General features: G+C 42.7%; 1 protein-coding gene across 1 annotated transcript; it reads right to left on the reverse strand.

The window, feature by feature from the left end:
• Nucleotides 1-33,928: 33,928 nt before the first annotated feature.
• VMA21 (vacuolar ATPase assembly factor VMA21) lies at nt 33,929-44,827 on the reverse strand. Its single transcript, XM_060003091.1, has 3 exons — nt 44,673-44,827; nt 38,703-38,812; nt 33,929-38,133 (listed from the first exon to the last, which is right to left on the reverse strand). The coding sequence occupies exons 1-3, from the start codon at nt 44,723-44,725 to the stop codon at nt 37,991-37,993; spliced, it is 306 nt and encodes a 101-aa protein (XP_059859074.1). The 5' UTR covers nt 44,726-44,827; the 3' UTR covers nt 33,929-37,990.
• Between the last annotated feature and the right edge of the window lie 27,262 nt (nt 44,828-72,089).

The raw sequence follows: 72,089 nt of genomic DNA on the forward strand, positions 1-72,089 counted from the left end.
GAACAAAGTCAGAGGACTAATATTATCTGATTTCAAGGGCCCAAGGACCATATACCAGATAGACTATACCTTATCTTTTGCCAGAAAACAAACTTCAACACATTTAAAATAATTGAAATGTACAGTGTATTCTCTGACCAAAAAGGAATCAAAATAGATATCTATAATAAAAGATAATGGAGAAATCTATGAACACACAGAAGCTAAGTAACATACTTCTAAATAATCCATGGGTCAAAGAGGACATCTCAGGGAATTTTAAAAAATACAGTGAACTGAATGGAAATGAAAATACAACATACCAACATTTGTAGGACACAGCTGAATCAGTGCTGAGAGGGAAATTTATAGCACTAAATGCATACAAAAAAAAAAGAAAAGTCTCAAATAAATAATCTAGGTTCCAACCTCAAGAACCTAGAAAAATAAGAGTGAAGTAAACCCCCAAGCAAGCAGAAGGAAGGAAATAATAAAGATCAGAGAAGATATTGATGAAATTGAAAACAGAAAAAAATAGAAAAATCAATTTAAAAAATTGGTTCTTTGCAAAGATGAATAAAATTGACAGACTTCTAGCAAGACTGACCACCCAAAAAGGACACAAAACACAAATAACCACTATCAGGAATGAAACAGAAGATATCATAACAGATGCTGCAGATATCAAAATGACAATAGGGCATACAGTGAACAACTTTACACACATACATTTGATAATTCAGACAAAATAGACCGGTTCTCTGAAAAACACACACAAAAAACAACAATCCAAACACAGTCCATTCAATATGAAATATATAATTTGAATGGTCCTATAACTATTAAATAAATTAAATTTATAATTTTTAATGTCCCAAAAAAGAAATGTCCAGGCCCAGATAGTTTCACTGGAAAATTTTACCAACATTTAAAGAAGAATTAACATGAATTCTACACAATCTCTTCCAGAAAATGGAAGAAGAACACTTTTTGATTAACTTTATGAAGCTAGAGATACCATGATTTTTTTAAAAAAAAAAAGACATTTCAGGAAAAGTACAGACCAATATCCTTCATGAGCAGAAACACAAAAGTCCTCAACAACATAATAGCAGATTGAATCCAGCAAACATATTAGAAGAATAATACAAAGTGGCTAAGTGGGAAGACAGTGAACCTGCAAAAGAGACAGGGAAGGAGAGAAAGAGATAGGAAAAAAATGACAGAAGAACACCATGTCTTGTAAGCCAAGGGAAAAGCCTCAGGAGAAGGGGTATTAATCAAGTTCATTGACTGTTGCAGAGAAGTCAAGCAAGATGAGAAAGGAAACATTGCTTAGTGACAAGGATGTCGTTGATAACTTTGGTAAGCCCAGTATACGAGAAGTGTTGGGGACAGAAGGCAGATGGCAGTAGGAGGGGGGTGAGTGAGAGGTGAGGAAGTAGAGACATTGAGTGTAGACAACTCCTTACAGACGAATGGCTATGAGAGCAGGAGAGAGACAGCTCATGAGCTTGAGAGGTAGCTGAGATGAAGATAGGAGGAGGGATTTTTAATGCAGAAAGATTTGGGGATATATTTATATTTAATTGCTGGGGCAAAAGAGACAGCCCAGAATAAGAAGTTATTTTCATCGATGACAGGGAATAACTGATGAAGAGTCAGTTCCCCAAGAAGAAGAAAGAGATGGGATCCATAGGACAAGTGGAGAGGTTGGCCTTAGCCTGGAAAAGGAGCCTTGATTCCCTTATAAGTACGACATGAGTTGAAGTACTGGAAAATATTGTAACTTTGGGCAAGTTATATAACTTCTTTAAATTTCAGCTTCCCCATCTGTAAAGTGCTAATAAATATAAGTAACTTCTGTTTCTCCTTCCGCTTGTCAAAATTCTACCCTCAGTCCTGCTGGATTAAGATCCTACCTCACATATGAAGCCCAGACCAAAGAGAGCTCCTCTGACCACCTGAATTCTGCCCTCTGACATCCATTGACGTGATGTGGTCATTAAAGAGCCACCAAGAATGTGACCTTAGGGCTTTCCTGGTGGCAGAGTGGTTAAGAATCTGTCTGCCAATACAGGGGACACGGGTTCAAGCCCTGGTCCAGGAAGATCCCACATGCCGCGGAGCAACTAAGCCCGTGCGCCACAACTACTGAGTCTGTGCTCTAGAGCCCACGAGCCACAACTACTGAGCCTGCATGCCATAACTACTGAAGCCCACACACCTAGAGCCTGTGCTCTGCAACAAGAGAAGCCACCGCAATGAGAAGCCTGTGCACCAAAACAAAGAGTAGCCCCTGCTCACCACAACTAGAGAAAGCCTGTGCGCAGCAACAAAGACACAATGCAGCCAAAAATAAATTAATTAATTAAATTTAATTTAAAAAGAAAAAGAATGTGACCTTGGACAAGCTACTTAACCTCTCAAAGCCTTAGTTTCCACATCTGTAAAATGGGGATGATATTGGCTCACCTCACAAAGTTACTGTGAGGATTAAAGGAGTCAAACATGTAAAGTGCTCAGCATAGCAGCTCAGCTATTGTAAGTGCTTGATAAAGTGCAGTTTTTCATGTCCAAAGAGCTAAGTGATTGTCTAAGGTCACACAGTGGGTTCGAGACAGAGCTGGGACTAGATGCCTGGACTACTGTCTTCCAGTCTAGAGAGGGCTATTTTCTAGTACATTACACTGTGCAGGTGACATGCACTCAAAATTTCTAAGAACACAACTACTGCATAGGGCAACATAACTATAAATAAGTGAAGGCCCACTTAGTAGATACAATAAAAAGAGACATTTAGTTTCATTAGCTGGCAGAACCTCTGAGCCAGTCCACTCCCATCTGCTGTTTTCTCTTCTAACATTTCTATGATCTAACAGCTTTGAAGTTTCCCCACTTAGTCTCTTAAAGTAAAAAAGAAAAGTGTATCTTTATACTTTTAAGTTCTGATTCACCTCACGATTCTCTGTGGCTTCAGGCTAATTTAATTGTTAGAATTAGCCCCTTGAAGAGTTGAGCCTAACAATAATCAAGTTAAATTCATACTGTATGATCAGGGCTTAATTAGATATTGTTGCAAAATCTTTTTAAATTACAATATGCGTATCATTACAAAATGATGATTCACTTTTTACATATCTCAGAGGAAATTAAGGCAATGCATGATGTGACACGGAACCGTTAAAGCCCTGAAAAGTTCAGAAAACCAAGGAGGTGCACACAAATATGACCAATTGATTTTGGCAAATGTGCCAAATGAGAACAGTAGGCAGGTTCCGTAAAAAACTACAAATAGAACTACCATATGACCCAGCAATCCCACTACTGGACATATACCCTGAGAAAACCATAATTCAGAAAGAGTCATGTACCAAAATGTTCATTGCAGCTCTATTTACAATAGCCAGGACATGGAAGCAACCTAAGTGTCCATCGACAGATGAATGGATAAAGAAGATGTGGCACGTATATACAATGGAATATTACTCAGCCATAAAGAGAAATGAAATTGAGCTATTTGTAGTGAGGTGGATGGACCTAGAGTCTGTCATACAGAGTGAAGTAAGTCAGAAAGAGAAAAATACCGTATGCTAACACATATATATGGAATCTAAGAAAAAAAAAAACGGTCATGAAGAACCTAGGGGTAAGATGGGAATAAAGACACAGACCTACTAGAGAATGGACTTGAGGATACGGGGAGGGGGAAGGGTAAGCTGTGACAAAGTGAGAGAGTGGCATGGACATATATACACTACCAAACGTAAGGTAGATAGCTAGTGGGAAGCAGCCGCATAGCACAGGGAGATCAGCTCGGTGCTTTGTGACCACCTAGAGGGGTGGGATAGGGAGGGTGGGAGGGAGGGAGATGCAGGAGGAAGGAGCTATGGGGATGTATGTATATTTGTCGCTGATTCACTGTGTTGTAAAGCAGAAGCTAGCACACCATTGCAGAGCAATTATACTCCAATAAAGATGTTAAAAAAATTTGTTGAAAATAAAAGAATAGAGAAAGGCATGGGAATGAAAACCACTAAATACAAAAGAGCAATTACCTTGGGCAGGAGGCAGGAGAATGAAATCAGGGTGGGGTAGACAAGGGACTTCAATTGCATTTTGTACTGTATAATTACTTAAGCTGAATGGTGGGCATATAAGCACTGGTTGTATTACTCTGTTTGTTTGTTTTTTTTTTTTTTTGCTTTTTTGTATGTCTGATACATTTTACACTAAAAAATTAATCCAAAGGACTGGTAAATCATCAGGTGGAATAGAAAAGAGAAGAACTGTACAGAAGCTCTGAGTTTAGCAGCAAGTGAGTGGGAGCAACACACCATCCTTGCTCTCTACCCAAGTGGGGACACTGCCAATGTGCTTGACCACCAGCATGTATAGAAAATGACTATACCAGATGAATGCTGAGCTCTTGGGGCTGGCGTTTCATTAGTGACTTGAACAGGAGTAAGCTCAGATGACAGCCCAGATCCTTTGATCACACTCTAGAGACAAACTCCTCCTTGTTGGTATTCTCTTGGGGTAGAACTGAGACTAAAACAGACATCCCCGGGAATAAGGTCAATCTATGTGAATACCATCATCATTAACCACAAACATTTCTGTAGTACAACCAAAGTCTGGGATAGGAGTAAGAAAAAGAAAAGTGATATCTCTTATCCTTTGAATAAGAACCAGCCCCTGCTAGAGCAGTGAGTAATCAGACTTTTGCTATGACCGTTCTTGGGTGTAATCACACTGCTGACTTCCATTGTCTAGCTGATGTGACTTACCATCCCACGAAGGTACTGGGTGCCCAGGGGACTTCAGAAGAGAATAAAGAAAGGAAGGTGGGAGGCACTAAAGACAAACCCATCTACTTCCTAATTTAGACTCAGGCTCAGTCCTGGCTCCCACCTTTTCCCCCAGATAGCATGGGAAATGCCTCTCAAGGAAGAAGGGTGTACTTTGGCCCCTTCTCCATCCTCCCCTCATGGAGTTTCAGGGTCTGGGGGTGGAGAGGTAGAGTGTGCTAATACCATCCATCCTGCTTCCATGCCACATAGCAGAGCTTCTCCCCTTCCCCTTGCTACAGACCTCCCCTCGAGAAAGGGAAACCCATTCCTGATCTGCTGCCAGCACAGGCTTCATGGGGACGCTCACTTACAGAAACTTGAGGAGACCCATGCATGAATGGGGCCATGATGAGAATCCTCCACAGCAAATTTGGATCCCAGATGGGTATCTTCTTGTTCAGAGAACAACACTAAATTACTGGAGAGACAGCGAGGATGGAGAGGATAGAAGAGGTTTAGAAGACTGAGTTAACAGGGTTTGGCTACTGATATGGGGGTGAAAAGGGCAAGTCATTGAGGATGGCAGTTGAAGGAGGAGTTGCAGAGCCTGGCAAATCAGTAGTTGCCATCTCCTGAGATGCTGGGTATTGAAGGGGAAACAAATTTGGTTGGGATGAGATGATGGTGATTTTCATTTTTCACTTGCTGTACAGGATGAGTTTAAGGAGTTTAGGGTGTAACCGAGTGGAGGTGTCCAAGGTGCAGTTGGTTCTCCAGGTCTGGAATTCAGAGGAGAGATCTGGGTTAGAGGAATGTGCTGCTTCCCTGTAAGTTCTTTGCGGGAAAAAGGTAGAAACCTTTGTGGAAAAATGCCAGGATCCCCGTAGAAAATCAACACATTTGATTTAATATCCAATACGACAATATTGCTACCACAACTGCTGCACATTTTGCACCAATTGAGGCAGTGAAACTTACTGGAGAGAAATTAAACCAGAAAGGATTTGTGAGGAAGACAGTGTACTTTGATGAAATGAAGTTTGTTCTCTAAACCACTTTGAACAGCTCTTCATCTCATTTTTCAAAACCGATCTTTTTAGACAAAAACTTGTTTTGTCTGAGTCTTTAGACACTGGATTGGAAAAGAGCCCTTAACTGATGGGGCTGGACAGAATAATCAGACAGCAATTTGCTCAGTCCTGGTTGAAAAATCGTGATGAGCTGAGTGGAAGTGCTTTGACCAAGTATGCACAGAGCATAATTTTATGTCTAAGCTGCAGATGACAGTACATATTTCCCATAATAGGCACTCTAACGGCACTAAATAATGAACTGAGAAGAGGTAAGAGGCTGTTAATGGACTTACTAAATAAAACCTTAGCAATATCCCAGTGATACTGATTAGGGAGCATTGAGAGTCCGTATGACTAAGTCCTTAGCATTCTAAATTCCTTAGAATAACCCCTCCATCTCAGCATGGAATTTTACTTCCTTTTGTAAGTGACAAGACTATATTAAGAGGGGGGTTGTGTAAATCAGAAAAGTGATCCTCTCCCAGGTAGGCTGTGGTGATGAGTCATTGAGCTGAGAACACTTGATGCGGCCCCTGTTCCAAGTAAGGTGCTTAAAGCCCTTTGATCAAGAAGTCCTTCATCATCAGCCTTCTCTCGCTCTCCTTCCACTTCTAGAAGCTGCCCATTAGGAAGAGACAGGAACGATCAGTGAGATGAAGGCCTCTTCTGCAGAGTGACTCACTCTCCCTGGAGCCCAATAACACAACATGTCTCTAATGCCTGCTGGTGGGGGCACCCTGAGAGGTGAGGTGAAAGGAATTCTCAGGGGGACTACAGTAACTATGAACAGCCATATGTCACATTGTCAGCATCGAATGAAGGGAATGTGGGGAAAATATGCTTTATCTGCTGTATTAGTTTTCTAGGGCTACTGTTAAAAATAAATACTGCAACCTAGAAGGTTTAAACATTGGAAAAGTTTTGTCTCGGTTCCGCAGGCTGGAAGTCTGAGATCAAGGTATGGGCAGAGTTGGTTCCTTCTGAGGGCTATGTGTTCCAGGCCTTGCTCCTGGGCTTGTCGATGGCTGTCTGCTCCCTGTGTCTCCTTGTATGCTTGTCTGTGTCTCTGTTCAATTTTCCCCTTTTATTAGATTAGGGCACACACTAATGAATTCATTTTAACTTCATTATGTCTATAAAAATACTACCTCCAAATAAGGTCACATTCTGAGGTATTAGGGGTTTGGATTTCAACATATCATTTTGGGGGGATGGGGGGAGACACAATTCAACCCATAAAACCTGTCAAGCCTGTAATCTGGTCCCTGAGGGAAAGGACTGTTCCCACATTGCAGGGTCTATTGCTGGTAAGAGACTTTGAGGCTTGGACCCACGGACAGGGCTACAAGGTATCCCTAGAAACCATACCAAATTCATAAGTTAGTGGCTCAGTTGAGGCCACAACTCAGTTTTTAGAAAGCACCAGAAGCCTTGGGCAGGTCCTGGGAAGACAACAAAAGGAGTGCCCTTTCCCAAGGACTAACCCACAGGGTGGAAGGCTGCCCAAAGTCTTGCCGTGATGGCAGGTGAATGGCACTCCCGGCCACTTCACTCAGTGATTTTCTGCCTCTCCCATGGCCTTCTCCCAGCCCTCATCCCTTCCTGGTGTCCATGAGGCCTGACAGTGAGCTCAACTGAAATGGGTTCTTTCACCGACCCAAGTACATTTTAAATCCATTTCCAGACTATAAGAGAGAAGACAGAAGGAGGAAATAAAGAGAGGTGACTCAGCTCATTACAAAATGGGACTGAAAATTACAGTAACTTGGACATACGCTAAGCTTTCTCTTTTAATAATAAAAGGAAGAATCAAATTGATTGTTCAACCGTCATGCAGTTTTCTCTTTCTGAGGTCTACAGACCATCTGTTACCCTTGTGTTTTTTATTTCTTTTCTTAAAAAATTGTGGTAACATAAAGTGTGCAGTTCAGTGGCACTAAGTGCATCCACACTGTTGGGCAGCCATCAGCACATTCCATCTCCATGAATGTTTTCATCTTTCCAAACTGAAAATCCACACCAGTTGAACAGCCCCCCATTTCCCTTCCCTACATCCCCTGGCACCCACCATCCTACTTTCTGTGTCTGAATTTACTACTCCAGGTCCCTCACGTAAGAGGAATCATCCAATACTTGTCCTTTTTGACTGGCTTATTTCACTGAGCATAGCATCCTCAGGGTTCATCTATGTTTTAGCAAGTGTCAGAATCTCCTTCCTTTTACTTCTTTTAGGAGAGAGGTCTACCTTTGGAAACTTAGCCACTGGATCGTTTTCAATTGAGAGAGGCCACTAGGACCAAGTGTAACTGCAACTAGTGATTATGGCTGGATAACCAACAAGGTCCTACTGTATAGCACAGGGAACTATATTCAATATCTTGTGATAAACCACAATGGAAAAGAATATGAAAAAGAATACATATATGTATAACTGAGTCACTTTGCTGTACAGCAAAAATTAAACACAACACTGCAAATGAACTATACTTCAAAAATTTTGAAAAAAAGTGATTATGTTTGGAGGTGAATCCTGAGCTCAGTGAGCAAGATTTGGAGAAACAGATAAAGGAGAACATAGAAATGCTGAGCTCAGTGCACGAGCTCAGACCTGCAGGTCAGGGCCTTTTGCCAGTAGCTTTATATATTCAATCCAACTCAACATATATTTATTGAGTACTGACACACAAAGCATTATGGGCCACGCAGAGAGAACTTCAGTGGCTTAGAGCAGGCCAGTGCAAAGAGCTCACCTACAGAAGGCAGGAAAGTGAGGGGAGGGCACCGAACACATCCGTCCACTTGGCCTTTGCTCCTTGTGTACAGGCGGCCCCCTCTCCCCAGTCCCTGGCACTATACCTCAGGAACCAGTGCCAAGCGTAGGGAATTCACTGCTTGAAGTCTTATTCGCTCACCCCCTGCCTCATTCCAAAAAGGACTTAAGGGGGCTAGTGCAGTGAACTTTTAAGTTCTCTATACCAGAACTTCCCAACCAGTGGGCTACAAACTAGTCACAGGCTCACATGGTTGACCCCCTCAGTCTTTCTGTTGGCTGACAGAGGCTGGGGCAGGGCCTCCACCTGTGGGAAGGACATCTCGAGCTGTGAATAATTCCAGTCTGCCATACAATAGTATCATTTTCTAAGTGGGATTTTATGTGCAAAGTCATTGGGAAGCCACGGACTATGTGTTGTCCTTGCTTCCTCTAACCATGACAACCTTATCTGTTCCCACCTCCTCTGTGCATTTCTCCTCCGTCATTTCCAGCCCAGCACTCAGGCCACGTGAGTGCTGGATTTCCCCCTTCTCAGGGTTCAGGTGAAAAGATACCCGTGAATTGCCTTATTCTGAATGTTGGTACTATACCATGTACAGAGGTGAACAGAAGAAGGGAAATAAGCGACACTTAGTGCATGCTAAGTGCACAGACTTTACATACAGACTCTTACATCATGCTCACCATAGTGGCCACCATTATTAACCCCAACTGACAAATGAGAAAACCAAGGCTCAGAAAAGTTAGACTAAATTACCCAGGTTTATGACTATGACATGGTAGCAGCAGGATTTGAACTCAGGGGGCTCTTGCTCCAAAGCCCACGCTCTCTTCAACTCACACCTGACCGCAGATCTAGTCATGTCTTCTGGTTCATCTCCTCCTTCCAGACTGAGCATCACTCCCACATTGTCTAATAGCGCCAGGGCACATAGCAGGCACTTCCAGAGTGCTTCTTGACTGACCTCCTTCCTCGGGTCTGAAGGGTGCCGTATTGTTTGCCACATGACACCATCAAGATTCAACAGTAGCCCAGGCTCATCACTAACATCAGTGGATCAATGTGACCCAGTTCAGTCAAGTCTGTACTTATCTCATTGGCTTTGATGTCTTCCAAGTGCAAACGAAGAGTTTCAAAGACTAACAACTGAAAAACTAACCTACTTGAAAAGTTGAAATTTAGTGCACCATAATTAGATGTGTACAAGCAATTTTAGCCCATTTAGTCTTGTGGATCAGTAATCACTTTCAAGTTACTATAATGACTTTATTTTCTAATCCATTTTTTGCATACTTTTAAATGGTTTCTACTTTGCTGAAAATCTGTTGATCCATTAGGAGCTTTTAAACTTCCCACGACAGCGCAGCACATGAGTGCAGCCCTATGTTCTACGGACACTGGAAGTAATACACTGATTTCAAAATACCACCTTGGCAGAAATTGACTGACAAGGCTTAAATCAAAACCTCTCATGAAGCATATTGTAGATGATTAGAGCACTTACCCTCTAAAATAAATACTTCAACTCCGTGTGAAATTAGAAAACAGTGAGCCCGTTTTGGAGATCATTGATATTTGAAAAATTCTTCTCTGAGTACTTCACTAATTCCCCTGAAAAAACTATTGCCGGGAGCCTTCATCATAATAGTCTTATTGACACTGCTCAAGAGGAGGCAGGATGGGGCTGTGGGTAGGACTCCCTGGGTAACACAGCATAAGGTTACCTCCCAGTCTACAAAATGAGAGGACAGTGGACAAGTCAATCCCAGATTCTATTAGGCTCCAAAAATTGTTATTTTTAAATTATTATTACGTTCAAGAATATTGTAATCAAGACAAGTGGTCCTCTAATTTTTGTGTTCATAGCCTACATTTGATTATTACAGTTTTTGTGGCACATCCTAGGGGATTAAAAGGCTCAACACAATACCAAACAAGCAAGCAGAAATTACAACACACCAAACCTCAGTGTAGGAGTGCCTCTCTCTGTCTATAAAAGAATCCCCAGTCATCACTCTACACAGTGGGTGGCCCTTCATCCCTGAGTCACGGCGAGGAGAATTGTTGGGTACCTTGCCCAGAGTCCATATACTTAGAAAGCAAAGTTCTTGCAAACAGAAAAGACTCTGTTTCCCTTTAGGTCATGTCTGCTCTTACGCTACACATGCCTGACCTTTCCTTTGAAGCAAATTGTATCCCCTCTCCCTATGCTGCTCATTGAGTGCAAGGGGGAGAGAGTAGAAGAGGGAATCAGAGAGGTAGCAGGAGAGGGAGGTAGGGTGACTGAGAGGAAGATTATATAGGACCTTTGGGTTTACTCTGAGAGTTTTGAGCATAAAAGGGACATGATTTTTTTTTTAATTTTATTGGCGTATAGTTGATTTAAAAGGTTGTGTTAGTTTTAGATGTACAGCAAAGTGATTCAGTTATACATATACATATATGTATTCTTTTCCAGATTCTTTTCCCGTATAGGTTATTACAGAACATTGAGTTCCCTGTGCTATACAGTAGGTCCTTGCTGTTTACCTATTTTATATATAGTACTGTGCGCATGTTAATCCCAAACTCCTAATTTATCCCACCCCCGCTGTTTCCACTTTGGTGACCATAAGTTTATTTTCTATGTCTGTCAGTCTGTTTCTGTTTCATAGATAAGTTCATTTGTGTCATTTTTTAGATTCCACATATAAGTTATATCATGTGACATTTATCTTTCTCTGTTTGACTTACTTCACTCAGTATGATAATCTCTAGGTCCATGATGCTGCAGATGGCAATATTTCATTCTTTTTTATGGCTGAGTAGTATTCCATTGTAGATATACCACATCTTCTTTACCCATTCTTCTGTTGATGGACATTTATGTTGCTTCCATGACGGACATGATTCAGATTTTACTTTTAGAACGTCAGTCTGGCAATGGGGCAGAGAACAGATCAAATGGGATGAGGGTACGGGCAGGAAGAGCAGACAGGAGGCTACTGTAGTGATGCTGGCAAGAGATGCTGCTGCTGAGTGGGACTTGGGTGGAAGCAGCAGCGAGAGTGAGCAGTGGCTATGCTTAGAAGGAAAAAGGGACAGAATTTGCTGAGGGATGAGGCATGGGGTAGGAGAAAGTGATAACAAGTTAAACTCCAAGGTTTTGGCCTGAGCAACTTCTCTTTACTGAGATGCGGAAGTTGGCAAGAGGAGTGAGTTGAGGGAAGAAGACTAGGGGTTTGATTTGAGGTATCTATTGCACACCCCAATGGCTATGCAAAGTTCACAGTCCAGTGTACAAGTCTGGGGGTCAAGGGAGAGGCCTGGACTGGAAAGGTCAATTTGGGAGGAGCACTTGTATGGTTTTTAAAGCCATGATTTTGAATAAGATCAGAAAGGCAATGAGTGCTGGGGAGGGAAGTGAGGACGCCTGCGGAATGAGCCTTATGGCCCTCTGACCTTGAGATTAGATGAGAAGGAGCTGTCAAAAGAGAGGGAGAAGTAGCAGTCGGTGTAGTAAGATGAAACAGGCTCAGACTACTGAGTCCTCGAAGCGGAGGAAGAAAATACAGCCTGATTATTTCAAAGGTCTGCCTGATATATGCTGCCATAACAGAAGACATGACTCCACTGTAGGAAAGTCTTTCACAGTGAACGAACTTTGGTGGCACTACTAGTGATCCATGCGTTCTAAGAAGATCAGCTGTCCTGCCCAACTACAACCCTGCCTGCCACGATCCCAGCTAGAGCGGCTGCCGCCCTGGCTCTTTCTCACCTCTGAGTGCCCACGGAAGCACCGAGAAGGTGGGCAGGGATTTTAGAGTCAGCCATACCTTGACCCAAGCCTCAGCTCAGCCACATACTGGCTGTGTGGCCTTGGACAAGCTGCTTGACTTCTTCTCTGACCTTGAATTTCTTCATTTTTAAAATAGGGTATACCTCCCAAGGTCTTGAGAGAGTATCTATGCACATATCGCTGGGCACAGAGTGAAACCTCAGAGCGTCTTATCTTATTAGCTGCTCTCTCACGAGAAAGAATAAAATTTAGTCTATTATCTGAGAAATCAGTCAGGCCGCCTTGATATTACCGAAACTCAGAGAAAAATAAACGTTAAGCTACCTCCTTGGATTCTAAGATACATGGAAACTCCCATCAGCCAGCCCCACCTGCTTCTCTGCCAACCCTCCCCCACCTCTACAACCTAGGCACACGCTGTGCATGCTGGTCTCTCTCCCATTCGGCCCTCTAACCCTAACCCCCACTGAATGCAGAGGAATGGCCAATTTCTACCCCACATCCTAAGCAGTCTCTCTAAATCCTTGCTATTCAAGATGTGTTGCCCAGATCAGCAGCAGCAGATCACCTGGGAACTTCAGGCGTACTGAATTGGCATTTGGAGCAGACTTTCAGGCGATTCTTATGAACACTCAGTGCGAGCAGCACTGCTCTAGTTTCCCGGCACTCCTCCCTCCCTCGTTATTCTCCTCTATCTCCTGTGACTTCTCCACATGTCCCTGCAATCTCCTGTCCTCTCCCTATCATCCAATCTCGCCTGGTGCCTTTACGCCTCATCTCAGGAAAATAAACACTGAGGGAAAAGAAGATCTTAAAATCAATGGAAAAACCAAAAAGACCAACACCCTAAAAATATGGCATAAACTAGAGAAGGAAAATAAAGTGGTCAATAGACATTTGAAAAAGATGTAAACCTCACTAAAACTCAAAGAAAAAATACAGCAAAAGTGATATATTGCATTAGTTATCTATTGTTGTATAACATATTACTCCCAAACTGACTGGCTTACAGAAACAATAAATATTGATTATCTCACAGTTTCCGTGGGTCAGGAATTTGACAGTGGCTCACCTGGGTGGTTCCGGCTCAGGGTCTCTGGGGCTGCAGTGACCTTAAAGCTTAAATGGAACTGAAGGACCTGCTTTCAAGGTGATTTGCTCACATGGCTGGCAAGTCGGGCTGCTTGAGTGTCCTCATGATGTGGTGTTGGCTTCCCTAGAACAATTAACTCAAGAGAGCAAGGCAGAAGCGGCAATGCTGCTTATGACCTAGTCTCAGAAGTACCTATGTTATATATACAAAGGAATATTATGCAGCCTGGAAGAAGGAAATCCTGCCATTTGTGAGAGCATGAATGAAACTGGAGGGCATTATGCTAAGTGAAATAAGCCAAACAGAGAAAGACAAATACTGCACAATCTCACTTAAATGTAGAGTCTGAAATAGCTTAATTTACAGAAGCAGAAAGTAGAATGGTGATTGCCAGGGACTGGGGGTTTGCAGAAATGGGGAGACGTTGGTCAAAGCGTACAAGGTTTCATTTATACAGGATAAACAAGTTCTATAGATCTAATGTACAGCAATGTGACTATAGTTAACAATACTATTGATATATTGTATATTTGAAGTTTGCTAAGAGGGTAGATCTTAAGTGATCTCATCACACACACATACATACACACATACAAGGTAACTATGTGAGGCAATAGAGGTGTTAATTAGCTTGATGGTGATGATCATACAACAATACACACAGTGTAAACACATATCAAAACATCAAATTGCACACCTTAAGTATATGCAATTTTTATGCATTAATTATACCTGAATACAGCTAGGAAAAAAGAAAACCATATTCAAAAATTAATTAAATTAAATCAAAATAAAGAAGTACTACATACCTGTCATTTCTGCAATATCCCACTGGTCTCACAGGACAACCCTATTTATGAGAGGGGACCACACAAAGGTGTGAAAATCAGGCAGTGAGGACAATTGAGGCTGTCTTGGAAGCTGGCTACTAGAGATATTTTTACCTGGTTAATACTTTGAAGTGACTTGGCATCAGCAAGAGTGGGAGAAAATGGAAACTCTCACACACTGCTGGTTGGTATTTAGCCTTAAAATGTGCAGAACCTCTGACCCAACACTTTACATTCTAGGAATCTGTCCTAAGGAAATAATTATAGACGTGCAAAAAGACTTAAGTGTAAGGATATTCATCTTAGTTAATAATATGAGAATGTTGCAATAATTTAAATTTCCATAATAGAGAATTGGTTAAGTCAATTAGGGCACCTCATACAACGAAGTATTATGTGGAAGAGTATTTAATGACATGAAAAAATATTCATTGTGTATTGTTAGGTTTTCTTAGAGGAAGCAACAAATCAGTCACTCACTCTATGAGCACATTGTTAAAGCATTTGTGTAACATACGTAGGTAGATGATAGAAAGACTAAACTTCAGGTATGTTTTAAATGTAAGCAGTGGTTATCTCTGGTGGTGGTTTTGCTCTATATATGTATATATATTGCTTTTTGGAAATAGTAACTTTCTACAGTGAATATACATCCTCTGATAATAAGAAACAAATGATATATTTTAAATTTTACAAAAGACTCAGCGCAGGCATCACTGCCTCCCAGATGCTCCCCTTAATCTCTGGTTTTGCTGCCCTTGCCCTCCAGCCTGAGTTAGCCGCTTCCTTCTCATGGGCCCAAAGCACCCTGTCCATGCCTCCTTTGGTGCACTTTCCACGTAGTACTGGCCTGCTTGTCACTACGTTCAGATGGTACCATGTCTTACCCATCTCAATACTGATGTTGCCATGTACAGGGCCTGGTAAACCACAGGCACTCGGTGTGGTTGGCCCAGTGGAAGTGCATGGCATTGCTCGCCTACAGCCAAGCCAGCTGGTGTGTATGGGTTGGGTTCCATTACTCCTGGGAGGAGTAAGGGCGTCGTGGATGGTGTGGGCTGAGTCAGCTGTGCTTCTGGCCCAGACCCTGGCACCTTTCTTTGGAATGGCTCCAGAATTGAGGAGCAGCTGTGGCACAGTACCTATTTAGTGGTTCTCTAGTGAGAGAACTGAACTGGTGAGATGTTATTAATCATGCTGTTTGGTTTCAAGACAGTAGACTGACCAACAAATTGAATTTGAACTTTGTTTTGCTAGCCTTTAGTTCTGTCCCAGGTTTCCGCAATTAATCGATGGCAGGCCAAGTTGAAGCAGAGATGAACTGAATTCAATTAATAACGTCTCAGAAATGCACTAAAAATAGCACATGATCCAGTACCTAAGTTGGCTCCTTTACCATCACCCATTCAAACAGATCAGATAATGCTATATATACAGGCACTGAAATACGACTGCCCAAGTCCACCAAGGCTTCTACATTTCAAACAGTTATGAACAATTTAATCGAGATGACAAGCATTTGGGACAAGAACACATGGCAAAGTTGAGTTATAAATGTTCTTTCCTTACTGAAAACACTGGGGACATTTTAATTGGGTCTTGAATGATGTTTATATTACCAAAAGGGAAAATTTATTATTTTTTAAATTATTTATTTATTTCTTTATTTATTGGTTGCATTCCGTCTTCATTGCTGCACGTGGGCTTTCTCTAGTTGTGGCGAGGGGGGCGCTATTCTTCACTGCAGTGCGTGGGCTTCTCATTGCGGTGGCTTGCCTTGTTGCGGAGCACGGGCTCTAGGCACGTGGGCTTAGTAGTTGTGGCTCACAGGCTCTAGAGTGCAGGCTCAGTAGCTGTGGCACATGGGCTTAGTTGCTCTGCGGCATGTGGGATCTTCCCGGACCAGGGTTCGAACCCGTGTCCCCTGCATTGGCAGGCGGATTCTTAACCACTGTGCCACCAGGGAAGTCCAGAAAATTTATTATTAATGAGGAAGGCTGTTTCAAGCTTCTAAACTTCCTTTCTATAATAAATGTCACGAAATTAATCAAGGACAAAAGGACCACAGATGACTCGTGCCTAAGACTCAATTCCGACGGGATCCACATTAACGGCAGAGCTGGGAAGTTTCTTAACATCTGAAATGTGGAGCCGGCTAATGATAGCAATACCCTTTGGTGGCAAACTTTCCTCAGAGCGGCCAAGAAAAAAGGTGAGTGTGGGGAGAGATGCACAGCTCAGCTCAGGAGCCCTACGTGGGGTGCGTGCGCCTGGCCTGAAGGGTTGGCTCTGCTGTGGCTCTGGTTTGCCTGGGTGATCTCAGGCCTGTCCCGAGTCAGCTCTGAGACTCTGAGTCTGCCATCACCAGAGGACTTCAGAATGGATTGAATTTTTTTCCCAAGCTCTTCAAGGCCATGAGCTTCCTGGAAAGTTTCTCAGGGGCTGCAGGTGGGTGTAGTGGGTATGGGTGGAGAGAACATTCCTCAGCTCCCCAATACACACACACACACACACACACACACACACACACATACACGTGTGTGCACTTCAGCCAGGGTAGTTTTGCTCACAAAACTTTCCCATAATGACATTAAATTCTGGTAGGAAAAGATGTTCTGTTTAAAAAAAAAAAAGGAAGACTGTTAAGAAACTTCTGGATTCTTCAAGCTCTAAGATTCTATGATCTCTACGGAAGCTTTGTTGGTTCCATACTTCGATAAGAAGTCAGTGAAAATATTGTTTTTTGTTTTTTATTTTGATTTTTGGTCTTGTTTGTTTATCTTCATGTTTCTATTCCCAATTGTCAGTTGCCTTCCAGCCTCCTTGTACAGAACCAAAACAAACTGCTCAGGTAAGTGACAGCCTGACATTTTCGGATTTCTGATTCATTTGATGTTAGTCACATTTTTCCCCACTGGGAAGATCCATATTTTCATGACAAGCGCTTCATATTAATTTTCAAAGTGGATTCAGTGATGTCATAATTCCTCATTTTGTTCAGTCCTGAAGCAAATAAGTCATTCCCTGTAGAGAAGGGGGATGCATTCCACCAGAAAATTACTGTTGTTTATTATGGAAGCAGAAAGAGCAATAATATCTTCTTTTCTAGCATATTCCCCTAATTCATAATAAGGAGATTAATAAAAGATTAAGGAATAATGAGGGGATCGTTATTCTATTACGAATTATTCTTTTATTTACTGTTCATAGGTACTTGGTAAGAAAAAATGTTGGACTTTGAAAAATAAGAAGGTCTTTCTGAAACTTTTGCAGCTAATTCCTGATATTCGGTGGCAGTTATGTAATCTGACTTGGTCCGAGGTGGCCGTGAGGTTCACTCGGGAAAAAATGTTTTCTGTAGATACAGAAAATGTTAGGTTTCTTTTAGAGCTCGCTTGAGCAGTGACCATTGGAAATGATAAAAGCAAGGTTTCTGCTCACCATCTAAGTGTCAGCCTGGTAAAGTATTCTGACCTGGATGTGTCTGTCTGTCCCCAGGCCTGCAGTTAATTAATGTTGCTAGCAAACAGCTCAGGAGGTAATTGTGCTGTGGCTGGAAGGGTAGTGAAATAGGTGCAGACTCCAAGGTGGTTCTAGTAGAGGCTCATATTTTTACATTGCAGTTATTTTCTGCAGAATGTAGCCTTTGAGGGACATTTGTGAGTTCACAGAGTGGACCATGCTAGCCACAGGAGTGGATTTTCATTTTGTTTGGGTACATTTTCCAAAATCAATTTCAAAATAAGCACCATTAATCAGCAACTAGGAGTAATAATCTCAATAAGGGCACATTGAATTCACCACCCCACCCCCTGCAGCATGCTCACCCATGAGGACATTAAGACACAGGGTGATTATGGGAATTAGCCAAAAGTTTCCCCCGAAACTTGTGATACACTTTCCCTAATGTTATTGCTTGTCCATGAGACATGCCTCTTAAAAATGGAAAAAACAAACGTGGGCCCAAATCATCTCCATCAAGTCTCAGTTCCTGGGTGCTACCCACCCTTGTATTTCTGAAAATCAAAGAAAAATAGTCTCTAAGTAGAAGGTTGGACAGTCTCCTGATGCCCACTGCCACCAGAAGAAGCACCAGGTTAAATGCCCAGTTGGCCCGTCACTCAAAGAACACAGGCTTGTAGCAAAGTCACAATGTTCATATAGAATGCAGCCTCCAAGTTCCCCTTAGTTCAAAGCCAGCCTTCAAAAGTCCACATAAAAGCATCCCGAATCCCTCCCACTGCTCTGCAGTCCACCATGCTCTATTAAGCGCTGGTTCATTCATTCTGTCATTCCTCCTCCCTAATCCCTGTAGGGGCGCATTCAGCAAACATTCATTACATGTCTGTCGTGTGCTAGGTGCTATGTTTCCAAATGCTGAAAAGTTTCTAAATAAAATAAAAAGTGATTTTGTCAAAAGCATTTTCTTCTTCAGGATATTGTTTCAACTCAAGATATCCCATCATCCTGCCACACCTTACTACCCAGACTTACCTTGCCCTCGTCTCCCAAGGTTCAGATTGGCTGGGCTCCCTCCTATTCCTTCAATATGCCAAGTCCATGCACTGTTAACTAAAAAATCCTATACCCACCCCACCACCACCGCCACCAGGCAGCCATGATTACATCCATGTTTCAAGAAGCTCACTGGCACCAAAGCCAAATGGTACCAACACTGGGCATCTCAGTGGATCAGAAAATGTCTCCTCATATTGGGCCAAAATCTACCTTCCCTGGCCCATTTACACAGCCCGAGACACGGAGATGCTGGTTATCAATACTGTTACCAGGAAAACTTGTCAAAGAGGTAAGCAAGGGAAAGTTTTCTTTGTTTGTGTGTTCATTTTCCTTGTTCTTTCTTTTCCTTTCTATATAACTCACATTTAAATTACTTGCTGGGGGAGGAATATCAATGAGACTCAGTCGGACCTCATGAGTCATCGTTTCAGTGGGACACAAAGCAGCCTTGCTTCAAAAAGCAATTTAATTAATTTTGTTATGTGCTGTGGAAATAAGGTTTTAGAGATGATTCAAAACACGTGAAATTGTCTAAAAATAAGTGAACAACGCAATTACTGTCTCTTTTTTTGGTGTGGGAGTATTAAAATAATAGGAAGATATTTTAAAGTGTAAAATAACAAAGTTTTCATGTAATATTAAAAGAGGAAAAACCCAAAGTGGATTCTTAGCTGGGTGCATGTCAAAGGTAAACAAAAGCAAACATGTCATCCATGAAAGACAAGGCTCAGTTTTTTTTTTTGTTTTTTTTTGTATTTTATCTTTTTTTTAACATCTTTATTGGGGTATAATTGCTTTACAATGGTGTGTTAGTTTCTGCTTTATAACAAAGTGAATCAGTTATACATATACATATGTTCCCATATCTCTTCCCTCTTGTGTCTCCCTCCCTCCCACCCTCCCTATCCCACCCCTCCAGGCGGTCACAAAGCACTGAGCCGGTATCCCTGTGCCATGCGGCTGCTTCCCACTAGCTATCTACCTTATGTTTGTTAGTGTGTATATGTCCATGACTCTCTCTCGCCCTGTCACAGCTCACCCTTCCCCCTCCCCATAACCTCAAGTCCGTTCTCTAGGAGGTCTGCGTCTTTATTCCTGCCTTACCCCTAAGTTCTTCATGACATTTTTTTTTCTTCTTAAATTCCATATATATGTGTTAGCATATGGTATTTGTCTTTTTCTTTCTGACTTACTTCACTCTGTATGACAGACTCTAGGTCTATCCACCTCATTACAAATAGCTCAATTTCGTTTCTTTTTATGGCTGAGTAATATTCCATTGTATATATGTGCCACATCTTCTTTATCCATTCATCCGATGATGGGCACTTAGGTTGTTTCCATCTCCGGGCTATTGTAAATAGAGCTGCAATGAACATTTTCGTACATGACTCTTTTTCAATTTTGGTTTTCTCAGGGTATATGCCCAGTAGTGGGATTGCTGGGTCATATGGTAGTTCTATTTGTAGTTTTTTAAGGAACCTCCGTACTGTTCTCCATAGGGGCTGAACCAATTCACATTCCCACCAGCAGTGCAAGAGTGTTCCCTTTTCTCCACACCCTCTCCAGCATTTATTGTTTCTAGATTTTTTGATGATGGCCATTCTGACTGGTGTGAGGTGATTCCTCATTGTAGTTTTGATTTGCATTTCTCTAATGATTAATGATGTTGAGCATTCTTTCATGTGTTTGTTGGCAGTCTGTGTATCTTCTTTGGAGAAATGTCTATTTAGGTCTTCTGCCCATTTTTGGATTGGGTTGTTTGTTTTTTTGTTATTGAAGGCTCAGTTTTAACAGCCCTGTTCTGACCTAGGAAGAGAGGACACACCTCCTATTCCAGCCTTTGGACTTCCCCCTCTCTGCATCCCAGTTTCCTCTCCTGGAAAATGAGGATGAATCCTGTCGTACCAACTTCCAGAGTTGAGAGTCAGATGGAAAAGTGGATATGAAAGCACTTTGTAAACTGCAGAATGCTGGACCCGTATATGACATTGTTCCACTTACTCATGAATGACTCTGAACCTGTGGGTAATCGTTAGTCAAATCCGTTTCACTTGCCTTCACTAATCAAGGTCGTTTTGTTGCTACAAAAGATTTGCAGGTCCTCCAACTGGCAGGGAGCCTAAACAATAAGATGTTTGCTCAAGTTGTTTTCCAGGAACTTGGAGTCAACTGTGTCTAGTTGGAGCTGAGCGGGTTAAGACTGGGCAGGACCACTGACCCTCCAGCTGGGAACTTTTGTCGCCAGAGGGCTGAAAATTCTACCCTTAGACCCTAGGAAGCACCTCCATTTTTGAACATGCAGAGGCCTGGAGCTTAGTTACACCTGCCCAGAAGGACAATTTCCACACTTTCTTTCCAATCACCTTTCCCCTTGCTCCCCATGCCTCAGACCACCCTGCTTCTTTATTCTGCATCCCAGAAACACCCCAAACCCCTTGCCTTCAGGGAGGTGGATCTGACACTTGCTCTCCCATCTCCTCGCTTGGCTTCCTTGCAAATAAACCCTGCCTTTGCTGCAAACCTCGGTGTCAGCGTTTTGACTTGCTGCGTGTCTGGGCAAAATGAACCTGTTTTGGTTAACAGCTCTATTTCTTCCGAGTAGAAAAATATCACTCTGAGTTATAGCTCTTTTAAGCAAAAACACTGCCTCTGCTTTATTTTCTCACCTCTATTACGTGAAAATATGGTGAAACAAGACATTGAGACTGGCTCCTCACATCTACATCAAAACTGCATCTGCCCCATCTCCTGGAATGACACCCGGTTGTCCCAGCCAGAAACCTGGGGGTCCTGCTTAATGTAATTATTTCCCCCAATATCCAGTCCATTGGCTTGTCCTTCAAGTTATATCCAGAATCCAACCACCTTCATTCTGTGAAAGGTCCCTGGGTCCGAGGCCCCATCATTTTATCATTTCTCTCCTGGACGATGGCACTGGCCACTGGCCTCCTAAGTGGTCTCCCCACATCCCCTCTTGCCCGTTCTAATCCAATCTTTTCATTTTTAACTTTATACTTGGAGCAGGTACTGTTGCCTGTTTGCTGCTCTATCCCTTCCCCCCTCCTAACTGAAGCCTTCTCTACACTCAGAAGATCTGACTGCTTCTTCCCTCAGCCCCAGGATAGCCATGTGACCCACTTCTGACCAGTGGGATTTAAGGTGGAATCTGCTAGAAAGTTTCTGGGAAAGAATATCCTCCCTGTTAAAAAAGTGAGAGACACATGAGGCAATACCGCCACCCCTCCCAACCAACCCACCTCAACCTTTGGACATTGTCATGTGATACGTGATGTTTGGATCATTTCATTAAATAGCAGGGGTCAGCAAACTCTTAAAGGGCCAGACAGTAGATAGTTTAGGCTTTGCAGTCTATCTCTGTCTCAACTCAGCTCTGCCCTTGGTATGCAAGAGCAGCCATAACCAATACGTAAATGAATGGGCATGGCTGTGTGCCAATAAAACTTTATTAATAGACATTGAAGTTGGAATTTCATACAATTTTCACACAACCCGGAAATTCTTCTTTTGAATTTTTTCAACCACTTAAAAAGGTAAAAAATATTCTCAGCTCATGGGTCATATAAAAACAAGAGCAGGGACTTCCCTGGTGGCGCAGTTGTTAAGAATCTGTCTGCTGGGCTTCCCTGGTGGCGCAGTGGTTGAGAGTCTGCCTGCCGATGCAGGGGATACGGGTTCGTGCCCCAGTCCGGGAAGATCCCACATGCCGCGGAGTGGCTAGGCCCGTGAGCCATGGCTGCTGAGCCTGCGTGTCTGGAGCCTGTGCTCCGCAACGGGAGAGGCCACGACAGTGAGAGGCCCGCATACCTCAAAAAAAAAATTAATTAATTAATTAAAAGAATCTGTCTGCAAATGCAGGGGACACAGGTTCAAGCCCTGGTCCAGGAAGATCCCATATGCCGGGGAGCAACTAAGCCCGTGAGCCACAACTCCTGAGCCTGCACGCCACAACTACTGAAGCCTGCACGCCTAGAGCCTGTGCTCTGCAACAAGAGAAGCTACCACAATGAGAAGACCTCGCACCGCAACAAAGAGTAGCCCCCGCTCACCGCAACTAGAGAAAGCCCGCACGCAGCAACGAAGACCAATGCAGCCAAAAATTAATTAACTTTTTTTTAAAAAAGTGATGATATCATTAGATGTTTAAAAAAAAAATAGCAGGCCAGATTTGGCCCACAGCAGGCTGTAGTTTATCAACGCTTAATGGGATAATTAAAAATCTATTCTTAGGTCTCTTTCTTATTCTCTTACTTGCAGCCAAGAGCACAATAGTTGATACAATAGTATTTTTCTTTTCTTTGTTCTACTATAAATTTGAATTTTGAAATATTTCAAACACAGAAAATAATACAACAGACACCTATGCCCCCATTACCCAGATTTCACTGATGTTAACATTTTACTTTTTATTTATTTATTTTTATAATTTTTTGTTATTATCTAATTTTAACAAAAATTTTATTGGAGTATAGTTGATTTACAATGTTGTGTTAGTTTCTGTTGTACAGCAAAGTGAATCAGTTATACATATACATATATCCACATTTTTTTTAGATTCTTTTCCCATATAGGTCATTACAGAGTATTGAGTAGAGTTCCCTGTGCTATACAGCAGGTCCTTACTAGTTATCTATTTTATATATAGTAGTGTGTATATGACAAATATATGATATCGTTTATATGTGGAATCTAAAAAAATGGTATAAATGAACTTACTTACAAGACGTATAGAGTCACAGACATAGAAAACAAACTTATGGTTGCCAAGAGGGAAAGGGGGGGAGGGCTAAATTGGGAAATTGGGATTGACATATACTTTTTTTTAAATAAATAAAGCCTTACCAAACAGCTGAAGGCCAAACCCTGCTCCCTTCCCCTCTCACTACAGGGGCACCCAATAGCTGAGGTAGGTGTGTGCTCTTCTATTCACCCTATGCACTTGCTTATCCACAATGTGCCTTATTGTGTGTTTTTAAACTTCACATAAGTGGTATTGCACTGCACGTAGCCTATTTTCAACTTCCCTTCTCCCCCTCGATACTATCCACATTGATACATGTGCAGTTGGTTCATTCAGTTTTGCCATTCTATGAATAAGTCACAATTCATCCAGTGGTTCCCCAGCTTGGGGGGAAGTTGGTCATTTGCCTATGATTTTCCTTGCACTCAAGGAGACTTATATGGGGGTGTTCACTGCAGCAGAGTTGTATCAGCAAAATAATGGAAACTAGCAAAGTATCCCGACACTTCTCCCCACTGTTGGTAAGGGAGCTTTCTAACAGCACGGGTTTGATCATGTCCTTCTCCTGCCAAAAAACTTTTCGCTGGTTCCCTGTTGCCCAATCTCATGACCCTTAGACCTGTGCTTCTGCCCCTACTCTCTGCCCTTGAAGATCTGCAGCTCTGTTCCAGCCATATTGAACTCCCTTCCACCCCTGGGCCTTGGCACATGCTTTTCCTTTGGGCAAGCATGGCGCTCACAAGGCCCTCTGTGTCCTGAGCCTGCCACCTCCCCAAACCCCACACCCTCTTCCCCTTTCCCACCCTGATACGCCACCTCCTGCTCTGCACTGTCTCTGACATGCCCTCCTCCCAGCACCTCTAAACATGGAGTATCCCTACTTCCTTGCCACTTCCCCTCTTCAATCTGGGAGCTACTTGCATTCAGGAACCATGTCCTTCATGCCTCTCTGGACCTCACCCCTGATTTGGCAAATGGAAGTTACTCACTAAATCTATTTGAAGAATTAATATCTGAATGAATGAATAAAAAGTCTGATCCCTATGGCATTAGCCCCCAGAAAGATGAATTCAAGAATTACACAGACTAGGATGTGTGTGACAGAGTCCAATCTAACTGACTCTTCCCCATGGATATTTGAAACCAGTAAATACTGCTATTTATAGCCCTTGAAGCTTCGCTTTGCTTGATGATTCAACCAATTACTGAATTGCCTAAGTTTTCTTAAAATTCATTTAAAACGATTTGGAAACATAAACAATCGACTCAGTTATCTACTTTCAGTTCAGGCAGGCTTCTTGTGAAAGTATGTAAATTTTTAGGAAGAAGAAAATCCATATCTACTAGGAAGCGAATTTATAAAAAGGATGACCAGAGACTAACTAGTAACCTAACCCAGGGATAAAAGAGTTAATATAGCCTCCAAAAGGTGATAATCGGCCCCTTATTCACCAGAAGGATCTGTTCCAATGACTACACATTAGTGATTTTATTTCCACTACTTTGAGGAAAAGATTTTCTTAGTACCTTATGCCAAAGCAGAAGTCTATACATGGTGTTCCGTGAAGTTATGACTCTAAATTTCTTGTGTCTCTTGTGGAAATCAATCTTACTGACTTACAAGCACATCATGAATCTAAAAGCATCTTGCTTACTAGAGACCAAGAGGCAACACAGAAAGGAATTTTTAAAATATCTTAACTTACCCTCTTTGAATCCCAGACCTTATATGCTGGGACCACTTGGAAAAGCAATGTTTCTAAATATACTATAGACTTCTCAAGCAGATGGCACAGAATATCATTTAACACTCTCCTGAACACTCAACATTATCCCCAGGGGCTCCGATTCAGAGGGGCTACTGAGATACCAAGGGGCTGGCCTGGGAGCTGGAGAATTAAAGTGTTGCCTCAGCTTTTCCATGGCTTGCTGTGTGACCTTCAGCAAGCTACTTCCCCTTTCTGGGCCTCAAATGCACATGAAGAGTGAGACTAGATGATCGATCGTGAGATAGTTGCTTCCAGTTGTGTGAGGTATTTATCAAATTTTCAAGTACGTGCAATTTTCTGTTAGTATTTTACAAGAGGAATATAAGTAGGCTAGAGAAGTTTGGATTAAATTAAGCACAAATGATAATTATTATACTTATTAAATATTGCCTTGACATATAATTGAATAAGACAGGGTATGTTGAAATAATAAGCAAACTGTGTCTAATGACAAGGCCTTATTTTTAATACCCAAACTCCTGATGTGCTCATTTCGTAAGTGGAAAACAATAATTTCAACACTCTTGCCATCGAGTATCCACTTCTACAAGTGCAGACACACAAATAACATACATGCGTAAAGGGCTTTGCATCCACCAACTATGTATGAAAACTAGTCCAGAGTGCAAAACAAGCCCCCTAAGACCCTTCCAATTACAGAGGCAATGACAATTAACAACTGATTCGGTGAAAAATTATTTCGTGCATTCAAAGCCTAAATTACAGACAGAAGGGGAAAACATCAACAAAATAATATGGTTGGGCTAGATGGAATCCACAGGACATATTATACAAGAGGCCCTTAACCAGCTGGGCAAGGGATGGGCTTTCTCACCTGATGAAGTTAATAAAAGACCCTTTGACCAAGATTTCCATGACAAAGCTCTGCTAATTTTCTCAAGAAGAATCTGCTCCAGTGGTGAGTCACTGCCCTTTTACTGGCATTATTCTAATGACATGAAGTAGAAGAAAAGGTCACAATTTAGATCAATGCCATCTTTGGATGACAAAGTGGGTGAGTCATCAAATGAAATTAATGCTGAAGCGTGGTTACCATTTTTGCTGTATATACTCTCCCCTGATACACTCTATGTACGACACATTCAATGAGGCATTTCAGGAGAGCTGGTTGCTAGGTTTCAGCCTCATTCAAAGCTCTTCATTTCAGCACAGAACAGAAATATGGAAAATTTTCAAGATGATAATATAAAATTTACCATGAGGCAATCAAGGGGCTCACATGTCTCTGTACTGACAGGGGCCATTATAGTGACTGACTTAAAATACAAAAGAAAAAGAAAGCCATAGTTGAATCTTAGACATCACCCTTACTTTATAGAAGACACTGAGATTCAGAAAGGGAAGTGACTTGCCTCAATTGAAACATTTGGTGGCAAGACGGAACCAGAACTCAGATCTTCTGTCTCCTTGACCAATGCACCTCCCCCAAATCGGACATTCTTAATTTACACAGTTGACCCTTGAACGACGCACGTTTGAACTGCACAGGTCCACTTACACACAAATATTCTTCAATAGTAGATATTACATTACTGCATGGTCCATGGGTTAACCCTCACGTTGTTCAAGAGTCAACTGTATATATTTAGTTAGTAGACTTTAGATTTTACAAACTGTTTCTTACTACTGGTAATGTGAAGCAACAGTGAAACGAACAAGATGACTTTAAAAAAAAGGGTTTGAAAAGTTTGTCAGGTTTTTTATCTTTATTAAAGCATTTGTTATAAAGATGTGCTTTAACACCTCACTAAAGAAGATCTACAAGCAGAAAACAAACACATGGAAAGCTCGATATCATACATCATTAGGGAATTGCAAACTAAAACAACAACGAGATACCACTGCACGCTTATTAGAAGGGCCAAAACCTGAAACACGGACACCACCAAATGCTAGGGAGGCTGTGAGGGAACAGGAATTCCCATTCATTGCTGGTGGAAGTGCAAAATGGTACAGCCACTCTGGAAGACAGTTTCTTACAAAACTAAACATACTCTTACCATACAATCCAGCAATCACACACGTTTGTATTTACCCAAAGGTGCTGAAAAGTGAACTCCACAAAAAACATGCACACACGTTTATAGCAGCCTTATTCATAATTGGCAAAACTTGGAAGCAACCAAGATGTCCTTCAATGGGTGAATGCACAAACTGTGGTCCATCCAGACAATGGAATATTATTTAGCATTAAAAAAAATGAGTTTTCAAGCCATGAAAAGACATGCAGTACCCTTCAATGCATATTGCTAAGTGAAAGAAGCCAATTTGAAAAGGCTATATAATGTATCATTCCAACTATATAACATTCTGGAAAAGGCAAAACTATGCAGATAGTTAAAAGATCAGTGGTTGCCAGGGGTTGGGGTGGGGGGGGGCAGAGGGAGGAAGGATGAATAGGTAGAGTACAGGGGCGGTTTTAAGGCAGTGAAACCATTCTGTATGATAATAGTGGATCCTCGTCATTATACGTTTGTGCAAAACGATAGAATGTACAACACCAAGAGTGAACCCTAATGTAAACTACGGACTTTGGGTGTGGGTTCATTGCTTTATACCGAGTGTACCATTGGGGCAGTTTACAAGGGACAGTCAGATGGATTCTCAGAAAATTCACTAAACGTTCTTTGGAACATGAAAGATCACGACTTTACCCCAAAGAAGTTGATGTTTAGTACAGAGAGAAGATCTCTTTAAGCATCAACAACCACATGGCATATTCATAATGAAAATAATTAAAGATTCAACATACCAATGCTTATTTTGTTAAAACAATTAAATACATTTTAACGTGTGATCAGGATTCAGGAAGCTTGTTCCTTGAGCTGAATGTGATGATTAAAACATCTGTCATTTCTGGTTAGAGGGGTCATGCTGAAACAGCTACCCTAGCAGTCTACGCTAAGCCTGTTGGATTGGACATAATCATCAAGTTACCTGAAGGTTATTATAAGGAGGAGACTAACTACTATTAGTAAAACCAAAGCTTAATGAAACAGATGAGAACACAAAAATTATCACTTATTATTATGGAACTGCCACAAATTAAACTTTTTAAACCCACTGTGTTAACAGAAAGAACACACACCTTCTAGAATGAAAACTACATCTATCTCTGACATACGAAGAACCATGTGTTTGAACGATGTCAAATATGAATAATGTGCGTTCTGTAGCAAACACTGTGTTGAGGGCAGATATGAGGCCGAATTCTTCGCAGGGCTGCACCTGCCCCCAGGACTCCCCCTCCATGGCAGATCCAGCTGCCTCAGGGACTCAAGGAAACGGGAAGCATATATAAATGTCAAACTCACTAGAAAGAATTCTTACAAGGCACATGATACGGAATAACATTCATTCACCCAACATACGCACTGGACAACTATTCTGTGTCAGGCACAGGGCAGGGCACTGGGCAAACAGAGTGTGAGCAAAATTGGTTGCTGTGGTATCTGCCCGCGTGGAAATGCATGGAACACTAGAGCTCGCCCAGGCAGACACTGGGGGTGGGAGTCAGGCCCGTTGAGAAGCAAATAGTGAAGCTCCCCTTGAACTCTCTTAAACTCGCCACTGGGCGGTTGGTGTTTTGAGAAGCCTCTTCCAGCTTCTGGTGGCTGCAGGCTTCCTTGGCTTGTGGCCACATCACTCCAGTCTCTGCCTCTGTCTTCACATGGCTTTCTCCCCTGTGTGGGTCTGTTTCAAACTCCCTCTGCCTCCCTCTTATAAGGATACATGAGACTGCATTTAGGTTATCAGGGATTAGCAAAGATTATCCCACCAGGATAATCCAGATAAACTCCCCCCTCTCAAGATCCTAAATTTAATCACATCTTTCCCCATACAAGGTAAGATCCACTCTTTTGCCATTCACAGATTCTAGGAATTAGTAAGTGAATATATCTTTGGGGTGCCTGTGTGATAACACTGGGCCCACCCAGGTAATCCACGATACTCTCCCCCTCTTAAGGTCAGCTAAATAGCAACCTTCGTTTCATCTTCACCTTCAACCCCCCATTGCCAGGTCTGGTAACATACTCACAGGTTCCAGGGATTAACACGTGAACATTTCGGGGGAGTCATTATTCTGCCCACCACATATACAGCATAATTGTTACGGGCTGAAATGTGTTCCCCCAAAATTCAAATGTTGAAGTCTTAACCCCCAGTACCTCAGAATGTGACTGTGTTTGGAGATAGGGTTTTTAAAGAGATAACTGAGTTAAAATGAGGTCAATAGGACAGGCTCTAACCCAATATGGCTGGTGTCCTTGTAAGAAGAGACAGGGACACAGACACCCACCGAGGGAAGACCATGTGAAGACAGCCATCTATAAGTCAAGGAGAGAGATCTCAGAAGGAACCAACCCTCTTAACACCTGGATCTCTGCCTTCTAGCTTCCAGAACTGTGAAAAGATACATTTCCAATTGTTTAAGCTGCACAGTCTGTGGTACCTGGTTATGGTAGCGTGAGCAAACTAATACAGTAACCAAATCAAGGGAGCTACTCTCCCAACATATTCACAGGTTTCATCCATATTCAAGGGGAAGGGACTGTACAAGCATGTATATAGGGAATGGGGCTCTTGGGGGTATCTTACAATTCTGCCTTCCACAGGGGGCCTTACCCACCAGCCCTTTTTGCCAAGTCAGTCAGAAGAACTCATTTAACTTCTCTTTGCTCGTTCCATTTTACCGAGCTTTCTATGCCTTTCCCACTCACCTTTTTTGTTAAAATTTATTTTCTTGATCACTCAGCTTACTAATCTTAAATTCTAGTTGGTTCAAGGTGGGCTGGGAGGGAAGAGTGAGCAAAGAGTGGAGGATGAGAACTGTGTCTCTAGCTAACAGCAGCAGAAATACTAGGAAAAAAGGCACAGCGCTCTCAATCTGTCCTACATCCAATTTTTTTCGGAAAGAAATGGAATATAGAAATGTGAACAGACTTCATTTTTCACAGTCCCAAAACATTTTCATTTTCTATTGTGAGTCTTTTTAAAATAACAAAGTCTGGCTATGCCACATACGTTTTTCTTTAAAATACATATTTGTATAGTTTGCACATAGCTGAGAAAATCAGATTCTGTTTCTACTCTCATTCTTTCTGCTTTTGTGCATGTTAACAGGCCAGAGCTGAACTTGATGATGTTACCGATAATTGCAGAATCACATAGTAGAGCACTGGAGAGTATTCCTGGACCGGGATGTCTGGCCGCCTCTTGCCACTGTTGTCTTTGGGACATGTCTTCAGCGGGACCCCAGCTGAAACACAGATGCAGTGCTGAAGGGTGGGAGTGGGGAGCGATTGAGAAAGAGAGTGTGTTTTAGGGCTTCAGAGCAGAGTGCACACCCTGGGAACAGAGAGCCACAGATGCCGATGGGAGAAAGAATTTGATGACCCTCCAACTGTTTCAGCCTTCTTCCCGAGGCAGAGCTGACCAAATTTCGTAGAGGGACTGTATTGGTATCTTGCCACCTACTAGGGCCAAGCCCTCATGCAGCTGTAAAGTCCTCTGGAAGATGGTCCCGCCCCAGGCCCTGCCCTGTCCTGACCCCCAAATGCATGCCTCTCACACCTCCATTCCATATCTACGTGTATGTCCATATCCACGCCCGCAGCCATATCCGAATCTATTGTACATATACGTGTATACACTGCACGTTGCCTCATCCAGTTAACAAATCAGTTGAGCCCTGCAGCAAACATTGCTGGGAGCCTCACCAGTATCTAACCCCTCCTCCAGGGGTGGGCATTGAGTGGCCTGAGTTAACCAGTATAACCCCCAAGTGATTGGTTTGGGACTGGGCACTTGTCCAGGCATAAACCCACCAATGCTTGGCACTGCGTGGCCAAAGTGATTGTTTCACTGGTGGGCACATAAACTGAGTTACTCCGGAGTAAAGAGCCCAGGGGGGCTGTTCGGTGGTTGGATGACTGTCTGTGGTGTGCTGATGAAGCCCAGGAATGGCCGCAGTCATTTTGTCCTCATGAGGGAAGGAAGCCTGAGGATGTTACCAACACACTGAGAAGGACATGCAAAGAATCGCAGAGAAATGGAGCAGCCACCCTAATTAACTGTGCCAATGGCTTAGTCCCATCTCTGGCCTTTTGCATCGTTTGAACAGCATTTTCTGTTACTTGCAGTTAACCAAGAACATCCTTATTAAAACCAGTGCTAGGCCCTGGGGATTCAGTGGTGAATAAGACAGTGCCTACTCTCCTGAGCTTATGCTTTCATGGAGGGAGGCAGATAATAAACAAATAAGATCATTTCAATCAATGTTCTGTGAGAGTGATGTGGGACTTGTGACTTTCGATTAGGAGGCCTCTCTGGGGAGGTGACTTGAGAGTTGAGACCTGAAGGCTGAGAAGGAGCCAGGGGAGAGGGAAGATCTAAGGGATAGGGAAGAGCCGATGCAAAGCTGTGCGGTGGGAGTGGTCATGGGAGATCTGCGGAAGGGAAAGCAGGCTGCCCAATGCTGAGCAAGGGGGAGCGAATGAAACAAAGGGAGGAGGCCTGGCTTGTAGGCTGTGCATGGAGCCGCGATATCACTCTGAGGGAGACTGGGAGCTATTTGGAGGATTTTGAGCAGAGGTATGGCATGCCCGATCGATCGAAGATTTTGCGGTACGCGGGCCTCTCACTGTTGTGGCCTCTCCCTCTGCGGAGCACAGGCTCCGGACGCGCAGGCTCAGCGGCCATGGCTCACGGGCCCAGCCGCTCGGCGGCATGTGGGATCTTCCCGGACCGGGGCACGAACCCGTGTCCCTTGCATCGGCAGGCGGACTCTCAACCAGTGCGCCATCAGGGAAGCCCTCGATCGAAGATTTTTAAAGGAAGAAACCTTCTAGCTGCTTTGTGGCGAAATGACTACAGTTGGAGGAGTGAAGCTGGTCCAGACCCAGGCGGTAGCAGGGAAGATGGTGAGAAGCAGAAAGATACAGGGACTTTCATCTCTAGCATGCATTCCCTCAGGGTAGCCCGATGCTCCTTTGAAGGGACGCTATCAAGTGAGTCGCCAGGATGTGAGCTGCTCTCCACCCAAGTCCTGTATTTTCTACGAGGATTAACCTAAATGCATCTTTAATGGGCAAAACAGCGGGGTGTGCGTGAAATGAAGTGGAAAGATGGCAGCAATGCGAGGAAAAATATTCGGGGGCAGGGGAGTCATACTATTAATGGAGTAGATATGCCTAGGAAACCCTTCTGGTTTTCTCCACTACTTCCTTTACTGTTCAGACCAAATTCACTTGAACTCCTGGGTTAGGTTTCGCCTCTCTCCGAAGACCACAGCGGTGAGGATTCCAAATAAGGTGAAGGCATCAGAGGAGCAGCAGTGGCCATTTCTTGGCACACCTAAGCTGTCTCCAAGTGGGCTGTTTCCTGTACTACAGTTTTCAGTTAACATAATTCATTAATAGTGAAGCAAAGTCAATATGGATGGTCAAGGAGCCCGTAAATTCTGATTTTAAACTAAACCTTCAATATAGCATTACACAGGATTCTACCTTTGCCTAATAAAGTGCCTGCCATTTCAGGCCTGCTTTATACAAACATCTTCAAGTCCAGCATTAAAAATATCCATGTATAATTCTCCATCTCTAGCAGTGGTTCTCAAACCGGCTGCATCAGAGCACAACCTGTTATAAATATGTATTTCCAGGCCCCACCGCCCCGGGGTTCTGACTCAGGTTTGGGTTAGGTCTGGGCACTAAATCCCACAAGGTGACTCCAGTGGTTTCTGCATTGTCATTACCTGTCTCCTGAGTTCCCTGGACATTTTACAATCTGTACTTTTGTATATAAATACAATTGTACGTAACCTGTACATTTTGATACTAAGATGTCTCAAATCTTTTTTTGGAGTGGATATTTATTAATGAGAACTAGCTGGAACCCTCCAAAGTGCAGCAGGGAGCTGGAATGAGTACAGCTGACCCTTGAACCAGCGGGGATTAGGGACACCGACCCTCCCCACAGTGGGAACTCCTCTAACTCCACACTCCCCATCTGCAGCTTCAACCGACCAGATTGTGTAGCACTGTAGTATTCACTACTGAGAAAAGCCGCGAATAAGTGGACCCATGCAGTTCAAACCCGTGTTGTTCAAGGGTCAACTGTACAATCCACAAGTGGCCTAGAGGACAGAGGGAACAGGGCACTGGCATGAGGGAGTGGTGTGCTGGACATTGCCAGGAACTGACTATCGCTGTCTTTAATTAGCCACAGGTATTCCCCACCGTCACTCCTTCAGTGGTATTTGAAGCCCATTCGCCCCCAAATGATTTTTTTTTAAGGCACAAGGCAAGGAGCTGCTTTCTTTTCCCCACTGCTACCTACACCAATTCTGACAGGCCCAGCACAGCCCTTCCAGTCTCAGCATCCCTCACAGCCCCCACCCATTTGAGCATCTCTGGCCTACATTTACTGCATAAAAGCTTTCCCTTGACAGCTCTATTCATATTCTATACAGTATAAACAGAGAGGCAAACAAATGTAAAAAAAAAATGAAGAGGTTAATAAACTTAACTATTAATTTAATCAGGAGACATCTAAGTGTAATTACGAACACTTTTTTAATGACAACAGACGGTAAATTTATACAAGTTACAGGTTAGAATATAATGAATACAAAATCCATCCAGATAAGTTAGAAAAACATCACTCACAAAAGTAAATCTGATTCAAGTGGGTAAAGAACTCAAGCCCCCCATTTGGATAATCACACGCAGCTTTCAAGGTAGCGCATCTAAAATCTGCCCCTTGTCAGGGCGCTATTCAAGACTACAGCATATTCAGTGACTCTAGCGACTTCAAAGATTCTAACACTTTTAGCATCAAGGTCAAGAGAAATCTCATAACAGGTTCACTATGCAAAAAAAACGAGAAAATGTGAACGTTTTCTGCAAACTGTAAGGTGCTGTGCAGATGTTAGCTATTGCTATTATTACTGTTCAGTGAGATTTCACTGAACTTGAGAAAAAGGAAGACTAGTCTGTAACTGACAAATATGACCTACAGAACATCTTCAAAGGAACGCAGATATTACTTTCAAGCACACGTAGCAACAAAACAGGCAAGGAAAGTGTGGCCAGGAGTGATGTTAGGTTGAGGAATTCCAGAGTACTTTAATGAATATATAAAGGCTTAATCTGTTCACAGGTTACACGTAATATTTATCGTTAGGTTCCCAAAGTCCCTGAAAATAATTTATTTTCTCAGGTGACCCTTCCCCCTACAAAAAGGAAAAAGAAATCTTGTCAAGTTGTTGAGCGTGCTGCTTCAGGCCAGCTCTTGCAAACGCTATCTTAAATGGAAGAGCAGAGGCTGCGTGAATCAACTTGTACCATAGGCAAGCCATTTATAAAATGGCCTACCAACAATGTACAACTTTACTTGAGCATAAATAAAACAATAAACATGAACTTGTCTGGAGACAAGACATATACGCTAGATGCATTTAAAACAGGATATAAATTCTTTGTCTCACGTACCTTCAGCTTTCATCTTTCCTTGGGTACACCCTATCTGTTTAACTGTTTTTACTGGTCTCCTTGGGTACTCTAGCTGTATATATAAAATTTATACGAAAACAGAAAATAAACACCAAACAAGTCAAGCAGTTGCTTTTTGGGCAAAGCTGATGAGACCTTTATGATGAAAATAATCTTACAGTATATTTCTGTTATATTCCCATGAAAGGCAGGTTGTTTTTTTTTTCTTTTTTTACGGAGGGTTTCAATTTCTTCAGCAATTCAAAACTGAATTCTGCTGTCATATGTAAAATGGTATCCACTTGAAGAGCTAATGACATCAGATGCATTCTACAGCAGACTTTTCATTTTTTAGCACAATGAGAATAAAGATTATATTCTGGGGGGCAACATGGGAGGTGAGGTGAATAAGGTCATGTGTTAAATCAGTAGCCTGTACTGACACTTCAAGTTACACTCCCTAATTAAGGTTATTCTTACAATCAGTTTTCAAACAATAGTGAACATATTCCTACCTTATAACATTTATATAAGGGCTCAATTGTAGCTTTCCTTTCTATACATCCGGAAGTATATACATTGTACAAGAGGAAATCACTGAGACATCTTGAAAAATAAATCTACTTGTCAAATACCATGTTATTTCAACAGCAGCAAACTACTCACTTAACAGTTAAAACCCTAAGAAAATATTAACTGGTGTGAAAACAAGTCTATATTGTAATAACCCCAAACATCAACCTTAGCATCCGATTCTAACTTTCAAATGCTGGGTACCTTTTCCAAGAGGAAATTACATCTGCTCTTGCATGAATCCCCGGTTTAAATACTTGCAGAAACACACCCATGTTATCTACTCAGCAAATGTCTGAAATCAAGCAAAACAATCCAACACAGGACATCAACGTTTTACAAATAGCATAAGATCCCAAAAGTACAAGAAAAACCTTGACATTATAGAAAAAGAAATTAGGTGGACAAATTTTAGTACAACAAGGCATCTAAAGAGGGGACCATCTAGAAATCTACCATACAGTACACTAGACTCAATCTGGAGTACCCTACAATTCCGTATTAAATTTGTAGAATTTTATACCAAAACTGTAGTCTTTTTAAGAAAACATTTTACATTTAGAATAACTACTTAAGACATTTAAACTGTAGATAACATTTAACTATAAGCGAGAATAAAAAAGAGTCCTACAATAATCTTTTATTTCTTCTCAACAATTAAATAAACACAAATGCCTTCTTTGCTTTTATGCCTAACTACCACTCTACTCCTTTAGTCCAGTTCCACAACATCAAAAGTAGGGGTGAACAAACAAAATCAGTAATGGCAAACACTCACAGCAAGAGCCGTTGTATTAGGGATTATCAATGACAGGAAATTTGTACAATGAAATATCTAGTTAAAAGAGTAACCTACTAGAGAATGGACTTGAGGATACGGGGAGGGGGAAGGGGAAGCTGGGACAAAGTGAGAGAGTGGCATGGACATATATACACTACCAAACGTAAAATAGATAGGTAGTGGGAAGCAGCCGCATAGCACAGGGAGATCAGCTCGGTGCTTTGTGACCACCTGGAGGGGTGGGATAGGGAGGGAGGGAGGGAGGGAGACACAAGAGGCAGGAGATATGGGAACATATGTATATGTATAACTGATTCACTTTGTTATAAAGCAGAAACTAACACACCGCTGTAAAGCAATTATACTCCAATAAAGATGTTAAAAAAAAGACTCAATAAATGAAAGCTATTACTATTTAAAAAAAAAAAGTAAGGTAGAATGTGCTTTTTAAGAAAACGGCCAATAATCACTCATCTGAAAAAATGCAAATAGCCGCCAGGTAAAATGGGCAGAATTTGAAGTTAAACCAAAGTTTTAGTGTGTAACAAACTAGCATTAAGAAATGCGCACAGGATGTAAACCAAAATAGTGGTAACATTACAGGGAATTTAAATTTTCCTCCTTTTTTGGGGGGTGTTTTTAGATTGCACACAAGTAGTACCAAGCGGCTAGAAAGAACACAGAGCAAGGAAACGAAAGTAAAACCACAGGGTCTTTTTCTACCAGAAAGGACCTCAAGGACTATCTAACTTAGATACATTATCTATTGATGTATCTGGGATAGAACGGCACTGACTTAAAAGACTAGAGTAGAAATTCCAAGAATACTTCCTGGATGATAAAAATAACCTATTTTCAGGATTGTTTACACTCCCTAACTATGCAAAAATGAACACATTTAAATGTAAATTCACTCATATACATTATTAAAAAGTAGGAAAAACAAATTTAAAGGGAGTTCACACAACCTTGTAATTAAAGAGTAAGTTCATTGTTGAATGACCAGAGCAAAGCAGATCGTTACAGAGTTTGTCTGAAAGCAGGAGGCTGGCCTGAAAGGGGCCTTTAGGGAGTAGGCTGGGTGCCTAGGCAGGTAGCTCTCTCTGCTTTGCCGTCTGCATTCTTCAATAAACCCAGTCCTTTTACATGAATGGGTGTGATTCAACCCAGTTTCCCCATGAAATAATGTAATGAAAGATTTCTATTGACGAGGGATTACACTTTATGCAAAATTTCTCAGTGACATTCAGATTAATTCCAGTGTCCACCATTGAAGCAATTTCCAATACGCATTTACAACCCAAAACCCAATGACGTGGTATTTTCATGATAGTTAGGAAAAGTGTTCCAGCGAAAAATAAAGTTTAGATTTGCTCCACTATGTACATCTGAATATATCCAGAGGAGTAAAACTCAAAGCCAACCAAAAGACGAAATGCTATAAAATATTGTTTTGTTGTAAGATAATCAAATTCCTCCCAGAATAATGTGTAACTAATTTCACATACGTATTTGTAACCAATTTAACTTTTCCAAATTCTCATTTGCAAATGAGAGGCTCATACAGTTAAAACTGATACAAACCACTGTTTTAGAAGGATCAAAATTTACACTAGTCAAACGTGATTCCATAAGATTGATGTTCTTTCACTTTATTAAAATCATTTACCACTTACCATAAAATCATTTACTCCAGACACATTTACCATTTAAAAAAAATCAATTTAATGCTATCAAAAGGTGATGTTCACTTTAATCCTGTTTGCCTTCACGCCACTGCCTTGAGCCTTCATTCCAGGCCACGTAAACAAAGAGGGCGAGCACCACGTGGACAGCGACCACTGCAACAATAGCAGCATAAAAATAGCTGTCCCTATTGGACATCCCAAAGGCGCCTATCGAGAGAAAAAAAGTTTCCATTTTATTCCAAAATGTATCAAAATACAAAAAACAAAGCATACTAATTTTTAGTAGCTATATATTTAACTAGTCAGACAATTAAAAAGGAATGATTTGCATGGTGATAAATCAAGTATTCACTTAAAGATCTGAATACATTCTACACAAGAAGAACATTATGTTGAATGAAAACCACAACTGATCACTTCATCTAAGGACTCTGACATTAAAAAAGGGAGCTTTATTTTCTCTTCCTTCCAATGTCTTCCACCAAAGGTACGTTCCCCCAAATTCCTCCTCCCATGTCAGGCAACTCTTGCTCTCAAAGGGCTGTTAAAAGAAAGGATCTGCAAGCTATTCCACAGAAAACCATAAGCAAGTATGATGTCAAACTGAAATAACCAAGTGATGAAAAAGTTCATTTCATGCAACGTGATTTTTGAAAAGCAAAACAGAAGAAGCAAAATTAAGAATACCCAGTTTAAAGATATAAAGAAGTCATAAAAGCACAGAATCTCAAATATAGTTAAGGGGGAAAATGTCTTGTTTTATGGTCTAGGATTACCTTCAAAAACATAAGATTTAGTCGTGAAATATAACCCAATAGGTACAGTGATCATTAAAGCTGTGAAGAACAGGAGCGTCTTCAGAGTGGATGCTAATGAACTTTCATTTCTGGAATAAAGTAAACAAAGAGAAAATCAGAGCCTGCACAGCCATTTCCAACTATTCTTGTGTCCATAAATGCTATAAATACCCACAGAAAAGATGCTGGGAACACTGCTCCTGCCTTGAAAGCAGTGGCGAGAGGAAGAAGGGGCAGTGCCAGGGACTCAAAATTAGAAGATCCTAGAAAACCAGCAGCAGACCCAGTGTGAAAGGAAGTATAAAGTACAAAAAAGTGGTTTGTAATCTCCCAAGTGCTATGCAAATGTACACGATTTACAGAATTCACAATGGAGGTAGCAAGGGAGAAGATACACCGAAAACAACCAATGAACGTCCCTTCACAAAGCATCCTATCAGTGGCTAGCTGAATACAGTACAGACAAGGTTTGGGAATCTCCAAAGAAATAGGAGCCTAGAACAATTCAGCTGAAGGAAACGTACTCAAATGTCTTTGTAATTAAGTAGCTACAGTACAACTTAGACGGCCTTCACACATGGATGCATTAAAAGTTTGACATCGAGACACTTTTTGTTCAGTGAATTCTATTCTTCCAGACTATTTTAAAATCAATGGAAATAATGCAATGCGAAGTTTTGTTCCACAATACAATAAAATGATTCTGAAGAACGCAATTAAGCTTTTAAAATTATATGCTTAAAGAAAAACAAGTCAGATAAACTGTTACTTAAAACATTAGCAATGTAAAGATTATAGCCACACCCGCTTGTCCACGCATCACCTAAGACTTCATGGAGCTACAGAGGCAGAGCTTAGTGGTGGCGCCAGACCACGTGGCCCTCAAAACCTAAAATACTTACTATCTGGCCCTTTCCAGAAAAACTTCGCGAACCCCGATGTATACTATTCCAATTATGTTAAAAATGTGTGCACATGAAAAAGGACTCCAGATTAATACACAATAATAAAGTTATTTCCCCACTTTCAAATATTCCTTAACGTTGTTTTACTGATAAGTAGATATACGTCAGCATTTGTCCTAATGCACTGTCACAAATGAGCAACTACTGACAGTGAAGCATAGTAAGCTTCCAGCAACCCTGGACACACACATACCTCATACATACCACCTCATACGTTACGTTTAAAAGCAGTAGGCCCTACAGCTTTTAACCTTTAGTCTTTTTTTCCTTAAATCCAACCATCCTCACACTACCTTGTCAGAGAGGAAGAAATTTTCCTCTACCCTCCTGGGTTCTTCCGGCTGTTCAAAGAATTAAGTTGACATGAGACATATTAACAGGAGAAATATCAAACAAAGTTGAGTAACATGTATACGTGGAAGAGACCCAGGAGAACTGAGTAACTCGCCAAAATGGCCGAAACCCTTGCCTTAAATACCATCTTCAGCTAAAGACAAAAGAGGATGTTGCGGGTAGGGATTGGGGACTTCAAAGGGGAAGGTGGCAATTCACATGAAGATGGCAAAGCAAATGTTTGGTAAACAAGTGCTTGCTGGGCCATGCAGAGTCTATGGGACACAAAGTGGACACCGGTCTCTATGCCCCATTTCCCCACACCTGGCCCATACTCTTTGCAGGTATCTCTGGTGATAGCTCTCTTCCAGGAACAGGCCCTCTATCTAAATTTTTTTAGGCAATTAAGGGGAAGGTCAAAGTTTCTTCCTGAGTCTTTTGGGCCTTGACTGTTTTCAGTGTGAAATAATCTGCATAGCAAAGAGACATTTCGGGGTGGCAAGTGTCGCTCCCCTACAACCTGAACACACGTCCAACTTTATGCTCAGAGTCAACACTTGAACTTAATTCTTTCTGGAAATACTCAGCAAGAGGTTCCAGTTTTTATCCATATCTCTAGGAAGAATACAGCCCAGCCTTCAAGGTCCCCCCAGGATAACCTCTCTTCTAGGCACCTTTCCTGATAATGCCAGCTGGAACGGTTCATCGCTCTGGGATCCAACCACACTTAGTTCATGCCTGTTGTTACAGCACTTAACATGACAGCTTGTGTCCTAGGCAGTCCTGCACATTCGTCTGTACCCCTAGACAATCCAGGCAAAGGAGTTCTTATAATTGTGTATACCACTACAGGAGAGGCTTCTGGCAGGCCACAAAGGAAGGGAACATTTCACGTTTATACCAGTGGTCTACAAACTCTTTTGACTGTGCAATCCATCATTAAATAAAAGTTCTGAGCACATACCCCCATACAGGCATAATGGTTTTTAAAATAAATTATCTATACGCATATTACTCATGCATTATTTAAAATGTAAAACACATGCAAAAACAGACACTAAAAGGGATAAGGTTAAAAATTTTTTAATTTATGTAGAAATTCTACTATTTTCTTTCCATACTTCAGTGAATCATCTTTTAATACATACCACTTCGGTGATCACTCAGCTATACATTCTCATCTAACATACATAAGCTCCCTTACACTGTTTCCTAACAGAAAAATTTTAGAAAAATTTATTGCATAATCTTTATGAATAATATGAGTGTCTGCAGGAGTTCTATATAAAAAATACAAAAAGTCACATCCAAAGAAAACAAAAACACTAATTTGAAAAGATACTTGCACCCCAATGTTCGCAGCAGCATTATTTACAATTACCAAGATACAGAAGCAACCGAAGTATCCATCAACAGATGAATGGACAAAGGAGATACGCTATATATACGTATACACACAGACACAAACATATCAATACATACGTATAATGGAACACTACTCAGCCATAAAGAACAAAATTTTGCCACTTGCAGCAACGTGGATGGACTTGGAAGGCATTATGCTAAGTGAAATAAGTCAGAGACTGTATGATATCACTTACACATGGAATCTAAAAACTACAACACACTAGTGAAAATAACAAAAAAGCAGATTCACAGATATACAAAACAAACTAGTGGTTACCAGTGGGGAGGGTGGGAGGCGCAATACAGGGGAAGGGGAGTGGGAGGTACAAACTATTGTGTAGATAGGCTACAAGGATGTATTGTACAACACGGGGAATGTAGCCAATATTTTGTAATAACTATGTATGGAGTATAACCCTTTAAAAATTGTATAAAAATTAATACATACATACATACATAAAGTCGGTATTTGGCCAATTCTTTTGTGGACCCCAACAAAAAACTTGACCTTCATGGTGTTTCTTTGGGGAGTTAAAGTATGTGTTTTTCGTATGGATGCCAAGGGGGGAAAACCGCGGTGGGGTGGGGATGGTGGTGTGCGGATGGTGGTGTGCTGAATTGGGCAATTGGGATTGACATATATACACTGATGTGTATAAAATTGATGACTAATAAGAACCTGCAGTATATAAAAAAAAAACAAACAAAAAAAACAACTAATACTAAACTTTCTTTGGGTTATTTGTAGGGAAATATGTTAATATAAATGTTTCAGACATTACATGAAATTTCTAAAAATCTTGTATGTTCTTGTATAATGTTATAAGTCATAATTCTAGTTATTACTTTAAAATGTATATCTCAAAGGTAACTAAACTTCCTTGTCAATTGCATTATTATGAACTTTCATCAAATCTTTAACCGTGGTCATTTTTAAATCTTTTGTCATTACAGACAGTTCTGGGTGTACTCTGATGCTTTTTCAAAAATGTTCCTATAAAAGGGTTTCATCTTCAAGGAATTCATGGAAAAGACTGACAAGTACAGGTTTCTGGTAACTGACTATACTGCTGAACTGAATGAAGAAGCATTTTCAGAACTCTAATGGAAAACTGATGAATTCATAAAAGTGCCAATAAAAGATCAAGATGAAAAAAAATTAATTACATGGGGCTGAGTGAACTGATGAAGATGATTATAATTTTTGTGACTTTCTGTTTGAATAAAAAAAAAATCCCACAAGGACTCAGAGGCAAAAAATATACAAATCAATTTTCACTGCAAAGTAAAGGAGCTGTTACAGTGCAGGATTCCTGGACTGAATGTCAATATTATGACATAGTGTGAGTGTGTTTTGTGTTTGGTAATTGCAATCATTGTTGCTTTTGTTGTGGTCACCCATTTACAATGCTTGGCGTTAGTTTATTTATCTCTTGTAAAAATAAAATACAGTGTGTGTGTGTGTGTGTGTGTGTGTGTGTGTGTGTGAAAAAATAAATAAATAAATAAAATAAAGTATGTGTTTTTGGTGTGCAAAATTCAGATCTAACCTGATAAAGAAACGAAGCTTGAGAACCTAGAGAAAGGGAAGGTTAACCGGTTCTCCTGTTCTTTAGATCATCTCTTGAACATCTATTATCTGGCCTGGCTTTGAGAAAAGTTTACTATTGAAAAGATGATATAATACCATAAAAATGTTTTAAAGCACACAAAATCACTTATGACCCCACCACACAAACAGAATCTTTTCTGCATGTTAATTTCTAGCCCCACGCACTCTACACATAGCATATCTTAACAATTTGTAGCTTATCTCCAACTCCTTCTCACCTCTCTTTACCTTAAGCTCCAAAAATTTGACTTTCAGTCTCACAAATATAGGACTAAGTACAAAGTTAAGCATACAAACTTCTGAGAACTAGTTTTTCAAACTTCCTCTAGTGTTTATAGGACATTTTCTCCTTGCCAGCTTGGGTATAACCGGTGATTTATTCTAAAACAAAGCTACTGATGTCATTCAACTGATTTCTCCTATGTGTCTCCGATCGGGTGTTACTGAGACTTGTTAGAAATGAATGAGAACATTCAGAATTAGAACTGGCCTCACACAAAACAAATAATTCAGGATGAACCTTACTGTGTCCCCACTCTTAAAACCATCTAGAGTTTACCCACTTCATATAAACTTCTGCAGCAAACACTAAGCAGATAGAGCTTACCATGTTCCCTTTTATGGCAAGCAAGACTTCCACTGCAAGTAGATTTCACTGCAAATTCCATTAGGAAACACTAGAATCAGTCTAGGAGGGCTATACTGTATTCTAAGTGTACTTAATAAAAATACCTGTTGGTAGCGTCACTACTAAACAGTAATAAAAAAAATAAACACCTACATTGCCATTGTGAGAGTGAAAAAGATCACGGGGCTCCAAAAATCACGGGCTTTGGAGTCAGTGGGCTTGGACAACTGCCAGCTTTAACACTTACTAATTGTGTGACCTAACCGTGTGATCTTGGGCAAGTCACTTATTCTGAGTCAACTTCATCGTTTTTAAAAATCAGGAAACTAAGCACTTTCTTAATTCTGATAATGTATGTATAACAAAGCACCTAAGCTGAGCCTGGCACACACTGAATGGCGGCTAAACCCCTCCCCATCCTCTTGCCTCGTGAGATATCAAGAACCACCCACTCTCTCCTCAGGTTCCCTCTACTCGGCCACCAGCCCCCATCCGACTGACTCCCCAAGTGAAGAAGGCTCAAATCAGGGAGAGCCCTTTCTCCCTTCCATTCGTTCATGCGTACAGCAAACATTTATTAAGCCCCGACGATGCAGGCCCTGTGGGGGAGACGGAGACGGAGAAGGCCAGGTTCCTGTCCTCAGGGAGCTCACCCTGCAGTGGGGAAAAAGACTGCAGACAGCAAGACCACAATATAGACAACAGCGAGAAGTGGTGCTAGGCCAGAAACAGGAGCTGAAAGCCTCCCTACCTATCCCCCAAGACCCCGGGCCCCTTGCTCCCGAGCGAAGGGTAGGGGCCGGGCATGCAAACACTGCAGGTCCCAACCTACTTCCCCTCTCTCCTCTAGCCCGCAGCTCCGGCCCCGAGGGTCCAGACCTCACGCCCACCCACCGCAGGTCAGCCCGGTCGGCCCAGGCCTTCCCTCCTGCCCCGCTCCCAGCCAGGGACGGTCCGCCTCGTGCTTGAGGCCCCCGCCCGACCCCGCCCCTGCTCCGGACTACCTGAAGTCGCACGGCTGCAGCGCGTTCAGAGCCGCTTTATCAAAACGCTCCATGGCGTCGCCACGCCCGCAGCAGGCGCTCAGAAGCGAGCTGGGCTCGGCGTCCGCGCTTAATCGGCTCCGCGGGACACCGGTCGAAGCAGACCGCGCCGGAAGTGCCGGCGAGCGCCGGTCGTTGGGCCGCAGCGCGCAGGCGCGGCGCGCCGTTGTGACGCCAGGCGCAGGCGCAGGCGCGGTCGCGAGCGTTCACGTGACTTACCGGCAGGGGCTGCGGGGCGTGCGCCCTGCCAAGAGAGGCCTGCGCTCCAGGAGCAGGCCGGGCGAATACCCTAGCCACTCCACGTTGAGCCGGGACTTGCCTCGCAGCATGGTCCTCCGGAGAGGGCGGTGCTGCGGCCGCCCCCTGAGCGCGCGCGAGCACTCCTCGTCCCCGTTCCGGCCCCTATCGCCGAGCTGTGGTTGCGAGGCGACTGGAACAGATGATCTGCGAGCAAGGAAGACCAGGCAGACGACTGGGGTGCTAGGCAACCAAGCAGTTTCCGACGACAACAACACAAAAAAGTAGTGCACATTATTCCCCAGTCCTTGAGTAAATGCCTCATTAATTATTGCCCCCAGTGAAAGTCCAGCCGTGGCAAGCTGGGAGGAGTTAGTTTAACACTCACCGAGTCCGTAAAGCTAGGGAATGTCAGAGCTGAAAGAGCCCTTGCTGAGAGAGACCGTTCCAGGCCAGACGCTGGTGATCCCAGCTTCCACTTAAAGTTAAAAACATTTTGCAGCTGCTCAGAAAGCTGCCAATGAGACAACAGGGACTCAAATAGTAAGGGACAGATGGGCCTCCCGGGCTGCGCAACCCGAGAGATATATAAACGAAAAGGGTGCGTAAGCCTAGGGTCAGGCTTGACAGAATTAGGTTGCCACTGGCTGCTAATAAGAGGACAGCCCTTACATGGTCAACGCCTGGAAAGGGCCGCTGACCGCACATCTATTTTCTGCACCACATGGATACAAAGACCACATCTGAAATCATGACTAAACCAGCAGCTTAGAGCGGTGTTAGGGGCCTCGGACCGGAGAGCAGGAAGCCCGGATCTGAGTTCAAATTACTAAATTTGTACTCCCTCACCGGTCCTCACCTAGACCCTTGGGGGTATAAGAACCACCTAATGCCAGAACTAGAGCAGAATTAGAATCTAAGTTCATGGGTCAGCAAACTGTGGCCAGACGGCCAAATATCTACAGCCTGCCTGCCACCTGTTTTTCTACAGCACATGCGTTAAGAAAGGTCTTTCCGTTTTCAAATGGTTTAAAAAAATCAAAAGAAGAATAACATTTTGTCACACGAGAAAACTACATGAAATTCAGATTTCAGTGTCCATAAATAAAATTTTATTGGAACTCAGCCATGCTCATTCTTTGTATGGCCTATGGCTCCTTTCATGCTACAATGGCAGCATTGTGTAGTTGTTTGTGACAGAGACTGTATGGGCCACAAAGCCTAAAGTATTTACTATCTGGCCCTTACCAGGAAATTTTGAGGACCCCTGCTCTAGCTAATCACCTTGTGATGAGGCCCTTGAACCCCTAGGGATCCATAAATGTAGTAAAGGGGGTTCTGACAATTTTTAATATTTTTAGAAACCTAATGAATTGAATGTATTTACTTGCCATAAGGGATCAACAGCTACTTAAAAACATCACCTTCGTTTGATTTTTGGCACTAATTATATCACACTGATGAGGTAATCCTGGTTATCTCATGAGAAAATACCCAAATTATTACTAAACTAAAATAAACTCTACTATACTTGGCCAACTAAATGTTTTAAAACATAGAATGAACACAAGAGGGACGGATCTTTGCTTTTTGACTTTGTGTATCTCCAATGACTAGAGAAGAGCCTGGCATATAGTAGGTACTCAATAAATATCTGTTAAATAAATGGAGTTCACAAAAGGACAAAGAGCAAAGGGATTCTTGGTAGTGAAAAGATGGGGAACCACTGATGTAGTTGTATTAGCTTGCTAGGGCTGCCATAACAACATACCACAAAGTGAGCGGCTTAAACAACAGACATTTATTGTCACATAGTTCTGGAGGATAGAAGTCTGAGATCAAGGTGGCAGCAAGTGTGGTTCTTTCTGAGGGTGATGAAGGCGAATCTGTTCTGTGCCTCTCCCCCAGCTTCTGGTGGTTTACTGGCAATGTTTGGTGAGCCTTGTTTTGTAGGCGCATCCCCCTGATGTCTGTATTTCTCTTCGCATGGCGTTCTCCCTGTGTCTGTATCTGTATCCAAAGTTTTCCTTTTTATAAGGACACCAGTCATATTGGATTAGGGACCCCCCAACCTACTCCAGTGTGACCTTATCTTAACCAATTACAACTACAATGACCCTATTTCCAAGTAAGGTCACATTCTGAGGTACTGGGGGTTAGGAATTTGACACATGAACTTGGGATGGAGGGGGGCACACGATTCAGCCCATAGCAGTATTCTAAACTCTTCCTTGTACGGATGAGGAAACGGGTCTGGAAGGGACTTTTCAGGAGTCACACATATATCTAGTAGCTCAAGTCTTGCCTCCTAGGATGGCACCTTAGCAGCCTCTGGGGCAGTTGTGTGATAACTCAATCAAGAACCATTCATAAATGAGATTTGAGGGGGGACAAAATGCCTGGCTGATATTATTTGCACATCAGTGTTTCATATAAACTAAACCTCTGTACCTCTTTTTCTTGCTGAGTTCTACACTCTACCAGGATTTACTGTGAGCTCACCTCACCGTAAATGGAGAGAGAACTTTCAGCATAAACTCAGAAACTGTAAGAGAAAGACAGAAATTAGCCAGTCCTGTGGCCCTGAACAAAGTCCTGAAACCTCGGACCTGCAGCAGCTGCTAAAGAGCTAGAGGCCAGTGGAGCCCAAACAGAGCTGTTGCCATGGGAATGAAATGGCATGTCAGGGGGCGTGGTCATTACGGAGGCATCCGGAACTAGCACCTCCGGTCTTCCCCCTGTGAATCAGAAAATGATTCTCAACTGAAAGAGCGCCAGTCAGGCCCTTTCATTTGAGTTGAGAAAAGTGAGAGCTAAAGTTGGGAAATGACTTGCTTCAAATCCACTGGATCAGTGATGGGATTAGAGAATTCATAGTTCCTAATTCTTCTAATAATTATTTTCCACTGTATCGTTTTATACTCTGTAGTATAAACCCAGTGACATGGAAAGTGTACACCCAAAGTACAATTTTTTTGTTTGTTTTATTTTGTTTTTGGCCGCACTGCGCGGCTTTGGGGATCTTAGTTCCCCCACCAGGGATGGAACCCCCATGTGGCAGTGAAAGCACGGAGTCCTAACCACTGGACCGCCAGGGAATTCCCGCAAAGTTCAATTTGACAACAATCCCCAATTTGCTTTACTGACTCGAAACCATAACATCCTCTCCCCCTCAAGTCCCCCTTTGGGTGGCCCGCGATAGGGTTGCAGAGGAAAAGTCATACTTGAAACACCAACCCATGCTTTCTGAAGGGATCTCTGCACAGCGTGGCGTCTGAAGAACTAAGCCGTGAAGAAAACAGAAATGAGCTCCACCCTACAGTTAACAAAACTCATTAAAAACATTTATATAGAATACGTTTGCTGGCTCCTTCGGCTCCCAGGTCAGGGCTGGCCCCACGTGGCCCCAAGATACCCACCTCTCTAGTGTGCTCGCCCCTCACCCCAACACAAACACCTTGGACCACTTTGTAGGATATCCAAAACAGGCCGGTCATGGATCGGAAGCTTCCATGTCCCCACCGGAAGTGACACTGCCCCCATTTCTGCCACCTCCCAAGTGCCATCTCTCCTTTCAGTATCCCCTGTAGCACTTCAGGCCTACGTGGTAGTTTGAGATCTTGCTGTGGACAAGAAAATGCTGCCGGCCATCAAGCCATCAGCTGCCGTAGCCACCCCCACCTGTGAGTCCTAAGGGGCATTCAGGATGGAGAAAAACAGGATACTGGTCCTAGATAGTTAGGATGCATCTCCAAGGACTAATTTCAACGAGCCTAGACTCTTGCATCTTCCCATACACAGAAAAGCACTAAATCCATTAACTTGAGATGTCTGGGTTTTGTGATTAACAGTAATCTTTTGATGTTCAACTACACTATTTTTTTTTTAGCAAAAATTCCTACATATCCTGGCTCCTCCCTTACCTCATCTCTCTACTGCCTTGAACATGTGCCCTCAGTCAGAGCTGCACTGAGAATCCTGCTAGGCCCACCTCTCTGGCTTCCCCCCTCTCACCCTCTATCTGCTTCCCTGCTCCCTAAACTCTGCTCTGAGAATATTAAAGCCAGAAGAATAAGAATTTACAAGATCTGTTCCCAAAACAATTCCACTAAGAATCCTTAGAGTACAGAGCTGACTCGGAGCACTTGAAATATTTCAGGGCCAAGCTTCGTGCCTCCCCACGTGGCCTCCCACCCTCCAGGCTCTGAGCAATTCATTGTGTTAATCCCCAGGGAATCTAGGTTTTCTTGCGAGGAATTATGTCCAGCACCCCCTTGTGGGGGACAAGTTGGTACTTCAAGCCTGAGGAAGTCAGAGGGGGTGAGAGAGGAACCAGCTTCCTGGAGAGGCCTGTCCAGGTGGGTCCATCCCTGGCCCTGTCAACCAAGAAGGCCAAAATTTGCACCACATAGCTGCGGCTCTTTTGGAAATCCTGATTTGGAGAAGCTGTATGCTCAGTCCTCTGATTCCAGGTCAGGCTGAGATCTCACCGCAGGAGAATGATAGTTAAAAGAACTTTTGCCTGGAAAGTTCTGCACTAAGAAGGCAGCCTGGCAGCAACCCACCACCCAATTTCCTTTAGGAGCGCCACCTTGACATTGGTGTCACATACTTTATCTGGACACATGGCACTGGCATCTGGCTTTCCACCTGTCCTAGAGCCTGGCCAAGACAGCCACCATCCCTATCTTTCCTCTCAAAAAGGCCCTGAGCCCCACGAGACAAGTTAGAGCAAACATTGCCTCTGGAAATGTGTGAGGCAATGGAGGCTCACACCACCACAAAAGAAATCCTTCCTAGAACTGCAGGCAAGTGGCCATTCCGCCTCTATTTCCCCTTCCAGAAACGAGGAGCTCAGTGCCTCCCAAGAAGGCCAAAATTTTTTTCTTGCCTCCATAGGTAGCCTGTGGATGGTGGCCTCCTATTAACCTTGCCAACACTTGTTGCTGACCACATTTCACTGCTGAAACACATTCATCTCACTGTCAACAAGGGCCTCAAATCATCTCCCTGCAGGTCTTCTCTGTCCTGTCCCAGGTGGATTTTTAGAGCCAAAGGTGTGTCCTCACATTGGTCACTGTGGCATCTCACCTCTGTGTCCACAAGGCCAACACACAAGAGCCAGTGGGGGAAACAACTGGGTTACGGTGGCAAGGACTAGACTTGACGCCAAGGACCTGGACTTGAATCTGGGTTCCTCTGTCACTTCCTTACTGTGGGACCACCCACAAGTCGATATCCCTTTCTGGGCATTCGTTTACTTCATCTGGAGACGGTTTGTTATGAGGATCTGATGACCAAGCAGGTGTAGTAGTCACTGGATAAACTGCAAAGCCCTGATGTGGCACAGGAGACAGAGAACTGGGCTGGGGGCAAAAAGAGCTGGGGGCCACGTGTGACTCTGTCTGCAACTCCTGTGTGCCCTTGAGCAAGTCTCTTCACTTTCCCATCGGTCAATGTCTGAACTGGATCTGGGTGGGACCAAAGGCATGTCCAGTTAGCTTTCCAGGATACGTGAAGAAAGGTGGCAGTTGGAGATTCATCTGTTTTTTGAGAGCGTAAGTTCTTTTCTAAGAGCCAAGGCATCTCTTTGTTCCACGGACAGTTTTGTGATCTGCCGCAAGAGGAAGAGTCCCAGGATGAAACACTGGACGCTGCTTCAAAGGAATGAGAGCAGAGAGTCAGTACAGTGGGTGGTAAGCCTCTGGCACACTGGCGTCACCTGAGGAATGGCTGCAGGAACAGGCCATGTAGCCTGAGGAAGAAAAGGACGGGAAGAGCTCTGTCTTCAGGTGTTTGAAGGGCTTTCACAGGGAAGGGAGATGAAATGAGTAGGGAGTACAGAGCGGAGCAGGTAGAGAAGTTGATCCAAGGGCAGAAGCCACGGGGAGTTTGCTTCCTCTCATTCTCAAGAATCACTTTCTACCTGTCAGACTATTAGAGCTTCTGCACGCAAGCATCTGCCCCCTTGGTCGGCTCGTCCCCTGGGGTGGAGGTGGAAGCGGACGGTGGATGCTCTTAGGTGACGAGTCCCTTCCTCCCCAGATCGGATGATTTCGTGTTGTCTGAGCCCTTGGTGAGATCAGGCCTATTTTTTATAGCACCTACTACAGATTTGTGTACACAGTTGGGCTTAGCTGAATGAGTGAATGAATCTTTCTTTCTTCATATAACAGGGAAGGCCTGTAATGGGGTGTTATCCTTGGCCCCTGACATTGGAGTAATGATGGCGTCCCACAGTAAAACATTTTTGTGTGTAAATATCACTTAAGTCTGCACAGTGGTTGTCAAACAGTGAGGCCCTGACAGAAGCCAGTGCACCGACCTGGAAACATTTTTATGGTAATCATTTCCCTACAGAACTCGGAGCTTCAAAAGGAGGGCATTCAAATACTCCCCTAGAAGGTTGCAGCTGGAAGGAACTTTCAAGATCACAGAATCCAACCCTTTCATTTCCCAGATGGTGAAGCCAAGGCACTGGCCACGGGGCTGAGGGGAGGGGAATGGCTTCCCTGGCCCAAGGCCTGGCACATAGTTGGAATCTACCAGAGGCCTGCTGCTTGCCTGCTTGCCCACAAGCCCAGCAAGGCGAGGGCAGAGTGCGTCCAGAGATCAGTCTTCGCCACCACCCAGGCAAGGCAGTGGGACCCAGATGAGATGCAGAGGTGGCTGCAGGTAAGATGGTGATATACACAGGAACTGGAAATGAGATTGCGTGGACAGATGGGAGAAAGCAGGAAAGGAGGCATAAAAGAAAGGAGGAGGGAGGCCCTGTTGCGGAAGGTCACCCTATGGGTCCCTGTGATGTGACAGGACCAGGAACACGAGCCCGTACCTCCCTCAGGTGTGACTTGGAAGCTCAAGGAAAGACGTCATCCCTGTGGAGGAGGGGTGTCAGCCAACACTGAACAGGTCCCTCTGTTCCTCAACTCGGGGCAGACCCTGGGCACCCCTTCCCTCGCTGACAAGCACGGCTTACAAAGCCTAGTCTCTCTCTCTCCCACCCCACCGCCCTCGGTGGAAGGTGAAACGCTCTGTCCCCAATTTACAATTCCAACAGCCTTGGGGGCTCGGAATGCACTTCTCACTGATAATCTTGAAGTCCCACCCATCTTTAATAGTTCAGCCCAAATGCCACCTCTTCAGTAAAGCAGTTTTCAATGTCAACGCCTCATTCTTCATCCCCACCATCTGAGATGTCCCCTCCTTCGGCACTCATCTCGATCTGCTTTGCATCAGTCTGTTCCTGGATCAGCGCTGGTGTACTGGGTATCGCGTCTCTCTCCCTCACTCAGACACGTACATGTACTGAGCACAGAGGAAAGGAGGGGAGCAAGGGATGCTGAGATGGAGGGATGGAAGGAGAGCTGTTGAGAAAACACATAGGCTTTCATTGTCCTGAGAGCTTCCTGGGGAGAGACATGCGTGATGGTGGCGGTGGTGGAATGGAAGACCAGATTTGCCACACGAGGGGGAACACTTCACAGTTCCATTCATTGATTCAATCATTCATTCACTTATGGAGTGCCTGCTTCGTACAAGGCGCTGTTTGGTTTCGTTCTTTGGGGGTGCACCCTAGCGGTTATGAGTAAGCCTGGGTTCAAATACCAATTCTGTCACTTACTAGCTGTGTGACCTTGGCCAAGTTACTTAACTTCTCTGTTCCTCAGTTGCTTAATCAGTAAAATGGGGAACATATCAGCACCTTCCTCATAGGTTCTTGTGAGGAGTATAAATGATTTAATTGATACTGAGTGCTTAAAACCTGGCTTGGTGCATAGAAAGTTCTATTTAAGCAGTAGCAATTATTTTAGGCGCTGTGAGTATATACATCAGTGAACAAAACCGATGAAAATCTTTGCCCTTATTGAACTTAAATCCTAGTAGAGGGAGATGAACAATTAACAGCAACAACAACAAAGGAAATTGCATTAGGAAGTGATAAATGATGTACAATAAATAATGATAAATAATAAACATCAGGTAAGGGAAGTTGGGAGTAGGCAGGTAGGGATTGCAATTTTAGAGACGATGGTCATTATGGGTCTCGTGGAGAGACTTGTGTAGTAACTGCATCACCTTGAACCTGCAGCTTGGGGCTGGCCATCTCGTAGTTTTTCTAACCCTCACTAAGGGCCCCAGGGTTGCTTGCGCCCAGAAGCATCTTTTGGGGAGGCGATCCTTCGAGAGAGAACTCTTAGAGACCAAGTGCCTTGAGTTGCTGCTGAGTTAGAGAAGGCACAGAAGCAGGCAAGGAACCGGGGCCACGGCCAGCACAGCAGGGTAAACACTTGTGGCCAAGCCTGGCAGCTGCTGGGCCTCTGTGGAGCAAACATGACCCTGGCAGCTGGCACAGAGGCGGCTGGCGGAGCCAAAGCCCTTCAGCATCTTAGCTAATGAGGACCTGCAGTAGGAAGCTTGGCCGCAGCCTTGCCACTCCCATGGGACTGCATCACTTTTTTCTTGAGCTGGGCTTCCTCTTACCTGGGAAGGCTGGTGGAACAGACTGGGCGAGTCCTGAATTTTTAGTGATGCATGAACTACAGAAGTTTTGGATGTGGAGGATTCAGAGAGTGTTTTCTGTGTTTCTTGGAGGAATGACTCCTGAAAGAGTTGTAAGATCAAGGCATATTCTGAGGGCAGGATTTATCACAAGCGTCCTCCTCGTTGGCATCCCCACACCTCAGACACACAAAAGCCATCCTCAAAAGTCACTTTGCCAATTCCAAGTCCCCTCTTTGCTTCTTGACTCAACTCTTCCCCCTCCTTCTGTTTCAGTGCTGCTCATGGTGACTCCGGTGGTAGCCGTTTCACTTTTGGATTGTGTCCCTGCAACTGGATTGTAAGTTCCTTAAGAGCGTGAACATTTTGGAGGAGGTGACAGATTTTAGAAGGATCCCTCGGAAGATGTAGTCAGCCAACTAGTCAGTAAGTGTTTATTGAGCACCTACTACGTGCCTGCATTGTTCTCGGTGCTTGGGAAACAGCAGTGAAGAAAACAAACAAGTTCTTTCTTCACAGAGCTCATATTCTAGCACAGCAGTCCCCAACTTTTTGTCAGCAGGGACCGGTTTCGTGGAAGACAGTTTTTCCATGGACCGGGGTGGGGGGATGGTTTGGGGATGAGTCAAGCACATTACATTTATTGTGCACTTTATTTCTATTATTATCACATTGTAATAGATAATGAAATAATTATATAACTCACCATAATGCAGAATCAGTGGGAGCCCTGAGCGTATTTTCACTTGCCACTCACTGACAGTGTTTTGATATGAGTCTGCAAGCAATTGATTTATGATGGTCTCTGTGCAGTCAAGCCCCTCTGCTAATGATAATGTGTATTTTCAGCCGCTCCCCAGAGCTAGCATCACTGCCTCAGCTTCACCTCGGATCATCAGGCATTAGATTCTCATGAGGAGGGTGCAACCTAGATCCCTCACACGCGCAGTTCACAGTAGGCTTCGTGCTTCTATGAGAATCTAATGCGGCTGCTGATCTGACTTGAGACGGAGCTCAGGCAGTAATGCGAATGATGGGGAGAGGCTGTAAATACAGATGAAACTTCACTCTCTCACCCACCACTCACCTCTTGCTGTGTGACCCGGTTCCTAACAGGTCATGGACTGCAAAGACCCCCATCACTCTCAGTGTCCTTACTCTGTTTTATATCTTCTTCATGGCAGGTATCACTGCCCAACATTGTCTTATATACATATTATGCTTATTGTCTGTTTGTCCTGCTAGAACAGGAGTCCCCAACCCCCAGGCCATGGACCTGTACCAGCTGTAAATAAAGATGAAGCTTCAGTCGCTTGCTCGCTCGCTTGCCCACCGCTCGTCTCCTGCTGTGTGGCTATGAGCCAAGCCATGTCTCAGGCAAAGGGAACAGTGAGGGAAGAATAGCAAGTACAAAGGCCCTGAGACAGAAATATGTTAGTACAGTTCTGTCACCTTGCTAATGAAAAAATTAAGGGCAAAAGAGGGAAAATGTCTTTTCCAAGGCCACATGTCACAGAGGGAGTGAATGAATGAGAGATCCTAACACCCATGGATGACCACGATAAATATTTTTATGTATTTTCTTCCAGATATATAAACATATGCACATGTGTATGTACGGGTGGATGGGTGGATGTAACCACACACGTCGTTTTTTCACTAATTTCTATTTTGCAAACGTTTTTTCCCACTTAAACATATTCAAGGACAATTTCCAATGTCCATAACCATTGATCTACATTGTGATTTTTTTCAACATAGTGCTTGTACCAATTTTCAAATCGCCTTTTTGTTTACTGAAATATAATTTACTTACAGTAAAATTCATCCTTTTAAAGTGTACATTTCTATGCATTTTTATAAATGTATACAGTCGTGTAATTATCACCATAATCAAGAGAGTGAATTTTTCCTTTACCCCAAATAGTCCTCTCATGGCCCTTTGTAGTTAAATTGCCTTCTCCCACCTCCAGATCAGATCCCTGGCAACCAATGATGTGGTTTCTATCCCAGCAGTTTTCATTTTTCCAGAATATCATATAAATGGAATAACAGAGTACATAGAATTTTGGTCTAGCTTAGTTCACTTAGAACAGTGTTCTCTGTGATCCATTCACATTGTTATATATCAAGAATTATTTTTATTGCTAATTAGTATTCCATTGTATGGCTGTACCTCAATTTGTTTATCCATTCACTGGTTGAGGGACACTTGGGTTGCTTCCAGCTTTTAGTAATCATGAATAAAGCTATTATGAATATTCATGTACAGCTTTCTTTAATGGGCATGTCTTTATTTCTCTTGATTATATACTTAAGAGTGGGATTGCTGGGTTTATGGTAAAGGTATGTTTAACTTTATAAGAAACTGTTGTCCAAAATGTCTGTACCGTTTTGTATTCCCACCACCAAACCATGAGAAGTCTAGTTGCCCCACATGATCATTTCTTTTTTAAATTTTAGCCACTCTGTTAGGTATGTAATGATATCTCATTGTTGTTTTAATTTGCTTTTTCTCTAATGACTAATGATGTGGAGCATGTTTTCATGTGCGTATTTGCCATTCTTTGGTGAAGTGTCAGTTCAAGTTTTGCCCATTTTCTAATTAGGCTGTCTGCTCACTGCTGAGCTATTTTAATTTCTTAGGGCTGCTGTAGCAAATTGCTACACACTTAATGGCTCAAAACAACAGAAATAAATTCTTTTTAATTTTTTTAAATTTTATCAATAATTTTTATTGAAGTCTAGTTGATTTACAATGTTGTGTTTATTTCTGCTGTACAGCAAAGTGAATCAGTTATACATATATATACATTCTTTTTTAAAATATTCTTTTCCATTATGGTTTTATCATAGGATATTGGATATAGTTCTCTGTGCTATACAGTAGGACCTTGTCGTTTATCCATCCTATATATAAAAGCTTACAACAACAGAAATAAATTTTCATATCGTTCTGGAAGCCAGAAGTCCAAACTGAGTCTTCTGGAGTGTCAATCAAAGTATCAGCAGGGTGAGTTCCTTCTGAAGGCTCTGGGGGGGAATCCATTCCTTGCCTCTCCCAGCTTCTGGTAGCTGCCTGTATTCCATGGCTTGTGGCTACAACACTCCATTCTCTACCTCCCCGGACACATTGTGTTCTCCTTTTCTGTAGTCAAACTTCCTCCTGCCTCTCTCTTACTAGGACACTTGTGATTACATTTAGGGCCCATCCAGATAATCCAGGGAAATCTCTCCATCTCAAGGCCCTTAATTTAGTCACATCTGCAAAATTCTTTTTTGTCATATAAGGTGACATTCATAGATTCCAGGAGTTAGGCCCTGGATAACTTTGGGGGACATTATTCAGCCTACCACATGAGCTTAGAGAGTTCTTCATGATTTTGATTCACTGTCCTCTATCAGATATGTGCTTTGCAAATATCTTCTCCCTATCTGTGGCTTGTCTTTTCACCTTCTCAACATTATCTCTTGAAGAGCACAATTTTTAAAACTTTATTTTGATGAAGTCCAATTTATAAATTATATCAGTTTTTTTCTATTGTGGTTTGTATTTTGTGTGTCCTATCTAAATGATCTTTGCATAAGCCAAGGTTACAAAGATTTTCTCCTATATTTACTTCCAGATATTTTATAGTTTTGGGTTTTACATTTAAGACTATAAGAATTTTGGGTTAATTTTTGTAAGTGGTGCAAGATATGGGTCCAAGTTCATTACTTTGCACGTGGATGGCCGATTATTGTTCCAGCACCACTTGTGCTGGTTTTTACCTTTGTACCTTGTCAAAAACCAGTTGACTGTATCTAGTTATTTCTGAACTCTGTTGCATTCAGTTGATTTGTGTCAGTCCTCTCACCAGTACTACATTGTCTTGCTTACCATTGCTTTATAGTAAGTCTTAAAATTTGATGGTGTGAATACTCCAATTTGGTTCTTCTTTTTTTAAATTGATACTTCTGTTATTTTTTATTGTATTTGTCTTCTATTTTACAGAAATACAATTGACTTTTTGTATATTGGCTTTATATCCTGTTCTAGAAGCTTTTTTGTAGATTCCTTGGGATTTTCTACATAGACAATCGTGTTGCCTGTGAATAGAGACAGCTTTATTTTTTCCATTCCAATCTGAAGGCTTCTATACATTTTCCTTGACTTATTGCATTGACTAAGACCTCAGGTATGATGTTGAATAGGAGTGATGAGAGTGAACATCCTTATCGGGCTCCCAATCTTCGAGGGGAAGCATTCAGTCTTTTATAATGAATTATAATGTTAGGAGCATCTTGTTGTTGTTATTGTTTGTTTGTTTGTTTTGTAAATGCCCTTTTCAAGAAGAGAAAGTTCCCTTTTATTTCTGATTTGCTGAGAGTTTTATTATGAATGAATGTGTGATCACGTGATTTCGCTTCTTTAGACTCTTAATATGATGCATAACACTGATTTGTTTTTGAATGTTGAGACAACTTTGCATTGCCAGAATAAACATCACTTAGTTTCTTTACATATTACTTGATCAATTTGCTAATATTTTGTTGAGCATTTTTTGCCCTGTGTTCATGAGGAATATTGGGTTTTAGTTTAGGGTTGTTTTTTTTTTTTTAACATACTGTTTTGTCTGGATTTGGTGTCAGGGTAATGCTGGCTGGCATTATAAAATAATTTAAGAAGTATCCCCTCATTTTCTATTTTCTCAGAGAGTTCTTGTAGAATTGGTATTACATATCCCTTAAACTTTTGATAAAAGTTGAAAATGAATTCATGTGGCTTTAATTTGTGGGAAGATTTTCAAGTCAGAATTCCATTCAATTCATTTTAATAGATTCTGATTATCTGTTTCTTTTTGAGTAAATGTTGGTAGTTTGTGTCTTTCAAGGAATATGTCTATTTCATCTAAGTAGTGAAATTTATGGGCATAGTGTATTACTTATAGTCCTTATTATGCTGTTAATGTCTGTAGTATATTGTCATTTTTCTAGTTGCCTGATATTACATTATATAAAGTATCAAAATTTATTTCACCATTCTGTTATTGTTGAACTTTTAGGTTACTTTTGTTTTTTCACCGTTATGAGTATGATCAACACATATGTATATACACCTTTGTAAGGATGTCTGACTTCTTTAGTTAAGTCCTAGAAAGGACTTTAGGTAAGTCCAGAGTTTATTTTGTATCTATTGCTCCATAAAAATTACCCCCAAACTCAGTGGTCTAAAGCAACAAACATTCTGTCTCCTCATTTCACTTCACATATATATAAGGTTCTCACTACCTGCCAGGTATTGTTTTACACTTTATATGCATTAGCTCATTTAAAGCTTACCATAACCCTGTGTTAGCCACGTTTTACACACAAGGCCACTGAAGCACCGAGAGGTTAAGTTACTTGCCAAGGTCATGGCAGCATTTGGTGACAAAGTCAGAATTTGAACCCAGGCAGTCTTCTCCTTAACCATTTTGCTATACTGCTGATTGTTAATCACTATATAAAAGTTTGTGTTTCTAGTTTAACTGACTTAAAATATTTATTACATATTTATGTATGTCTAAATAATATGCTCTTTAGTTTTGCTTGCTTTATTAGCTATATGAACAGAAGCTCTTACTAGTAGTATATTTTAAATTATTAGTCTTTTCCCTTATGGTTTGTACTTTTGTATCTTGCTTAAGAAATATTTCCCTACTCCAAGGTTATAAAGATTTCATTTTGTATTACTTTCTAAAACTTCTATAGCTTTGTCTTTCATTTTAGTGTTCTTTAAAGCTCTTACTTTGAGGTAATTTTAGACTCATAAAAATTGAAAAAAATAGTACAGAGAGTTCCTGTACTCTTCACTCAGCTTCCTCAAATGTTAATAGTTGTCTAACCATAGCACAATTATTAAAACTGGGAAATCGACAGTGGTATGATATTATTATCTGAACTACAGACCTTATTAAATTTCACTACTTTTCACATGCAGGCTTTTTCATTTTGGTGTATAGTTCTATGAAATTTGACCCCATGTATAGATGTGTTTAACCACCATCACAGTCAGTATACTACCTCCAACTACCCTCCCCTCACCCCAACCCCCAGCAACCATTGACATGATCTCCATCACTCTAGTTTTGTCCTTTCAAAAATGTTATATAAGCAGAATCATACAGTATGTAATCTTTTAAGACTAGCTTCTTTTTCACTCAGCGTAATGCTCTTGCGCTCCATCCAAGTTGTTGTGTGTGTCAATAGTTTGTTTCTTTTTATTGCTGAGTGGTGTCCCATTGTATGGATGTACCACATTTTCTTTTTCCATTCACCTACTGAGTGACATTTATGTTGTTTCCAAATTTTCACTATGACAAAAAAAAAAAGCTACTATGAACATTCATGTCCAGGTTTATGTGTGAACATGAAGCTTCATTTCTCTGGGATGAATATACGAGAGTGGGATTGTTGGTCATATGGTAAAACTTTATAAGAAACTGCAATGAGTGAGTGATCCAGTTTCTCCATATTCTTACCAGCATTTAGTGTTATCTCAAAATTTTATTTACTTTTTATTTATGATTTTTATTTTAGCCACCTGATGGCTATGTACTGATGTTTCATTGTGATTTTGATTTGTGTTTTCCTAATGACTAATGATGTTGAACAACTTTTCATGTGCTTATTTACCAGCTATATTTCCTCTGCAGTGAAGTGTCAGTTTAACTCTCTTTGCCCAATTGAATTGTTCACTTTGTTTTGTTTTGTTTTGTTTTGTTTTTTAAATGCCAAGTTCAGAGAGTGTTTTATATTTTCTGGATACAAGTACTTTGTCAGATTTGTGATTTGCAAATATTTTCGCCTAGTCTATAGCTTGTCTTTTTATTCTCTTGACAGTGTCTTTCACAGAGCAAACATTTTAAATTTTGAAGTCCAATTTATCAACTCTTTAATGGTTACGTTTTTGGTGAGGTAGAGCAGGTTTTATCAGGAGGGTTCTGTCCTGCAGAGCTGCCCTCTTCCCATTCCTGAAGAGGACTGGCCAGAAGGAATAGGCTTTTCTCAGGACTGCTTTTGTCTGCATTTCTGGGTTGTGGCCTTTTCTAGCACCTAAGCTATGAGGCAAAACAAACAAACAAACATCTAGAGAACTCACTGCTCGGCCATCCCTTGAATCCTGAGACCCCTAGTCAGTCCTCCCTCCATTCTTTACCTCTCAGTCTTCTGATACTTATCCCTAATGTCCATGGCAATTAGTGGGAGGAGTAGGGTGGACTGCATTTAATCCATCTTTTCTGGACCTGGAGACGCACATTTAAGTCTTTAATTCCCAGGGAATTTATTTATTTATTTTGCGGTACGCAGACCTCTCACTGTTGTGGCCTCTCCAGTTGTGGAGCACAGGCTCCGGACGCGCAGGCCCAGCGGCCATGGCTCACGGGCCCAGCCGCTCGGCGGCATGTGGGATCTTCCCGGACCGGGGCACGAACCCGTGTCCCCTGCATCGGCAGGTGGACTCTCAACCATTGCGCCACCAGGGAAGCCCGTAGGGAATTTATTTTTGTGTGTGGTGAATGGTAGGGATCCAATTTCATTTTTTCAGAATCAGTTGTTTTGTGACCATTTTTGCAAATAGTCCACTTTCTGCACCCCAATGATCTATAAAGATGGCTCTGATATCTGGTCAGATCATGTCCCTCACCTCGTTCCCTTCTTCAGAATTGCCTCGCTTTTTTTCAATTTTTATATAAACATAGTTGATTTGCAATGTTGTTTTAGTTTCAGGTATATAGCAAAGTGATTCAGTTATACATATATACATATATATATATATATATATATATATATAATTTTTCAGATTCTTTTCCATTATAGGTTATTACAAGATACTGAGTAGAGTTCCCTGTGCTATACAGTAGGTCCTTGTTGATTATCTATTTTATATATAGTAGTGTGTATATCTGTTAATCCCAAACTCCTAATTTATCCCTCCCCCGCTTTCTCCTTTGGTAACCATATGTTTGTTTTCTATGTCTGTGAGTCTAGTTCTGTTTTGTAAATAAGTTCATTTATATCATGTTTTTAGATTCCACATATAACTGATATCATGTGATATTTGTCTTTCCCTGTCTGACTTACTTCACTTAGTATGACCATCTCTAAGTCCACCCATGTTGCTGCATTATTTCATCCTTTCTTATGGCAGAGTTAGATTCCATTTTATATATATATATATATATATGAGAAACATCCTATTTATATATATATAAAACATCTTTATCCATTTATCTGTCGATGGACATTTAGGTTGCTTCCATGTCCTGGCTATTGTAAATAGTGCTGCTATGAACATTGGGGTGCTTGTATCTTTTTGAATTATAGTCTTCTCCAGATATATGCCCAGGAGTGGGATTGCTGGGTCATAGGGTAGTTCTATTTTTAGTTTTTTGAGGAAGCTCCATACTGTTCTCCATAGTGGCTGTACCAATTTACATTCCCACTGACAGTGTAGAAGGGTTCCCCTTTCTCCACACCCTCTCCAGCAAGAAATGCCTTGGTTTTTCTTGGCCATCTGTTCTCTCATCTAAAGTTTTGAATCTGCTTGTCAAATACCACAAGAAAAATACATTGAAATTTTTATTAGAAATGTATTGAATCTGCAGGTTAACTTGGAAGAGAATGGTCATCTTTGCATTGTTGAGATTTCCAAACCATGGACGGTCATCTTTGCATTGTTGAGATTTCCAAACCATGGACACAGTATATCTCTTAATGTATTTAGGCCTTCCTTAATACCCTTGCATATCTCTTGTCAAATGTATTCTTATTTACTTTAAATTTTTGATGCTAGGAAACTCTGAATAGTTTGGAAAATTGGAAGATTATTGGCACCAATGAAAGATTTCACCAAAGTGACTGGGCACAGACTAGATATGCAAAAAGCCAAAGCTTGCTTATAATGTGGCAATAATTAATTTGAACACATAATAGAAAAAAGCTCCTATTCACAAATGTAATATAAAATATACAAAATATCCAGGAACAAACCTAACCTGAGAAATATATTTGTCAGTAAACATTTGCAACAAACATTTTGGACCAAGGGATAATCCCCTTAACCTAAAACATTATCACTAGTCAACAAGAAAAATACTGATTCTTCCAGGAGGAAAGTGGGTAAAAGATTTCAATACCATGTGCCCACAAGAAATTACATAAATGAATAGCAAACATAAAAAATATCCAACCTCACTTGCAAAGAAAGAGATTAAAAACAATGATATATTTTTTCACCCATAAGTCTGGTAAACATTTCATTGGGTCTTCACAGTGTGAGGAGGGAAGGAAAACATCTGTTTCCTATGCTGCTGATGGGAGTATAAATGTGCATGTTTCTGTAGGACACTTGGCCACATACATCGAACAGTTCTACTTCTAGACATTACTTCTAGGGAAGTCATCAGATTGGCATGCCTCACTTTCTTTATCTGCAAAACGGGGGTAATAGTGCCTTCCTCGTAGACTTGTTCTGAGCATTAATGAGACCATGCCCTTAGGGCTGCTAACCTGTATGATTCTTTGGGGAAATTCATAAAAGGTGTCCACACTCTGGGCATGAACTGTGTCTTTTCCACGCAGATGTCCAGGATACTGTGCCTGCCGAGTAAAGAGTGGGCTTGACGTAAGCACCTACTTTGTCCCCTGGCTGGCACCTTTGTTCCGTACACCTATATGATGACCCTAATGTCGTTTTTAGCAAAATGCCTAGCATTTAATGACCATGACATACCATCTATCACTATGTTCGAGGACGTTCAACTCAGTGATATTATAATGGTGAAAAAGTGACAACAAAATAAGTGTCCAACAACATGGGAATAGTTACATTAATTTGGCTCATTAATATAATGGAGCTGTTTTAATTCACATTTTTGAAGAATGTTGAATAATATTGGGAAATTCTCAATAAATATTAAAATATCAAGATCCAAGCTGGGTAATGAGTGATCCAAATTTGTAAAAATCCCAGTAAATTTATTTCTTTTTTATTTATTTACTTATTTATTTATACCAAAATGTTTACAATGGTTTACACTGGTTGGGAGGGTTAGGGCTGACTTTTGTTTCATATTTTACCCTTGCTCATGGTTTTACAACTTGTCTGGGATGTGTGGGAAAAGTCATTTAAGAGACCTGTTCCCTGCCCGCCCCGCCTTCCCTGTCCGGCTGATGCTCCGCGAGGGCCCCGTCCGGTCTGGGGGAGCGGGGCGGCGGCTGCTTTGTTAACTGGCTGCGAACCCTCCTTAACCTCACCCAGTCTAAGGCCGACCGGGCCGCTCCGCACATTCCCACATCAGGAAGAGCGCTGTGCTTTTCGACAAGTCCCGGGACTACCAACTGCTAGAGAAGCAGAAGTGAAGCCTCAGAGTCCGCCCAGCGTGGGAACCGGCTCCGGAAGGCGGCGAGGGGCGGGGCCACTCTGCAGGGCCCCTCCTCCCCTCTGGGTTCTTCCCAGGCCATAAAAAGGAAGAAAAACTAAATGGTAACCCAACTCTGCGAAGTGTACCGAGGAAAACGTGGACCGAATCCGTTCATGCAACAACAATCCCGTCCCAAGTCTCTATGAACAAAAGCAGGATACGCTTACTAGGATATAAGGGGAGACAGGTTTGGGGAAAATCAGATGAATGGACTGGGGCAGCTGCGCAGGAATGGTGGACAGAATCAAGGAGCAATTTCCCAACCATCGGTGCGTGGGCAGGAATAATGGTCCACCTCAAATAAGAGGATTCAAAACAGAAGCAGCTTCTTTATGGATTCATCAGAATAAAAAAGGTCTAGCCAGCAGGTAGAAGAACAAGGAGACTTGGAGGGAGAGGACATTCTGGAATCAGACCAGGTGGGTTCAGATCACCTCAAACTTGCTAGCTGTGTTCCTTGGGCAAGACACTTGACCTCTCTGTGCCTCTGCATTCTCATCTGTGAAATGAGCAGAATAATAGAGCCTACCAACTCCTGGAGTTGATATGAGAGTGGTCCGCACTCCTGCTCATGGTAAAGTGCTCGCACCGGCTCTGTCCTGGGGTATGGGGGCCCATCAGCGGGGTTGGCTTGCACTGGGGCAAAGTGCCCTCTTCCCCTGCTCTACCACCACCCATGGCCAGTTCCCAGGGCCTCGATCCCAGTGCTTCCCACTGGAAACCAATCCCGGCTTTCTCATCTCACCTCTGAATCTGCTGAGAGGCAGACTCCTGGGTGAGGTAGAAAACCCAACGGTCTGGAGAGCCAAGCCCTGGGTTCCAGGTCCAGCCCTGCCACACTCTTCTCTTGATGTTGCTTTGGCAGTAATAGCTGCAATCTGCGTATCGCCCAAATGAGGCTAATCATCTTGCCCTTCATCCCTCATAGGGCTGCTGTAAGGATCAAATGACATAACGGAAGGGAAATAATTTTGTAAAGGAGGGATGATTAGTCTACTAAACGCCCAGGGAATATTTTCGCATAATAATGGCCTCAATTTTGTATTCAAAGGGTGTGCTTTTCTGTATAATCTTTTCCAGAGTACTTATCTGGTTCTGAAGCACTGTAATACCTAGTCACATGGATTTGCAATCATTTGCAATTGGTCACCTCTCTTTTTCAATTGAAAAAAGCTGTGTTTTTTTTTTTCAGAACCGGAGCTTTGTTGCATTCAGCCTGTATTTCTACCCTAAATCTTTCTGTCCTTGAAATTATCCTGTGTAGGGGATTTCATTTCTTGCCCTATCTCGTCTTCCACCAGAAACCCGTTCAGTAAAACAAATGGAGAATCTAATCCACATCTGCAGCAGGACACTAATCCCCACCCGTTGGGGACACTAATCCCCAGTGGACCCCACAGGTAAAGCTGATGCTCCTGCCTAGGTTGCCATAGGGATGAAGCAAGGTAATGGGTACAGGAGTGCCAGGCAGTGAGTGGAAAGTCAAGAACAACAGAATGCGGTCAGTGCAGCTACTCAACCTGGGTGCAGCGCTCTGTACACGTTCTCTAATTTGATCAAGTTGTCTTTGGGCCAGTATTTCAGTTTTGTCCTTTATGTTATGAATTTTAATGGTCATCTCCTTTAAACAAATTACTATGGACAGCTTCCTTTGAAGACATATTTCTTTAGTGAAATCCTGGGGCCAACAGTGTAAGCTTTCTTTGTGGGCCCCCTACTTTTCCCAAAGGGTCCCTTACTTTTACTGGGAATTATGTCTGACATCTTTCCCGTGTAAGTCAAGTGGATTTGCTATTATGAAACAGGAAGGGGGGCCACTCCCAGGGACCACCTGAGTGACCACCTGAGTGGCACAGATTCGTTGGGTTGGACTTTTCCAATAATCTGCACTTCCCAGGACAAACATACAGCCCCGAGCTATTTGGGCCTCTCTCCACAACAGAAGTGATGGCACGTGTTGGGACAGGAACTGCTTCCAGGCTATTCATTTTCTGGGCGGGGTTGTCACAGCACAGAGCCTGGCCCCAAGCCGCCGCTTTTCTGCTAGGAATCATCTTGCAACTGTTTCAACAAGCTTTCTAGTGTTTTAAATGAAACGACTGTGGGATTCTGGCTTGACAGTAAGCAAACAAATAGAACACTGCTCATTTTTTACAGAACTTGGTGTCTCAAATCTCAGGCATGTTGAATGGTGACACCTGTTTGAGGTAGCGCTTAGATATTGAGTTTAAGAAACAGAGTGCTTAATCTGAGCAGGAACTGCTCGGGGAGTTCTACAGCCATGAGGCACCCACTGTAACCTTCACTGATGAGAGGGGAGTGCCTGCCCCACCCACCAGCGAGCCCAGCCATACTTGGGCAATAATGACGACTTGATGAGGAAGCGTGAGGATCGGAGTGGGGAAGTCATCAGTGCTACAGCATCTGATTCCAGACTCCACGCTCTTCACCACCATCAAAGGACAGATCAGGCCCCAAGAGCGGCCACAGGGAAGCTTCACCTTGCCATCTACCAAGCCCCGCAAACGGTGCACATGTCTGCGTCCCACAGAGCTTGCCTATGGGAGGTGGCCAGTAAATGGCCGTGGCATGCAGGAGGGCCTTTGTTCTTTCCCTAGGCATGGAGGAATTTCGCAGCATAGAAGGTCCAAGCCGGAAGGGCCCGTGGAGATCATTTAATCCACTCTTGTCATTTACAGGTGGGAAGAGTGACGGAGGGACCTGCCTGTGGACACACTGCAACTCAGGGGCAGAACTCAGGCTGTCCTCACACGTGCTTAATCCAGGACTCATGGAGGGTACACGTGGCCTCGGTTCTGGGACTGGACAAAGACAGAGGCCAGCAATGGTGGACGAGAAACATTGGCAGCAGTTCAAGAGCCAGCCTGCGTTTTGTAATTACAGTGAACAGGCCATTTATCATCCAAACCGGGATACTTCTGAGCGCGGGCGGGGAAGCTGTTTCATAATTACGCTGGGACAGCAGCGCACATGGGCCTGTCCCTAGCAACCGGGACATATGCTCACCCTTATTAAAATGAATAAGAATGACGGTGATGGTAAGAGGATCAACCGCTGCCAAAATGCTAACTTCCGGCTCTGGGCTGCGCCCTTTGCATCCACTAGCTCCTTTCCTCCTCCCACAGACGCTCTTCACGCTTGAGGAAACTGAGGCTGCAAGACGTTGAGTCACCTGCTCAAGGTCACACAGGGAATGAGGGCTGAGCCTCGACGGGAATCCAGGTCTTGCCTGAGTCCAAAACTGATACTCGTCTCACACCCTTGGGTCACCTCCCTCTTTGTTCATCTTTTCTGCACATAAAACGTTTCCACACTGGCTCAATGTGGTGGGAAGGGGATCTGGAGACCTGCTGGGTGGTGGAACACCACTAACGTGGGAGTCCGGTGGGCCCGGCTCCGACTGGTGTCTTCTACTACCTCTCTTTGCAAGCTTGCGCGAGTCCCCGTCTCACTACGCCACACACCCACTCCCAGGCCTCAGCTTCCTTTTCTAGGCCTCTCATCCAAGGCCTTCTATAGGCAGGACCCTGGGGATCTTTCCAGCTTTATTTCTATCTCTACTTTCAGGCTCCCTGCTCTTCAGCTAAACTGGCCCCCGTGATGTTCCCCATGTACACTTTGGGCTCCCCCAACACTGTGCCTGGCCTCTTGTGCTGCCACGCCCTCCCCCACCTAACGCGCTGCAAAGCCAGCCCCCTCCTCCGTGAAGACTTCCCTGATTCCTCCGGGAAGATGGCGCCTCTCCCTTCTCTGAATTCTCATGGCCGCTCATGCACGTGTCCTTTGTACCTCGTCTCAGAGTCAGCCGTTTGCTTTCGCCCGTCTACATACTCCTGGAGGACAGGGTCCGTATCTGACTGATTTTTGTGTTGCCCCCCATCCCCCGCCGCCAAAACCGCCCATCCCACCCTGCCCGCACCCCGCACAGTGCACAGTGTCTGATCCATCGTGGCATTCATCAATGTGCCTTGAATGGATCAATCAACGAATGAATGCTGTTTCCCCTACGCGCCCCGCCGCCCCCCCGCCATGGCCCCCACCATGGGTTCTAGAGACAGGCAGTGGCATTCCCAGTAGCTGTCCCCACCTGTAAAACGGCATGCACTTTACAGTGTCACCGGGAGAAATGACTTAGTGCATGGAATAGCCTTACAACAGTACCTTGCACACAGTAAGGGCCTGTTCTTACAATCTTATTTCTTCTTTTTCCTTTTTTTTTAATTTCTCACTCTTATAATCCTAGTCTCTCCACATGCCCATGGCCCATTCTTGATTTGCTTGACTTGGTCTGACCCGCCTACCCATGCTTTCCCCCAGTAAAGAGAAGCAGCTCTCGGAGATCCCAGAGGGACTCTCACAGGGGTGGGGAGCTCTTCCTTTACTGCAGATAAATGCTGTGTGGCTGCAGCTGTGACGCCTTCGCTTGGGGTCTTTTCTCTTCTGGAACTCAAAGCTACAGAACTCAGTCCAAGCACGAAGCAAGACTTGAGTGATACAGCAAACATGCCCAATGCTTCCATATTGCACCTGGGGCCAGAGTTGAGCCACAAACCTCTTGATAATCGTGTGCCATCCCTGAGATGAAATCTGGCCCTGGGGCTGCCGTGGAAATGATGCCAGACAAACACTGGCTGAGAGATGCCAACTCGACATACCGCAAGGCACCCCTGAGTGGAACCACAGGCGTGCAGGGACAGAGAGAAGGATGCCCACACCCAGACAGAGGCCTGCTTGGAAATAAGAAGAGCAGCTCTCAATGCACCCCAGATGGAAAGGTGGCCAAAAGACAGATGACAGACAAGAGCCACAGAGAGACCCAGGAGCGTTCTGCCACAGATAGGTGGTGGAATTGGGTCTTTTCCTTACTTCTGCTTTTATGTTTACTGTCCACATTTTACATAATTAGTAGGTATACGTTTTATGATGGAAGTAGTCTCAGTAAATAGAAAAAGAAAAGGAAAAAAAGAGGGAAAGTTAAGGTATCAGTGAGTCAGGATCAGATTTGCTGGGTCTTAGGCTCATGTCTGCCACCAGCTCCCTGCTGGCCTTGGCCTTGGCCCTTTTCTTCTCCGGGCCTCCTTTCCTACCTCTGTAAAAGAAAGCAGGTGAACTGGGCCACCGTACAACAAGCTTATGGTCATCATACCCAGAGGGCACATCACTGGGGTGTAGGTGGACGGAGAGCTTTGTCCTGCGTCTTGGCAAGTGATCAAAAGGCAGTTTGTTTGCTGCCGTAACAGCTGTTATGATTGATTTCGTTTCTAGTTTGATTGTCGTCTTCTCTAAATGTCACTGGAGTCCCAGCTAGACCTTATGCTCTGACGCTGGCCTCCTCTCCAAGCCTACCAGAAATCCCAAAGTCCCTGGATCTCTTTTCTTTACTCATGGAGTAGGTGCATCTTTTCTTCTGGACCTCATCAAGCCCCGACAGCTCTCTAGAATCAAAGGTATCTCCCTAGTAGTAGGGAGCCCAAATGCATATGAAAGTGAAAGTGAATAAACAAAATTGTCTCCCTCTCTCCCTTCCTTTCTTGATCTTTTTTTTCCTATTTTTTTCAAGAAAACATTTTATTGTATTTCCATTACATGTGTAATACATACTCGTTGCAGAGCAATCAGAAAGCAAAGATTTGGATATATCTGTACATGATAATAATATGCAGCTGTCAAAAGGCATGCATTTTTTTTTAAGCCTAAGGAAGGTCTGTATGTCTTGACGTGGAATGATGTTCACGACATATACTTTAGTGAAAAACACAAGTTACAGCACAGTGTATATATTGTGGTCCCATTTGTATTAAAATACACATATATCTGTTTATATGTACATACATAATGTCTGGAAAAACATATACCAACATGTCCACAGCAGTTCTGTCTGGGGAGTGTAGAGGTGAGAGGAAAAGCCTCTGTATACTTCTGTCTGGTTTGAATTTTTAAGATAAGGAAAAAAAATGTCATGAAGAGCCTAGGGGTAGGACAGGGATAAAGACACAGACCTACTAGAGAGTGGACTTGAGGATATGGGGAGGGGGAAGGGTAAGCTGTGACAAAGCGAGAGAGTGGCATGGACATATATACACTACCAAACGTAAAATAGATGGCTGGTGGGAAGCAGCCAGCCGCATGGCACAGGGAGATCAGCTCGATGCTCTGTGACCGCCTGGAGGGGTGGGATAGGGAGGGTGGGAGGGAGACACAAGAGGGAGGGGATATGAGGATATATGTATATGTATAGCTGATTCACTTTGTTAGACAGCAGAAACTAACACACCATTGTAAAGCAATTATACTCCAATAAACATGTAAAAAAAAAAAACAAGCCTGTATTACTCTTGTAATTCAAAACAAAAATCTAAGAAAGTAAAAGAAAAATAAAGGCCAGAGAAGAGCTAGTATGGATATTTCTACATTGAAATAGAAAGAAAATTATATCAAAAGCCAAAAGGAAAAACGTCATGTATAATTCTTACTTCCCCACCTGGAGGCAATCAATATTAATATTTTCTTGCATAGCTTAATCTATTCTTCATTCATATTATACACACAGTACTTTTATTTACATAAAAGAGATTATATTATGCATACTATTCCCTTTTAACCTGCTTTTCTCACCTAATAATATAGCATGGACATCTTTCTAAGTTGAAAAAAATATATCTCTTTTCATTTTCATTGGTTGTTATACTTAGGTTGTACCATTTTTATGCCTCTATTTTTTTTTTTTTTTTTGTGGTACGCGGGCCTCTCACTGTTGTGGCCTCTCCCGCCACGGAGCACAGGCTCCGGACGCGCAGGTTCAGCGGCCATGGCTCACGGGCCCAGCCGCTCCGCGGCATGTGGGATCCTCCCGGACCGGGGCACGAACCCGTGTCCCCTGAATCAGCAGGCGGACTCTCAACCACTGCATCACCAGGGAAGCCCTATGCCTCTATTCTTAAAAAGGCTACTGTCAGCACCCCTGTGCAGTTAAATTTTTGCATGCATCTAGTATTATGTCCTTAGGATAAATTCCTAAAAATGAAACTGCTGGGTACAAGGATGAGTAAAGCTTGTCAGGGATTTTAATCTATGACAACAAATTGCTTTCCAGAAAAGCCTTGCCGTTGCTCCATCCCTCAGCAGCATGTGGGCCAGCCTGGTCTCCACATAATCTTTCCCCTCCACGAGTTAGTTCCACTCTTTGAAATTTTTGTTCATTTGGTAGTTGAAAAAAAATCTGTGTCGTTTTAATGATCATTCCCTTGATTACTCCTAGGGCTGGCCATTTCTTAATGTTTCTAAGTCATCTGTTTGTCTTTTGATGAGTTGCTTATCATGTATTTTTCCAATTTTCCCACTGGGGTGTTTGTCTTTTTTCCTTGATTTATAAAAGCTCCTTATATATTAAGGATATTCATCACTGTTTTTCATATATGTCATTATTTCCAAGTACATTCTTATGGTTTTTAACTTTATCTATGATTTTTTTAATACACAGAAGTTTTTAAACTTTGAATTAAATGTATCAGTCTTTGCCTTTAGAGTTTCTGTGTTTGGTGTCATATTTAGAAAGTCCTCCCACTCCAAGTCTTTACAAACATTTACCAATGATTTCTTCTACAGTGACATTAAACTCTTCAATCCGTTTGGATGTTATTTGAAAGCATGGTGTGTGGTGGAGGTTCAAATGGCCTTTTTTGAAATGGCTACCTAACTGTCCCAACACCCAAACTGGCTGTCCCTCCACTTCGGTTCCTGGCAATGCTATCTTTATCTCATCTTCTGAACAACTCCTGCATGGGGGTGACTTGCAGGACGTGTTTTCCTGTTTCTACTATTTGGTGAAGACTAGAGGTTTGGGGGTGGCTCCTGGCTGTCTCCTGAGCTTTCTATGTCATGGTGGCCATAAGAGGATGCATTGGGGGTGGGGTGACAGCTACAGGAGGCAGGCTCTGAGAGGACTGAATGTACAACCACACACCCAGAAATGACCTTCTCCAAATATAGTTCAGCCAATCGCACTTCCAAACCTCCAAAGCACCAGCTACTGCAATCCCCCAGAGTCCCCCATTCAGAGACAAAAGCTCTTTCCACCGACTGGCTCTGGCGGCCTCTGGGTGGCACTATGGAGCTGTTCTGTGTCGCCTGGAGGGTGCAGGCTGGAGGAAGATGCTCCCAGACTCTCTGG

This window comes from Delphinus delphis, chromosome X (genome assembly GCF_949987515.2).
Source record: "Delphinus delphis chromosome X, mDelDel1.2, whole genome shotgun sequence".
NCBI classification, from domain to species: Eukaryota; Metazoa; Chordata; class Mammalia; order Artiodactyla; family Delphinidae; genus Delphinus; species Delphinus delphis.

What these genes read in the sequence shown, in the direction of transcription:
- VMA21 (XM_060003091.1), bottom strand. Translation starts at nt 44,725, where the DNA reads ATGGAGCGTTTTGATAAAGCGGCTCTGAACGCGCTGCAGCCGTGCGAC. An exon ending in CTGCAGCCGTGCGACTTCAG is followed by an intron (nt 38,813 to 44,672) that starts GTAGTCCGGAGC and finishes ACTTTATTCCAG; the next exon opens with AAATGAAAGTTCATTAGCAT. An exon ending in TAAATCTTATGTTTTTGAAG is followed by an intron (nt 38,134 to 38,702) that starts GTAATCCTAGAC and finishes TTCTCTCGATAG; the next exon opens with GCGCCTTTGGGATGTCCAAT.